The following is a 72,089-nucleotide window of genomic DNA, read 5'->3' as shown; positions in this document are numbered from 1 at the left end:
TATAAAAGAGAAACATTTGCTATTTTAAAATTAAAGAAGGACAACACAAATCCAATTTCCTAGTGGTAATAGACATAAGAGGAGGCAACACAGGCTGCCCCCACCCAGGGCTGGGATTATTGGGTGAGAGCTTTTCCTCGGGTGGAAAGGAGAAAATCAGCTTTTCCTGGTACCACAGAGTACTTTACCTCTGTCCTGTTGGGAGATTTTGGCTTACCCACAACTCAAGGGATGTTCCCCCTTCTTCAATAGATGAATTAAGGAACATGATTGAACTCTTCAGCTCAAATCTAGAGATAATATACTTTTGTATTTACATATGAAAAGAGGAGGAAGGTAGTAAGTGGTGAGAGCTGAGGTGTAGAGTTAAATGAGGGGTCAGATACAGACAGAACCAGAGGCCAACCTGGAAAAAGTGAAGGTGGCCTGGTTCAATTTCAGTGACATGTTTATCTGCTGTCCATCACAGATTTGTGTAGGACCTTGGGGCCTTTTTAAGAAACTTTAATAGGTTGGGAAATTGAAACTCTTACTGGCATTATTATTAAGTATTTTTATTATTTTTAAGTATTTCCCTTCAGATTCTTCCTTTTTTGATAGGAACATGCTAAATATTAAAAGAGGCCATTGTGAGAAGCAGCGAAAGATAAATTAGAAGTTTGGGATTAAGATATATACACTACTGTATATAAAATAGATAACCAACAAGGACCTACAATATAGCACAGGAAACTCTACTCAATATCTTATAATAACCAAATATGGAAAAGAATGTAAAAATAGAATATATATTTAATATACATATAACTGAATCACCTTGCCATGTACCTATAACCAATACAACATTGTATATCAACTATATTTAAATAAAAATGTTTAAAAAATCCAATCCAACAGAAACAAATAAATGAATATAAATAAAAGAGCCATTGTAATTTCTTTCAATACCATAGTGAATTTCAGTGGGAAAACAATGATTGTTGTTGAGTAGGCCACTTTACAAGAATGCCTCAAGTTCACACATGGCAGGAGATCTGTATTAATTTGGCATAGATAGAAAACAATTTCAACGAACAGTCTTTTGTCTTTGTTTGTAGTAGACAGTTCACCAATAATGCATTTTAAAGCATTGTTCACCAACAGCATTAGAAGTCAATTTCACCATATTACTTTTTCAAACCTCTACCACCTGGACAGGCAGACTCTTGGAGAATAAGACCCATTTTCTCCTTCTCTTTTTCTTTTTGAATTCCACTCTAAGCAAGAAACATTTGCTTAATGCCTACCTAGGGACTTCAACATTGCTAGCTCATATAATGACCTTCCAAAAACGTCTACAGTAATGGGAATGTTGGGGATAATATACCCTCGGCCATACTGCAAAGACAGCTTTTTGAATGATTGTTCATATAAAACCTGCCAAATTGCTGATATTAGCATTGGTCATTCCTTACATTATGAGATTTTGAAGATGAAAATAATAACTGGAGACAGCAAGAGCTGGCAGGTCATCTTATTCAGCTCCCTCAGGTAACACATGATAAAATGAGTCTCTGAGAGAGCAGGACCATTGTCTAGTTTCATGACTAAGAAGTGGGAGAGATTTTTTTTTTTTTAATTCCAAATCCTATGCTGTTATTATTACCACTCAGCCTGCCTCTCTCAGACCAAAGTCTGTCTCAGAAATGCCAGACATTCCCTTCTCCCTACCCACATTCCACATTGGAGTCTTTGCCCCACTCCTCACCCTGGGAGGAGTGGTACTACCTACCATGTGACTGCACCCCACCAGTCTCAGCGACTGACCCAGGGATAGATGTCTGACTTCAGCTGAGCTGAACGGATACTCTCCCAAGAATTTGGAACAGGGACAAAGAGGCTGAGTCATTGTGCTGTGAGGAGCCAAGCTGCAAGGTCACAGCCAGTGGGTCTCCCACAGCAGCCCCAGGCCTCGTCCTAATGAGTGAGGGGAAGCTGAGAAATCATGAGTCAGCAGAAAAGGTCCATCTACAGAAGGATGGAGCAGGTGCTCTGAGGCAAATAGAGACACTGTGCACGTCTGCAGGCTAAGTCGCTTCAGTCACGTCTGACTCTACGTGACCCTATGGACTGTAGCCCGCCAGGGTCAGCTGTCCATGGGATTCTCCAGGGAAGAATACTGGAGTGGGTTGCTGTGCCCTCCTTCAGAGGATCTTATCGACCCAGGGATTGAACCCACGGCTCTTATGTCTCCTGCATTGGCAGGCAGTTCTTCACCACCAGCACACCTGGGAAGCCCAAAATAGAGACACTACCTCCAAATGTAGAAGAGAGACAGAGGGAGAAAAAAAATCTACATAATCCCCTTTTGGTCCCCAAACACTCAACTTTATCTCCTGCACTGGCTTATTGTAACCCCATAATGAACTCTGCCTTTCAATCAATCCTCTTTTGATTCGAGCTAAGTGGAGTTCTGTTCTTTGCATCTAAATTTTTCCTAAGACATTCCAATTCATCATGAATGTATTTTGGGGTGAAAAGACTGCTCTGTTTTTTATGAAGATTATGGAAATTGAAGTCTTATCTCAAAACCCACAATGGAATGATTGGTTTTCTGTATTCTCTTCATTAATTATCCAGACCCAACAGATGAAGCTTTCTAGGTGAATAATTTCCAGAATTTCTGATGGAAGTTAGCCCAACTTTGGGTCAAAATATGCTTAGAGTTGTTCTGTCCAGAAATAGAAATCTTACTGGAGTCTATAGCTGCCACCTTGGGAAAATACATCAGGACTTCCTAGAGTATTTCCATTTAAAGTTTCCAATGCTTGAGCCTGTTTTCTCAAAAAGAAAACTGTTCCTTTAGAGGGACCTGTAGCCCAACATTGACCTAACCAAGAAGTGGCCATATCTGTCACAGGGATATTTGTGTTATCTAAATAATGGAAAGAGCCTTTAAAAAAATTCTACTTATCCTTCTAAAATTCTTAGAACTAATATAAGTATAAAATAATGGAGAAATGATTGAGCACATTCAGTTCAGTTCAGTGGCTCAGTCGTGTCTGACTCTTTGGGACCCCGTGAATCGCAGCACGCCAGGCCTCCCTGTCCATCACCAACTCCCAGAGTTTACTCAAACTCATGTCCACTGAGTTGGTGATGCCATCCAGCCATCTCATCCTCCGTCGTCCACTTCTCCTCCTGCCCCCAATCCCTCCCAGCATCAGGGTCTTTTCCAATGAGTCAACTCTTCGCATGAGGTGCCCAAAATATTGGAGTTTCAGCTTCAGCATCAGTCCTTCCAATGAACACCCAGGACTGATCTCCTTTAGGATGGACTGGTTGTATCTCCTTGCAGTCCAAGGGGGTCTCAAGAGTCTTCTCCAACACCACAGTTCAAAAGCATCAATTCTTCGGTGCTCAGCTTTCTTCACAGTCCAACTCTCACATCCATACATGACCACAGGAAAAACCATAGCCTTGACTAGATGGACCTTTGTTTGCAAAGTAATGTCTCTGCTTTTTAATATGCTGTCTAGGTTGGTCATAACTTTCCTTCCAAGGAGTAAGCGTCTTTTAATTTCATGGCTGCAGTCACCATCTGCAGTGATTTGGGAGCCCCCAAAAATAAAGTCTGACACTATTTCCACTGTTTCCCCATCTATTTCCCATGAAGTGATGGGACCAGATGCCATGATCTTGGTTTTCTGAATGTTGAGCTTTAAACCAACTTTTTCATTCTCCTCTTTCACTTTCATCAAGAGGCTTTTTAGTTCCTCTTCACTTTCTGCCATAAGGGTGGTGTCATCTGCATATCTGAGCACATTAGGGTTCATCATATATAGTGTATATATATACACATATTCGTATATAATATATATAATATATATCTGATGGAATGCTATACAGATATTTAAAACAGTATAACTAGCAAGATTAAACACGGAAAGATATTTATGATTCAGCAAACAAAGAGCAGAATACAAAATTGTAAGTATCGACCACATGAAAACAGATACACATAAAGGACTTTTTTTTTCTTGATAGTCCTCAACAAGGTAGTTGAGATAGCCCCAACCAACCCCTAGATCCCCTAGGTATTTAAAATAAAAATCTATTGGGCATTTCTCCCTAGGATGATTTTGGCTAGGCAAAAGTTGCTGACCTGGTTCAGGTCCTACATTTTTTCTTATATTGACCTGGTTCCAAGCCTTGTGCTGGTCTATTTTTCGGCCTGTCTATAGCACTCCCAAATGACATGACCTCCTGATGATGGAGAGTTCTCAGTCTCTCTGTGCAATGACTTGAGACCTTTTGCTTTGCACCACACAGATTTCAACAACTTTTAGACTTGGATTGGTTTTTGTTCTTTTTTTTTTAATTTACCATTTCTCAAAGCTGTGACAAGGTGGAGATGTGACTTTCCTTCAGTGTGCTAATAACTTCTGCAAAGTTTCTGGGAATAGCCTCCAAAGCTGAGGTGAGATGGAGAGACACTGAATCTCTTCTTGCATTTGGTAGGAAAAAAAAAAAATTATACACCAGCTACCACCTCTAAGACTTTCAATACAGAAAAGTTCTTCCATGGCTATTTTCATGATGTGTCTCCTCACCAAGCAGAGGGAGTTAAATACTGGCCTCTTGCTGCCTTATATGGGTTTGGTTGCCTAATTATCTCATGCCTACTCCAGCAGACATTTGTTATGTTTGTGGCCACATGTCATCTCTTGGAATCCTCTCCCATGTCAAGGAAGCTTAAACCTTTTGAGTCCTACCTTCTCAAGGAGAAACAAGGACTTACTATTCCAGCCTTCTGTGCAACCAGGGTATAAGCATGTGACCTAGTTTCTGCCATCAGGTGCAGTCATGTAAGACTTCAGTGCAGAAGAGCAAAGCGCAAGGAGCCAGATGTCATGCAGAGTCAGTTTTCTGGTTAAGGCTGCGGAGCTGGACAGAGGCACTGAGGCAGAAATGGTAGCAGCCCTAGTGGTGGCATCCCTTGTGGGGGCGGTTGGTGCCACTGCAGTACCAGTGCCAGTGTATGACTTGGATATAACTTGCAGTGTAACCTCAGAGTGTGATTCCCTGGCCCTTCCAGGAGTCTGCATGCTATCTAATATTCTTTAAAACTTTAAACATTTTTCTTAAAAACTAGCATGGGTAGATTCTGTTGTCTGCAACTAAAAATCTTGAATAATATACCGACTGTCATGTTTTTATATTAGGCTGAAGGACTGAGAGGGGCTTCCCATGTCATTCAGTGGGAATGAAACCTCCTGCCAGTGCAGGAGACACAAGAGACTCAAGTTCAATCCCTGGGTCAGAAAGATCCCCTGGAGAATGAAATGGCAACTCATGCCAGTATGCTTGTCTGGGAAATCCCATGGACAGAGGAGCCTGGCAGGCTACAGTCCATGGGGTCACAAAGAGTCAGACATGACTGAGCATGCACACTGCTGGACTGAGAAGTGATTAATTTTTCTTATTCATTACACTTCACCAGCTGGTAGATACAATTAGGGTCATAAGAATGAGAGTTTTAAACTTGCCTGGCTCTTGCTCCCACTTGCATAATGTAGACTTTTTGGCCTTATGCGAAGTCTCCTTAGAATCCCCAGAGTTGTCTCCTATGTACTCACAGACAGTTCTTGAATGTTCTTCTCTGTGGCTGCTTGTGTCTTTGGCTGTGGCTTAAGAAGCTATGTGCAGGTCAGAATCTACATCAGTGCCAAGCATGATGAGACTGATACCCATGACAGATGTGTACTGCCTCTAATACTTTCACTCTGTGTCACTCCTGGACAGAAAGTCCTGCAGCCTATGTGCACTTATTTTATAGGTATCTTTTATAAAAACGCATGCTTTACTGACCATGTAAAGCCCTTCTCTCTAAGACACAGATGTGAATATCTGGGACAAAGCCAAGGGATCGAGCAGGTTGCTGTTTATCATTTCCACTTCCTTATTCCTTCCCCAACACACATGCTCTCCCCCGCCTCATCTTTCATGCAAATCAACTCAAGCAAATAGCCATCTGCAAATAGACATTACTGGCTGTAACACTACAGTTCGGCCCTCAAACCTTGTCCTAGCAGTATCCTCAAAGTGGGAACAATTTCAGGCCAAACTGATGGACTTCAGAAGCATGATTTTTATTTTCTACAATTTACAGTTGTTGTGATCATGCTGTTTTTCAACAAGTAGAAAAGCATGACCTGAAACAGTAAGTCCTATGAAATGTATGTTGACAGGGCCTGCCTTTGCCAGGATCCTTTCTTACAGACATCTTCTCCTACACCCTCGGGTATTTCTCTATTAATGGAATACAGGCAACTTCTTTGGCAAATAGATACAGAATGTCAGCGCCTGCGATGAGTCTTAGGAAAATGAAACAATTAGGGGATTTTTCAGCAGTCCCACTGCCAGTTTTCCCTGGACACTTATATCAGTGTTTCTGTTAATGACTTTAATCAGGACATTTTACTCACCCTAAGCAGAGGCTCAAGATTTGAGAGATCAACAGAGGATTCAATGTATTATAGTCTTGCTCTGTGGAATTTATTGGGTAGAGTTTTTCTGTGAGTAGATGCAGCAGTAAAAATCCCTTCTTACCACTACTTTCCACCCAGTTTTGCCACTTGGCATCTGTCCACCTGTTGTTATTATAACAATTCCAGATTATGGTTTATAAAAGATCATAAAGCAATATTATGCCCACAGATTGAGCCCTGCAAGTAGCACCCCCAAATCTCTCTGCTAGAACATATAAAAAATGCTTCAGAATTCTATACTTATAAAATTCCCATTGCTTTTTTGGTCTGTGTTATGATTTGGAAGGAAATAGGTTTGCTCCTGTACAGTGAAGTCCTATAACCATTTCCAAATTTATCGAAGAGTAAAAGAAAGGAAAGACTGGTAAATGTGAGCTGGGACATCCAGCCATGTGCAGAGGGAAAGATTTCACAAGCTGCGGAAGTCGTCCAGGGACTTCCCTGGCAGTCTAGAGATTAAGAGCTCAACTTCCAGCACAGGGGTTGTGAATTGAATCCTTGGTCAGGGAGCTAAGATCCCACATGCCTCAAGACCAAAAAATCAAAACATAAAAAACAGAAGCAATATTGTAACAAATTCAACAAAAACTTTAAAAATGGTCCTCATTAAAAAGTAGTCCAAAAGGATTTAAAGGAAATTGACACTCCAAGGAAGGCATAAGCCTTCTAGTTGAATTCAATCTAAAGTTGCCCTCCAGTGAGATCTGACTGTTCAAAAATTATCTTAAGATTCGTACTTACTTAAGATAAGTAAGCTGTATGAGAAGGGCTAGTAGGAGATGTAGGGAGAAATGTGACTTAAGATCTATGTGGGGCAGGACTTCCCTTGTGGTCCAGTGGCGAAGACTCCATGTTCCCAATGCAGGAGGCCTGGGTTCAATCCTTGGTCAGGGAACTAAATCCCACATGTTGCAACTAAGACTCGGTGCAGCAACAACAACAAAAAATGTATGTGGGGATGGTTTCATTCCCAGAGAGATGTGATTCTTTCATCAATGCCTGTTTCTATCACTGTTATCACTGTAATGCAATACCTACCCTCTCTTACATTTTCTGACAACCAATTTTTCCAGACATCCACAAGATATGTAAAAATACTCATTTAAATTATCCAACCACACATGAGTTAAATGTCATGTTTTAATGTATCTGAAATACACTGTCAGGGGCTTTTTTGGTGGTCCAGTGGTTATGACTTCTGGCTTCCAATGCAGGGGGTGCAGTTTGATCACTGATTGGGGAACTGAGATTCTACATGGCTCATGGCAAGGTAAAAAAAATTTTTTTTAATATACTTGAAATATATTATCAGTTTATTTTAGCAGTGGTTGTATTCAAAGTGTAGAGTAAAAAGAGATAATAAGGGAATAAGATACTGAATATATCCATATTTTAAATAGGGTATAAAACATCTCATGGTACATGTTTGGTTAACCCGAAACCTTAAAGTGCATTAATCATAAAACTTGAATTCTGAGATAGATATGATTTTTGCTTAGCCTATAAAATAAAATTTGAGTTTAGGGCACAAGAAGTTTAGGGCACAAGAGTTTAGGGCATAATATCTTTTCTGAGATATTATGTTTTCTTTTTATTTTTCTTATTTTTATCAGAAAAGCATAAGAATAATGTACAAAATTTATGGAAAGATGAAAATTTGCTTGTGTCTTTCTGATGACAAAAAGGTGAATGAGTCATTTGCTCAAACACCAGCCCAGAAATTTTATCTCATGCATCATTGAATAAGAAGACTCAGCTGGGCGCCCCTCCAGTAAGTAAGAGGATCTCTGGGTCGCATGATGAAAGAGGGAGGGGCTGAACCTGCTGCCCTCCCTTGCTCCTCCCTCTGGTTTCTGGCAGCTTTTCTGCACACACATCATCCTCTGCTGTGATTCTGCAGGTGAGTTTCCAGTGCCATTCCCCTCAGCCCACTTTCATTTGTATCAGGACCCTGAGTCTCTGTGGAGATGCAAAAGCCGACGGGTCTAACTCAGCCTCATTATGACACCAAGGGTTATGATTTTTAGTTTCCCTGGGAATGATTTACACCATTGGCTGAGCCCCCAAGATCTAGGTCATCAGTGTGATTCTTGGAAAGAGATACAGAGTGGGTATCTCTAGTCTGAGCCAGGTGTCTCAAATCCTAAAATTTTATTTTATTCGTTTAGAAGATTTTTTGATTTGGACCATTTTTAAAGTCTTTATAGAACTTGTTTCAATATTGCTTCTGTTTTTTATGATTTGTTTTTTTTTGGTCTCAAGGCATGTGGGATCTTAGTTCCCCGACCAGGGATCAAATCCACATCTCTTGCACTGGAAAATGAAGTTTGAAACACTAGACTGCCAGGGAAGTCCCTCAAATCCTGATTAGTATAATCAATGTATGCTGTGGCTCTTGAGAGGAGCAGGCAGTGAGGAAGGCTGCAGGGAGGCATATCAACTCTTGCACTAGAGAGAGATGTGAAGGGGTCACTTAGCCCAGACAGGTCACCTACACAAAAGCAGCTCAGAAGCACAGACTAGGCCCAGGGCAGGCTAGGCTACCCTCCTCTCCAGGAGAGCCAGTTCCAGTCACTTTCCCTTGCAGAGGGGGCAGGGAAGTCCTTCATTCTACCTTGAATTTCCATCGTGATAACTATGCATTTAAAAAGGAACTCAGATGAAGGAAACTCTGTGGCTTTCTTGGTGAAGTAAACTAGTTTGGTCCAGAAAGAGGTGAGTAGCCCATGTCAGAGTAGGAACCCTACTTCCTGTCTCCCCTCCTGAATCATCATGTAATAAGCTTCTGACATGCAAAAAGTCCTGAAGAAAGGCAGCAGAGGAGGAAATGAATGAGCCAACTGCATTGGCTCCAAGCCAGAGGAACACCCTGCTTTGAGGATAAAATTGCTACTCTCGTGCCAACAGTTCAGGCAAGGACACCTACATGAATAATGTTTGGAATTCAATGGAGGAACAGCTCAAAGGGATCTTGTGGTCATTATTTTTGTATTGGCCTTTAAGAGTGCTCTTTTACTTGCTTTGTTTGTTTGCCTGCTTTTGCTCAGGTGATGAAAAGTGGAAGTAAATAACCCACACACTATTGGTTCTGAGTAGCATCTGTTTAGATGACACAGAAGGATGTCAGGAAGGTAAAAAAAGGGTGTGGAACCCCATCACCTCACACCTCCTTCCTGAGTACATGAAAAGCTGAGGTCTATTATAAAAAGTAATTTGTGTCCAGCTCTTGGGTGAGGGAAGTACATTTTCACACTCAGAATGGCACACTCCAAATTTTAACCTAGTGCTGTTTCCTGCTCTTACTCATAAAGTGACTCACAAGACTTCTGGTAACTTTAGCGTCTTCAGAATGGAGGAACAAGCAGGCCAGTGACCACCTGATGGATTACACAACAGCTTATTTTGGAGGAAAGGGAAGTCAGGGTGAGGATGGTTTATTTCATTGGCCTCATGATCACAAAAGTTATCCAGGCTAAACACAGTCTTTAATCACTCTGCCATTTACATCAATACTTCTCCCCCGAGCTTCCAAATTCTCATACTTCAATTCTCTTTTTAGGAAAGCTACTTTTGACTTAAAAATTCTTCCTTCTGTCCATACTTTTCCACCACTTTTTCTCCTCATTGAATCATTTCCATTATCCAATAATAGAAATAGGATAGCATAAGGAGTTGAGGAGGTTTCCTAACTCAACCCAAAACCAAAGAGTAAGAAGAAAAATGGAAGACTCTCATACACCAGTTTCTGGGCTATAACTAAGAAACCAGGCTGTCACCAAGTCCAATCAGTTAAATGAAAGAAAGCTGTAGGTCGGCCATGGATGTTACCATCAAACTGAAGTCATGAGGACACTAGCGTGGGGGTTTGACAAAGGATACCCAAAGATGAAGAATTTCAGGATCTGATAGTGAATCCAAGGAAGAGAGTTTATTGTGTGCTGGGCACTTTACACATATTAACTAAGCTACCAGGTATTTGGACTTCCCTCAAAGCTCAGTCAGTAAAGAATCTGCCTGCAATGCAGGCAATCTGGGTTCCATTCCTCAGTTGGAAAGATCCCCTGGAGCAGGAAATAGCAACCCACTCTAGTATTCTTGCCCGGAGAATCCCATGGACAGTCCATGGGGTCGCAGGGTCGGGCACGACTTGGCGGCTAAACCATCACCACCACCACCACGTATTTACCATTATTATCCCCATTTTGCAGATGAAGAAAACAGAGGAACAAAACCGTCCCTGTGATGGGTATAGAGAGGCCCACTCCTTCAAAGGATTTTCTCCCCAGCTGCCTTCACCTGTGAGTGCCTTCAGGCTCTGCCTCTGCTATTTGGCCCAAGGTCATGAACTTCTCAGGGCAGCCTGCACTGGACAGAGAGACAAAGTATAAAGACCCAATTATTGTCCTAATAATCATCCCAAGGTGGGACTATTCTCATGGTAATAGTCACAGCAGAACTCCCTGCCTGGTTGGTAGAAGCTTTGATGAGTTGGTATCACATTTCAAGTTGTACTCCAGTGAGGATGACTAACCATCCCAGTTTGCCTGAGAATGTCCTGGTTTTAGCACTGCAAGTTCTATGTGCCAAGAAGCTGTCATCCCAGGCAAACCAGAATGGTTGGTTGCTTCGGCCAATCCTGCTTCCTTCCCCTTACTTTGAAATATATTGATCCCTAATAATGATTTTGGGCTTCCCAAATCCCAGGTGGCTCAGTGGTAAAGAATCTGCCTGCCAAGGTAGGAGACACAGGAGATGTGGGTTTGATCCCTGAGTCAGGAATATCCTCTTGAGTAGGAAATGGCAACCCACTTTAGTATGCTTGCCTGGAAACCTCCAGGAACAGAGGAGCCTGGCGAGCTACAGTCCACGGGTTTGCCAAGAGTTGGACACAACTGAGTGACTGAGCACGAGTGTAGTAATAATTTTGCACCCCAAACTCCATCTCAGTGGAACTTCCTGAGAACCCCACATGGACAGAGTGCTGATTACATTGCAAACAACAGACATTCTGGCATCAGACTGTGGGCTCCTAATCTCCAAGCATCACTCATCCATTATAAAAGTGTTCTGGTCACTAAAAAGGGGTGCTCAACAGAGAGCAGAGGCAGATTCTGCAGTTCCATTTGGCCCAGGGGAAGTATTTCTCCACAAGAATGAAAGTAGTTCATGTTACTCACTATGCCTAGCCTATGAAGGAGGTTATCTATCAATATTCTTATTTTGCAAATGAGAAAGCTAAGGCTTAGAGAATTTGCTTGCCTTAGGACTTTAACCTGGGCACTCTGCTTGTACCTTAGTTTGGATAAACCTGAGTAGCTTAGCATGATAGAATGGAGAGGATTTTTTTGGAGTAGAGGTCATGACAACCCACTCCAGTATTCGTGCCTGGAGAATCCCATGGACAGAGGAGCCTAGAGGAGTTCATAGGGTCTCAAAGAGTCGGACATGACTGAAACAACTTAGCACACGGCGCCCATAGAGTGGGTTCAGTGAAGATGCTACACTTCAGAAAAAGGCCCAGAAACATGGCAAGAGGCTACAATCCAATTTATTAATAAGAGCTAAAAGAGTTTAAGAGCAGGGATTTAAATAATTAGATGTTAGTTGTTTATGTTGCAATAAAGAAAATCTCTGTTGCTCTCTCCATCCTCTTGAACTTCTCAAACTCAAAGCTTCAGTAAAGTTTGGCACAGAAGAGCCTCACATTCCGGATGTGTGTAAACCACCAGGGGCTGCCTGAGCAGAGAACAGGAACTAGTAAAGGCAAGAAGTCAGAGTTAACGGGGCCATGAGGCAGCCGGCTCCAAATTCACCTCATCCCCACCTGCCACCAGGCCTGGAGGAATTTGCAGAAACGTTCAGGAGATTATTAGATTTTCCACAGGCCTGGAAAGAGATTGGAGCCTAATTTGTTTATATCTCTGGGACTAGGGAGATTCCAGATGGCAGCTGAGATGCACGTGCAGGACAAGAGCTTTATTAAGATAAATCAAAATAATAAAGGCAGCTCTTTGGGAGAAGGAAGTAGGAAAATGGGTCATTTGTATTTTCTTTTTTTGTGTGTGTTTTTTTCTGGGTTTTTAAGATTCCTACAATAAAATCGTGTTACCTCTGTAATCCGAGAGAAGAGCAATAAATGATCAATGTCTATGTCTTCTGTGTTCCTGATTATATAGACTCTTCTGTCTCTTGGGTGTGCCTTGTTACTGAAAAGAAACAGATGAAACAAAAACCGCCAAGTAAAACCATGTGACTCAACGTAGATGGGTGGGATGAGGAAGGAGGTAGGAGGGAGGTTCAAGAGGGAGGGGTCGTATGTACACCTATGGTTGTGTCATCTTGATGCATGGCAGAAACCATCACAATATTGTAAAGTAATTATCCCCCAATTAAAATTAAAAATTAAAAAAATTGTGTAACTGAGTCACACAGAGGTATTTCATATAGTCATAGAAATATAGTCTACATATTAAGTGAGGCCTCATTACCTTAGTGCAAGAACACTGAAAATGTTTCAAGTCAGTATCCTGGGTCTCGGAAGAGCAAAAGGTCTTTAAGATTTTACATTAATCCTTCAGACTTTAATCAGGTCAAGTTGACATTGATCAGATCAAGGTTTAAACTTGACTTGATTTCTGGCTCATGAAATTTTGAGTGTGCAGGTCATTTTCTCTTAACTTTCCTCTTCTCAAAGTGACATATATATATATATATATTATTTATTTTTTATATTTTATTTTAATATTTTATTTTATATTTATTATTTATATTTCCTCTTCTATTTAACTTTCCTCTTCTCAAAGTGACATATATATATTTATTTATATTATTTATTACTTATATTTTATTTTTATATTTTATTTATATTTATTATTTATATTTATTTATTTTGCAAACAGATAATGCTTACAAAAACCTTTGAGGTCTCTGGATTAAAGATTCTATATAAAAAGGGAGTTATGACACATGACTGTCCAATTCTCTTGATGATAGAGCTTAGCTAGTCCCTGGTAACTGAGGTGCCCAAATGATGTCAAATCTCCGCTATAAATGGGGGCCTCCTTCACCCTCAAGCAGTGAGGACTGTTGTCATGTCCTGCCTGCCGCTTGTGGCACATGGTGGAATGTCGCTCCGGGACCTTCCTCAGCTGTGTTAAGATCCCCCGTCCGATACACACCGATGCCTCTGCAACTGTCTCTAGGGTTCTTTCTTCGGTCTCGAGGTTGGGCAACTCCAAGACTCGCAGGCCTGTGGGGTGCAGCCCAACAATCACTAAAAAAAAATCAAGGAGAGTTATGATCGTGACATATTTGTATGTTATTGGTCAAGCGAGTGACCAACATTCAGACCAAAACCAGAAACAATTATAAACAAGTTTCTTTACCTCTTTCGAGTAACATAGGTGGTAGTCATGAAAGAAATGTCTAATCTAAAACATAAATGTTTTTCCCCTCTTCATCAGAAGTGTTTAACAGAAAAAACAAAGGCATAGTTTATTACTTTGAAATAATTTAAATATTCTGGGGTACAGAGGGCTGAAATTTCCCTGATGTTGTGTCTTGGAAATATCATCTTTTGCTTGCTAATTTCTACACTTGGGCAGAGAGTGGTTAAAAAATGAATACTCCTTGTTTTTTTAAAAAGTGAAGAGATCCTGAGTGAAGGCATGAAAAATTTTAAGTGTCATTATAAAGAGAAAAGAGATTCTGCGAGCATTTAGATCCATGTCTTGTTTCTTTCTTTCTTTTTTTTTTTGGCTGCACTCCATGCTTTATCAGGATCTTAGTTTCCTAACCAGGGATTGAACCTGGGCCTTGAGCAGGGAGAGTGCAGAGTCCTAACCATTGGACCACCAAGGAATTCTCCAGATACACGTCCTCCTGACTGACAGGTCGGAATGTATTGTTTCTCTCATCCCTGACCTTTTAGCCTAAACCTGACCATCAAGCTGTTTTTCCTTCTGCTGAAATGGTACTTACTGTCCAGGAGCTGCTTCTGCTTCTATTCCCGAGTCATTGAGCAAGATTTACTTCTGGGGCCTAATTTATAAACAAATATATTTAAATCTTATAGTGATTTTGAGGTTTCTTTATTACTAATAAGGTCTCGAGAATCGTGAGAATATAAATGTTATCAGTTATGGTCAACTACTCTAGAACTGAAAGAACTTGCAAATATCTTAACCAGATGCATGTGACATTCATTTATGGTAATGACAGCAATAAAATTAGTGGGTAAGGTAAGAAATTAAAAGGAAAAGTTTGTAACTAGGTGATAGACTGTAAAGTTTTTGTATGCTTGTTTTAAAACCTGTTTCCCTGGTTTAGATCCTGGTTTAGAAACTAGCTGTAAAAGACATTGGGGGATAATTAGGGAAAAATTTGAACGTGGACTGCATGTTAGATTATATTAAGGAATTAATCTTAATTTTGTTCAGTGAGATAATCTTATATTCACCATGATGAAAAGTGTTCTAGCTTTTTAGTGATGTGTTCTGAAGTATTTGTAGGTTGGATGGCACTATGTTTCTAATTTGCTTTGAAAACTTCAGCATAAAAAGTGAGTTAAAAAAATTAAAATCTGTTTCATGCTGTTTACATTTTAATTCATGATTTTTTCTTCTTAAAACATATCACCTTATTATACTCTTATTTATTTAAACATTTATTTTTATTATAAAATTAAGATAACAATACTACAAAAACTGAAAATTCATAATTCCACCTCGCCCCAAATATTGTCAAGAGGTGTATTTTCTTTCCATTTTTCCTCCTGAATTATATTGTTTTTTTTACTTTGATCAGAGTATATATGATTCAGTCTTCCATGTTTTTGCCCTTAGCATTGTATCTTGAGTCTTGCCTCGTCTTAAATTTCCAAACATACATCCTTTCAGTGCTTCTAAAGGACAAGGTATTTTTAACTTCACTACAAGCCATGCCTGTCCCTACTGTCTGTCTCATGGCCAGTCAAGCCCAGGTGACCCCTTACTGAATGCATGTGGCTTGCCTCATGGCCAGTGAGGCACAGCTGGAGTGGACACGGAAGTGAGCTATTGCAAGAGGAAGTCTGGGCTTCTCCCTCCCATCTCAACCACAGCAGAAAGGCAGCCTTTAGGTCTCCTGCAAAAAGGGGAAAAGTCAGTTGTATATTTGCATGGGGCAGGAGGATGACTCCACAGATGATGCCAATTATAGGGAGAAGTCAGAACTTTGCAATGGTGAAATCTGGGGGTCACCAGTCAAATTCTGTGACCAAATTCTGCATCACCAGTCATGGCGCACTAGACATTATGTACCTCTTGATATGGTGCAACCTGAAGTACAAATCTTCATCTGTGAAATATTGTTGCCACAATGCTTAATCTACATCTCATGAAGCCTTCTGTATCTATGTTTCAGTTTACAGGAAATCCAGGGAGTTATAAGAAACACTTAAGCGGTACCATGAGGAAACAGTCATACAAATCTAGAAGTCTGGACATTCCACAAAACAACTGGTCTAGACTTCTCAACAGGCCAAAATCATGTGAAGAAAGGAGGAAGAAAGGGGTCTGTTTTATATTAAAAGAGACTTGAAATTCAGAATAGCAAAATGCAATGTGTGATCCTTGTTTGGATCCTGGTTTGAATAAACCAGATATAAATGAAAGTTGGGGAAAAGATAGTATTAGATGGTAATAGAAATTATTGAAATTTTGCTAGATTTGTGACATAGGAGAATGATCTTTTACTTATTGAAGCCAAATGTTCATTGTACAATTTTTATTTTTCAATATATTTGTTCAGTTCAGTTCAGTCGCTCAGTTGTGTCCGACTCTTTGCGACCCCATGAATCACAGCACGCCAGGCCTCCCTGTCCATCACCAACTCCCTGAGTTCACTCAGACTCACGTCCATCAAGTCAGTGATGCCATCCAGCCATCTCGTCCTCTGTCGTCCCCTTCTCCTGCCCGCAATCCCTCCCAGCATCAGAGTCTTTTCCAATGAGTCAACTCTTCACATGAGGTGGCCAAAGTACTGGAGTTTCAGCTTTAGTTAGGTACAGTTAATTTATAATATTATGTTAGTTTCAGGTGTACAGCCTAGTGATTTGTTTTTTTTTAATTATATTTCATTATGTGTGTGCTACAAAATATTGAGTACATTTCCCAGTGCTATAAGGTAAATCCTTGTTGCTTATCTATTTTATATATGCTTGTTTGTATCTGTCAATCCCATACTCCTAATTTGTCCCCTCTCTCCTCTTCTTTTGTAACTATAAGTTTTTCTATATCTGTGAGTCTGTTTCTGTTTTGTATATACATTCACTTGTATTATTTTTAGATTCTACATATAAATGATATCATATAGTATTTGTCTGTTTTATTCACTAAGCATAATAGTCTCTAGGTCCATCCATGTGCTGCCAGTGGCAATATTTCATTCTTTTTTATGGCTGATTAATATTCCATTATATACTAACCTTTGTTGGCAAAGTAATGTCTCTGCTTTTGAATATGCTATCTAGGTCATAACTTTCCTTCCAAGGAGTAAGCGTCTTTTAATTTCATGGCTGCAGTCACCATCTGTAGTGATTTTGGAGCCCAGAAAAATAAAGTCTGACACTGTTTCCACTGTTTCCCCATCTATTTCCCATGAAGTGGTGGGACCGGATGCCATGATCTTCATTTTCTGAATGTTGAGCTTTAAGGCTATGGTTTTTCCTGTGGTCATGTATGGATGTGAGAGTTGGACTGTGAAGAAGGCTGAACGCCAAAGAATTGATGCTTTTGAACTGTGGTGTTGGAGAAGACTCTTGAGAGTCCCTTGGACTGCAAGGAGCTCCAAACAGTCCATTCTGAAGGAGATCAGCCCTGGGATTTCTTTGGAAGGAATGATGCTAAAGCTGAAACTCCAGTACTTTGGCCACCTCGTGCGAAGAGTTGACTCATTGGAAAAGACTCTGATGCTGGGAGGGATTGGGGGCAGGAGGAGAAGGGGACAACAGAGGATGAGATGGCTGGATGGCATCACTGACTCGATGGACGTGAGTCTGAGTGAACTCTGGGAGTTGGTGATGGACAGAGAGGCCTGGCGTGCTGCGATTCATGGGGTCGCAAAGAGTCAGACACGACTGAGCGACTGATCTGATCTGATTGATATATATATATATATATATATATATATATATGCTTAGTTGCTCAGTCGTGTCCAACTCTTTGCACCCCCAAGAACTGTAGTCCACTAGTCTCCTTTGTGGAACTGTCCAGGCAAGAATACTGGAGTGGGTTGCCATGCCCTCCTCCAGGAGATCTTCCCAACCCGGGGACTGAACCCAGGTCTCCTGCATTGCAGGTGGATTCTTTACAGTCTGAGCCACCAGGGAAGCCCATATATGTGTATATATATATAAATATCACATATTCTTAAGCCAGTTATCTGTTGAAGCACACTTGAGTTGTAGCCATGTTTCAGCTATTGTAAATAACACTGCTATGAACAGTGAGTACAGGTACATTTTCGAATTAGAGTTTTTAACCCAGGAGTGGAATTACTGGCTCATATGGGAATTGCACTTTTAACTTTTTAAGGAACCTCCATACTGTTTTCCATAGTGGCTGTATTTTCTCAATATATTTTAAGTATTTCATCATTAAAAAGGTCTTCTGTGAGTGGAGTACAGGCAGGAGAAGAGTTTTTCTTTCACTAGTAGTGGGCTGAGATATTTCTATTATTTTCTGTTATAATAAATAAGTTACTACTCAAGACATGCAAGATGAGATAATCAAATAGTATAAAGTTATACAAAATTAAACAGACTATATTTTCAAAGTGGTAGAATTTTAATTCATTTGCTTCTCTTAGAGATGAGGATAACACAGGCAGGCAGTCTTAAAATAGGAACACCTAATGCCTACTGCACAGGTGGATAGAGACAACAACTACAATGCATAGATATTCAGGACCTACCACATCCCAGGCACCATGCCAAGTGTTCGAGATACTACAAGAGATGCCAGTGTGGTCCCTGCCACAGTGGGATGTACTCTCTGAAGGGGAAGACAGACAAAAACATGCAACCAGACAAGCAATGTAACAGGAGCAATTCCTCTTGTGGGGGAAACAAACAGGGCTGCAAAAGAGAACCACAGGGGTGATGGTCAGGAAAGGGGTCTTCCTGGAGGCATATTGAGGCTGAATCCTGTGAGAGGAAAAGTAAGCCAGGGGACTGGCAAAGAGAAGAGCCATCTAGATGGAGGAAACTGTGTGTGCAAAGACCTTAATTAGGAAAAAGGAATTGAATAAAACCAGTGTGACGTAGATGTTATGAGCACAGGGCACTGTGGTAAGCTGGAGAAATAGCTTTTAGGCCATGGCAAGGAATTAGGTTTTTTCCTAAGTGTGATGGACAGCCATGTTCAGTAGCATTCATTTATTTTAAAAATTCCATTTTGAAGAAGGTTTAAGGAAATTGCCAGCACGTTGAAAGCTTAGGGACCACGTGTTGCATACTTCAACCACACTCAGTATGACCATTCAGGGTAGTGCTCTCAGCTCTTCTAATTGGATGTCTCCCACCCTTCAACATGGCCAATGGATACTTATTGGTGCATCAGGAATCTATTGCTTGGTAACAACTTATCCCAAAATGTGGTGACTTCAACCAATAATGAATATTTATTATTTCACAGTTTCTGAGGGTCAGGAGTTCAAGAGCGGTTTATCTGATCTGATCTGTCTGATCTGGTTTGAGGGTCTCTCATGCAGTTTCAGTCAAGGTGCTGGCTGAGGACATTGGACATCTTGGTCGGGACCAGAGGAGCCACTGCCAAGGTGGCGCCCACACAGGGCTGTGGTCAGGAGGCCTGGCTTTCCTGTCATGTGATCCTCTTCATGAGGCTACTTGAGCATCCTCATTGCATGGCAGCCGACCCCACTCAAGTGAGTGATCCCACTAAGAGTAAGGAGGAAATTACAGTGCTCTTCATAGTCCTGGAGGCAACATACACTGTCACTTCTGCCTCCCTAAGAGATGGGTTGCTAAGTCCAGACCACATTCAAGGGGAGGGAAATTAAGTCTTATCTCTTGAAAGGAGGTGTTTCTAAAAATCTGTGGACATATTTTAAAACCACCACATTCAGTGACCCAACACATGTCATCCTCTGTGGGAAGCCTGCCTTGATTTTTCTGAGCAGAGCCGGTCGCTCTCTGCTCTGTTTTCAGGGCACTTCATTTCTGTCTTTTACAGCTCTTGCCTTGTTTATGGAAGTCTATTTACCCATCTATCTTTCTCACTAGACCAGATGCTCCTTCAGGCCTAGGGACATGTCTTCTGGATCTTCTGTGTCCTCAATCTGCTCATTAATGAAATTCTCATACCATCACAGGACACTATCATCCACCCCTCCTGAGTCAGGGTTTTTAAAAGACCCTTTCTCACTCCGTCCTTTTCCTGCCTGTCTTGATTTACTCATTGTATTATACATAGACATATCTTCTCAACAAGGTAATAAACTCCCAAAATAGGACTATCTTAGTCATCTCTCTTTTTAAATTCCTCATGGTTCCAAAGGCATAGCTCTGTATTATAATAATAAATATCCTTTTAGAAGAATTAAACAGGAGAGGGCCCTGCATAGTTAAAAAAATCTTTTCAGCTTCTTTGGTAATTGAAATATCTCCTGGCTAGCTCAGCTCTATGTAAACTCTAATAAAGAAAAATGACCTCAGTTCATAATGCAGGAAACATTCAGTGTTGCAAAAAGAACTCTGAAGCACAAGGAGTCTTCCATTCTGTTCTGTTTGCTTCCTTATTGTTTGAGAGACTCAAGATCTAACACTGTCAGGATGTCCTTATCGTTCAATGGAAAGAATGTGAGGAGATCTTTTTGTTTTCTCTCTAAACACTGAAAAGCCATATTCCCTCCTAGAGTCACAAAGTATCATCCCTCCCTTGGGCTTAGTTTCTAAGTGTGTTAAGTGTCATTCAGTCCTGTCTGACTCTTTGCAACCCCATGCATTGTAACCCACCAGGCTCCTCTGTCCATGGGATTCTCCAGGCGAGAATACTGGAGTGGGGTGCCATTCCCTTCTTCAGGGGATCTTCCCAGCCCATGAATCGAACCCAAATCTCCCAAATTACAAGCAGATTCTTTACCATCTGAGCCCAATAGGATATTGTCAATTCAGGTAGTTTTATCGAGATTAAGTTAGAAGCTTAGCTGACCTTGGTTCTGATTTTTAAGAATCTTGGACATCCAGAGAAGTCTTCTGGGGCAGATTTCTTTGGGGTTTGGAGAAATGATTGGACCAGCTCTGAGCCTGTGACAGGCCCAGGTAGGGGCCGGGGAGAAGAGGTGAGCAGAGCCTGGGACATGACCTGCCCCTCTGCCCTGCTTCATCTGACAAGGAAGTTCTTTCTTATGGTTCATCATTAAAGAATTGAGGTGATTGCACATTAAAACAGAAACAAAAGAGAAATAATGGAAGAGCCTTCAACAAAACAGCCAATGCCGCATTTTAAAGGGTCATTTTCTTCTCAAAAGAAAAAAAATAAATGCATGTCAACTCCTTTCCTTTCTTTGTCTGACCTGTAAAGACAGAGCCGCCTTTAAAAAAAAAAATTATTTGACTGCAGTGGGTCTTAGTTGTGGCACATGGGAACTTTGATCAATGTGGGATCTTTAGTTAAGGCTTGTGAACACATAGCTGTGGCATGTGGGAACTAGTTCCTGATCCGGAATTGAACCTGGGCCCCCTGCACTGGCAGCGTGGTGAAGTCTTAGCCACTGGACCACCAGGGAAGTCCCAAGACAGATCTGCCTTGACAGAACAAAAATGCCTGCTTTTAAGGGACTCTCCTGTTTGTCAGAAGACTATCTCTTCATGCTAAATCAGAAGCCCAGGTTTCACACTAAACATGAAAGCCCAGAATATGGTATCTGGCACACAGTAGGCTCTCAGGCAATGGTGACTGCTTGGATGGTTATAGTGCTAAGGCTGGTTGGGTTCTCTGCTACTGTGACAACGAAGCTGTCATAAAATTCCTGGACTACTTCTCCAACAAGAGAGCAAATAAGTCCTAAAGGAAGAGTCAGAGAGTCTGGATTTCACTGGGTGGTATTTATTTGGCTTTGACACATTTGCATTCGGCACAACTCAATTAAACAGCAGAGTAAACCTGAAAGAAAGAACTAGGCTTTTAAAGATGTTTGAACGAAGTGCATCCTGGGAAACCTCTCCTCCTCAGGGGAGCATGGCAGGAGGCCACTTGAAGGAGAAACACCTCCACCCTTCTAAGGGAGGATAGGAGACAGAGGGTGTTTGTTTCACAGAGAAGTCGGCAGCACAAATTACTGTTTTCTTTGTTAAACCGATTTCTGAAACATGTTAGTACCTTGCCTGACTGCTGCCTGAAAGGATGGAATGCAGAGAATAAAACTGCAAATTGTTGGTTAGTTATACAATATTTGAGTTTTGACAAATCTGGAATTCATGCTAAAATTGTATTTAATTTCAAAGGTAATGTGAAATTTGGGAAATTTAAAATCTTGGTGATAATAAATGAAGTGATAAATCAATTTAAAATTCAATGCAGAAAGATCAAGAGTTAAAAAGCAAAATCATCGCAGTTAATACACGTTCTCCCCTGTGGTTCTCTTTTCTAAGTCAACTGAAAATATTTAATCATGTGCCTTTAATTAAAGCTCTACATCCATGGAGTAAAACAAAGTGGAGTTTGTTTCACTTAGACAAGAATATCTAATGGTTCCATCTATAAAATTGATATCTAAAAATATACATTTCTAACAAACTCCATTTTGTTTCAAGTTGTGGAAAAACCGAATCTTCCTGAGGGGAAACAGCCTTAAACATCTCTTCCTTTTTTTTTTTTTGATCACATGGCATGGGGGATCTTAGTTCCCCAACTGAAAATCGAACCCGAGGCCTCCTACATTAGATTGCTGAGTTTTAACCATAGGCCCGCCCAGGGAAGTCCCCATCTCTTCCTTTGTGTTTTTGTTGTTATTTTGTCTTTTAATTGTATCTCATTCACAATGCTTATTACTGTATTAACTTGGCCTGAGCAATTGTATTTACATAATTGTCAGAGTAGGATAAGCAACCTGAAATTTATTTGCAAAGAAGCACCAACTAATTTCACCAACCACCCCCAGACCAAGGAGGAGAATTCACAGAAGCTCCGTGTGACTCACTGGATGCTCACCAGGGAGACAGAGGAGAGGACTGTGTCATGGTGGAAGGCAGGCTGGCCTGGGTCCTTCGTTCTAGCCCAGTCCTGCTGGGAACAGTCTCTAAATCAGGACAGGCCATTCCCCATCTATGTTCTCCATTTCCTTCTCTAGACTTTGAGTGGGTTGGTTATATGGCTCTTAAGATGCAGCTAATATTTAACAAGTCTTGCACATCTGTACACAGCAAGGTTCCATGATGTCCAATGTGACATAGAGCATAGGCGAGTCTGCAAACAAGTCTGGAGCAAGATAGTCTTGGCTCAGAGTAACTCTTAGGTGAGTGACTCACTGCCCTGTTCCTCATTTATAAAATGTAGATGATAATGAATCCCATGATATAGGACTGTTGTGAGGTCTAAATGTGATAAACCCCTTAGAATAGAGTCTGGTATAAATGCTAGTTGACATTTGATTTAAAAAATACTTTCCTTTCCAGATGGGTTCAGTGCTTTTGCCTGGTCACCACCCCCAACTGTCTGGAGTGTCCATATGTCTCCTGTGAATATTTTGAGACTTTTATTATCCCATGGAAGTGTTTGATGGATGTTCTGCATGGTTATTAGAGATCTAATTTTCAAGCTGTGAAAAAAAAAAGTGAAACTTGTTAGGGAAAAGAGCCTCAATCTTTAAATACCTCTAATATTCTTTGGTTTTAATCTCATGTGCAGTGGCTGCTATTTAATGCCTCTGCATGGCAGTAAGTATCAGGATCTGAAGATTAAGTGTCAGGATCTCAAGGACGGTATTAGAAATGTTGTCGATGGTTCCCACAGTTTTACAAGTTATTAGAGTTTTGCCTAGACCCCAACTCAAAGGCCTTTATTCATGCACTCATTCACTCTTTCACGCACAAGCTTTTATTGAGCACTTACTATGTGTCAGTCACTGGAAAAGAGAAATAATACATGGTTTCTCCTTTAGCAGAGCTCAAAGCCTATGGGGAAGACAGATGAACAAATTTATAGATTACCAAAGTGGTAAGCACTGTTTTAAGAACATGAACAAAATGCTGTGGGAGCCCAGAGGACTGAGCAACTGATTGTGCCTGGAGGAGTCAGGAAGTGACAGCTGAGCAAGTAAAGCCTTTGTATGTGATTGCGCATGTGTTTATCTGTCTGGGTGTTTCAGGGAGAGGCAGAGCAAAGGCAAGGTGAAAAGGGTTGAGAGTCACTGAAAGGCACAATCTACATTACATTCCTGGGAAAGAATTAGCTTCTTTTGAAAGTGGTGGGAGAGGGCTTCCCTGGTGGCTCAGTGGTAAAGAATCTGCCTGCCAATGTAGAGAGGCGGGTTTGATACCTGGTCCAGGAAGATCCCGCATGCTGCAGAGCAACTAAGCCCATTTGCCACAACTACTGAGCCTGTGCTCAAGAGCCCGGGAGCTGCAACTCTTGAAGCCTGCATGCAGAAGAGCCTGTGTTCCACAAGAGAAGCCACACCTGAATCTGGCAACTAGAGAGTAGCTCCTGCTTACCACAACTAGAGAAAAAGCCTCACAGCAATGAAGACCCAGCACAGCCAATAATAATATAATAATAAAATAAAAATAAAATTAAGTGGTGGGAGAGAGAGAAGGAACAAGCTCATCTAACATTCCAGCTTCTTCCAGGATGAGAACATTTATATCAGATATCCTGATGGCAAAGGCAATAGCACTGTGGGTACTTAAACGTTAAGTCTAGAACTTAAAAGCAGATGTATAATGATTTTGAGGGCTTCCCTGATTGCTCAAGTGGTAAAGAATTCGCCTACAATGCAGGAGACACAAGAGACGTGGGTTTGATCCCTGGGTTTGGAAGATGCCCTGGAGGAGGAAAATGGGAACTCACTCCTGTATTCTTTTTTTTTTAATTTAATTTTATTATTATTTTTTTAATTTTATTTTATTTTTAAACTTTACAATATTGTATTGGTTTTGCCAAATATCAAAATGAATCCGCCACAGGTATACATGTGTTCCCCATCCTGAACCCCCTCCCTCCTCCCTCCCCATACCATCCCTCTGGGTCGTCCCAGTGCACCAGCCCCAAGCATCCAGTATCGTGCATCGAACCTGGACTGGCGACTTGTTTCATATATAATATTATACATGTTTCAATGCCATTCTCCCAAATCATCCCACCCTCGCCCTCTCCCACAGAGTCCAAAAGACTGTTCTATACATCAGTGTCTCTTTTGCTGTCTCGTATACAGGGTTATTGTTATCATCTTTCTAAATTCCATATATATGCGTTAGTATACTGTATTGGTGTTTTTCTTTCTGGCTTACTTCACTCTGTATAATAGGCTCCAGTTTCATCCACCTCATTAGAACTGATTCAAATGTATTCTTTTTAATGGCTGAGTAATACTCCATTGTGTATATGTACCATGGCTTTCTTATCCATTCATCTGCTGATGGACATCTAGATTGCTTCCATGTCCTGGCTATTATAAACAGTGCTGCGATGAACACTGGGGTACACGTGTCTCTTTCTCTTCTGGTTTCCTCAGTGTGTATGCCCAGCAGTGGGATTGCTGGATCATAAGGCAGTTCTATTTCCAGTTTTTTAAGGAATCTCCACACTGTTCTCCATAGTAGCTGTACTAGTTTGCATTCCCACCAACAGTGTAAGAGGGTTCCCTTTTCTCCACACCCTCTCCAGCATTTATTGCTTGTAGACTTTTGGATCACAGCCATTCTGACTGGCGTGAAATGGTACCTCATAGTGGTTTTGATTTGCATTTCTCTGATAATGACTGATGTTGAGCATCTTTTCATGTGTTTGTTAGCCATCTGTATGTCTTCTTTGGAGAAATGTCTATTTAGTTCTTTGTCCCATTTTTTGATTGGGTCATTTATTTTTCTGGAGTTGAGCTATAGGAGTTGCTTGTATATTTTTGAGATTAGTTGTTTGTCAGTTGCTTCATTTGCTATTGAAACTAAAGATATATATATAGAAAACTGTAAAACACTGGTGAAAGAAACCAAAGAGGACACTAATAGATGGAGAAATATACCATGTTCATGGATTGGAAGAATCAGTATAGTGAAAATGAGTATACTACCCAAAGCAATTTATAGATTCAATACAATCCCTATCAAGCTACCAACGGTATTCTTCACAGAGCTAGAACAAATAATTTCACAATTTGTATGGAAATACAAAAAACCTCGAATAGCCAAAGCTATCTTGAGAAAGAAGAATGGAACTGGAGGAATCAACCTACCTGACCTCAGGCTCTACTACAAAGCCACAGTCATCAAGACAGTATGGTACTGGCACAAAGACAGAAATATAGATCAATGGAACAAAATAGAAAGCCCAGAGATAAATTCACGCACATATGGACACCTTATCTTTGACAAAGGAGGCAAGAATATACAATGGATTAAAGACATTCTCTTTAACAAGTGGTGCTGGGAAAACTGGTCAACCACTTGTAAAAGAATGAAACTAGAGCACTTTCTAACACCATACACAAAAATAAACTCAAAATGGATTAAAGATCTAAATGTAAGACCAGAAACTATAAAACTCCTAGAGGAGAACATAGGCAAAACACTCTCCGACATACATCACAGCAGGATCCTCTATGACCCACCTCCCAGAATATTGGAAATAAAAGCAAAAATAAACAAATGGGACCTAATTAAACTTAAAAGCTTCTGCACAACAAAGGAAACTATAAGCAAGGTGAAAAGACAGCCTTCACTCCCGTATTCTTGCCTGAAAAATCCCAAGGATAGAGGAGCCTGGCAAGCTATAGTCCACAGAGTCACAAAGAGTTGGACATGACTGAATGACTAAGCAATGATTTTGAGACCCCCTGTCTTCCCCTCACAAACAACCTGGTATAACCATAAACCAGCTAAATTCATCCTAAAATGTATGTAGCATGGGATGCATCCACAATTCTCCAAGTGTTTTTTAAGGTAGGCTTGTGAGTGAGGTAAAGAAGATAGATGTTAGAATATAGAAGATAAACAGAAAGATTTTACAATCTCACAAAATCAATGTAACGGACATGCATATACCCACCACTTAGATTCAACCATAGTTAACAATTTTCCATTTTACCATATTTGATTCAAATAAAGATATGTCTGTGTGTGCATATATACAAATTTTGGAGCCATTTAAAATAACATTGCCAATATTGTGATATTTTATACCTAAATATTCTATAAATATGCTACCCCCCTCCCCAAATAAGGACATTTTCCTCCTTACCCAAACACCAGTATCATGTCTAACAGAATAAATTCCCTAATTTCTAATACTGAACCAGTATTTATTTCCCCCTGGTTGTCCCAAATTATCTTTTATAGCTCCTTTTTAAAAAACAAGACAAATATTTGTTTTTAATGGGTGGCATAGATTTTTGGACAGACTCCTTGGAGAGACATGGACTAGTATAATTTCTACTTTAAACTGTATTTTGCACTCTGCCAGATTTCTCTGAAGCCTGAAATATCACTTAGGCTTGTCTAAGTATACATAAATGCTCAAGAGAAATGGGATTAATCTGCCAAGGAAAGCTAAAGAAAAGAAGAGCTGGGATTTAGAAAACAGTGACATTCTAAGAACCTCAGTCCTTCAGGCTGAGTCTCTCAGAAAGATTGATCTGTTTTTTTTTTTTTTTTAAACAGAGAGCTCTGGTGATATTAAATTGATGGTAAAACAAAAATTCTAACAGATAATACTCAACTTTTTTTCTTGACTCTCCACAGTGAGCTTGGGTACTTTAATCAGATGTTAGAAAATTTTTAAAAACTGAAGCAAGAACATTCTGACTGCTTTTCAAAATTCTCTTTTCACACCTCCCCTTACCATCTCACGCCACCCAGGATTCAATCAGTGCCGCTGCCAGCCCTGCCAGGCGCTGTGCCCCAAATGCAAGACATTCTCCAAGGTGAGCAGCTGATGGAAGGTGCTCTGACTCCCGGGAAAATGAAAAATGTTTGTTTCTACCAAGAGAACTAAAGCCACGGTTGAAGGGAGAAGATCTTATTACAGAATAAGAATTGGAGACTAAAGGTGATACATTTAAAATATTTTGAAATAATCTTCAATTTACAGAAAAGTTATAAGCAAAGAATTTTGTTCCAAAATCATATAAGAGTAACATAATCCCTAATACTTTATTCCTTTTTGGCACCAGGGACTGGCTTTGTGGAAGACAATTTTTCTATGGATCGGGGCCAGGGAGTGGGAGGGGAAGGTTTTGAAATAATTCAAGCACATTAATTATTGTGCACTTTGTTTATATTATTATTACATCAGCTCCACCTCAGGTCATCAGGCACTAGATCCTGGAAGTTGTACTTCCAGGAAGTACACTGGAATCATAGTGTATTCTATGGAATCACAGTACATCTACCAAAATTAGGGAATTAACCCTGATAGGTTACTATGATCTAACACTCAGATTTCATACAAATTTCGCCAAATTCCTTTATAGAAAAAAAGGTTCAGTTTAGAATCACATGTTGCCTTTAGTTGTCACATCCCTGTAATCTCCAGTCTGGAAAAATCCTTCAGTCTTGACTTGAATTTTGTGATTTAAAAAATTCTGAGGACTCTGGACCAGTTGTTTTGTAGAATGCCCCTTGGTTTATTTTTGTCAGATGTTTGCACACAAGTAGATTAAGTTTGCACATTTTGGCAGGAATATTACAGGACTGATGATGATGTGGTCTTCTGATTGCAACCCATTTGGGTGGCATGATTTTGATTTGTCCCTTTAGTGATAATATTCACTTTGATACTTTGATTAAGATGTTATCTGCCAAGCTGCATTGTTGTAAAGTTACCTTTTTCTCTTTTGCAATTATTTAGTATTTTGTGAGGAGGTATTTTGTAATGATGTAAATGTCCTGACTTTAATCAAGCTTCAAATTCATTCATTTATTAATTTTTGTCCTTAAGGTTTGTATTTCCATTTTAGTCAATGGTTTATAATTTGTTACTATCATTGTGTATTTTGATGCTCAGATTTTCCTGGATTTGTTTAACCATAGCCCTTTTGAGCTGACTTATGTGTCCTTTTGACAAAGCCTCATCGCTCTTTGAGCACCTCTTTCTTTCTGACACAAAATATATTCCAAATTTACCTATACTTTCCAGGCTCCAGCCCTGAATCAGCCATTTCTCCTTTTAGTGGAGAATGGTATTTATTGGATTGGCCAAAAAGTTTGTTTGGGTTTTTCCATAAGATGTTACAGAAAAATCTGAACGAACTTTTTGGCCAATACAATATAAGCTGGGTATGCTTCTGTTGGGTTTCCCAGGTGGGGTGGTGATAAAGAATCCACCTGCTAATGCAGGAGACACAGGAGATGTGAGTTCAATCCCTGGGTCTGAAAGATCCCCTGGAGGAGGAAATGGAAACGTGCCTCAGTATTCTTGCCTGGAAAATTCCATGGATAGAGGAGCCTGGCAGGCTACAGTCCATTGGATCACAAAGAGTTGGACCGACTGAGGGACTAAGCACACATACACATGTTACTGGGGATCTTCTCTCAGGCTCTCTTATTGTACAGAACTAACCAGTATATATGTTCACTACTTTCCTATTGCTGCTGTAATGCTTACGACAATACATATTTATTATCTCAAGTTCTGGAGATCAGAATGCTTCAAATCAAGGTGTCAGCAGTGCCATGTTCCTTTTGAGGCTCTCAGAGAGTATTCATTTCCTTGCCTTTCCAGCTTCTAGAAGCTGCCTGCATTCCTTAGCTTGTGGCCTCTTTGTCACAAATGTCAAGTAGCCAGCAGCACAGTATCTTCAAATCTTTCTCTCCTGCCTCTACTTCTGTCATAACATCTCTGACCCTCCTGCCTTCCAACATAATCACAAGTACCCTTGTGATTATATTGGACCCCCCCCCCCACCCTCCGGCCCCCAGATAATCCAGGATAAGTTTCCCATCTCAGGATATGTGATTATATCCACAAAGTCCCTTTTGCCCTGTGAGGTAACACAGTCACAGATATGGGGCATTAAGATGGAGACATTTGGGGAATCCATTATTCTACCTTCCACAGTAGGTATGTGAGTATATACACATTGATTTCTGTATCTATATGAATACATTGGAAACCATGTTTCACCTAGATACTGCCAATTCTGATCAAACAACTGCAGAGTTCATTTCTGTTTCAATATTTTCAACTGTCTTATGGCTCAGCTGGTAAAGAATCCACCTGCAATGCAGGAGACCTGGGTTCGATTCCTGGATCAGGAAGATACCCTGGAGAAGGCAAAGGCTACCACCAGTATTCTGGCCTAGAGAATACCGTGGACTATCCATGGGGTCACAAAGAGTTGGACATGACTGAGTGACTTTCACTTTCACTCTTTACCAACAGTGAGAAACCTAGCTCCCCCTGTCCTTAGTAAGTTAACTCATGTGATTTATCACTTCTGTGTAACCAGTCTCTTATTCTACTCCCATCCTCTGACCCCTGCCGGAATGTCCTCTGATCTGCTTGGACTCTGATATGTTACACTTGGCTGCCCTTCCTTGGGGACACCCTCTCACTCCACGTGGACTCTGCTACTCCAAGCCAGCCTGCTGCTTGCAGAAGCACCCCCAGCAGACCCACTATGGGGATACTCTTCTCCCCCTACTGGGGCTCCAACAGCTAGTTCTGATCACCTCTTAGGTCTGTGCCTTGCCCCACCTAATGGATTTAGGAGCAATCTGTTGCGAGAAGGAAGAAAAGTCCAAATGGCGTATTTTTAGGAAGGAGAAGGGGCACTGAAATCCTGGTCCGAATGAGGGCGGGCAGTTGGAGTGCTGTTGGGGTGGGAGGAGAGTAAACTGAGAGAAAAGGACCAAACAACCGGGGGCTTGAGGCCTGAGAAATATTTGTGCAGTAATGTGCCCCTGGTCTTTGGCCTCTTTGCGTTTTTGAGGAGTTGCCGCATATTTTTCTGGGCTGAGAAGGCTGCCACCAGCCTGGAGCCGCATCAAACCACTTTTTATTTAAAAACCTCCCTTTGGCTCCTGGTGTTTTTTATGCTGATTAAGAACACTGACTTGGCTACATGAGCAAGAGGGCTGATGGCTGCTCAGTCTCTTGAAGCAGAAGAAGCTTTTGATCAAGTTGAGTGGGAGTTGATGTTTGAGGTACTTTAAAAAATGAAGTTGGGAGATAAGCTTATGAACTGAATTTGAACTTCATTCCAAGTTCATTGAACAGAAAGGTTTCAAATCCTTTTAATCTGGAGAAAGCCCATCGTAATCGCCCTTTTCATCCCTTATTTTTCTTTAAGATAAAGTTCCTTCTCAAATTGCTGAGCGTTTATCTAACTACTGAGAAGGGCACTTCAAAAATAAACTCTGAGGCTTAAAGATGTATGAGTTTCTTTCTTTCTGAGGGGATGGTGGCATCTTAGCTCGGCTGCCTTCTCTTTTCATCCCCTAGCACCCAGACTAATGATGCTGTCTGCAGTGACTAGGAAGGACCAGTTTTTCTGAGAGGATCTGGGGCTGTGCTTGACTTTGCAGTAAGGGGCTAAGGGTTGGCTGCACAGAAAGAAGAAGCTTGTGGGTTCTAATCTCAGTTCCTCCTCTGACTTCTCAGTGACATTAGGCAAGTCACTTCCTTTCCACATGTTTGGTCTGCTTCATCCACCATCTGGAGCAAATGATACCCCTTGTCCATTTATCTCACAGGGATGTCGTCAGGGCTGATTAATGTACAGGGCAGTCAAACATTGCATACGTGCGATGAGCTCAGAAAAGTGAGACCGTGAACCCTGAGACTTCTTCCAATTAGGGGTGATCTTTCCATTTAAGAATGAGCTATGTTTATAGTGCTAGTAATTTGGGGCCATTTCACTGTTTGTCTTATTAGTTCAACTCATGCTATCATTAGTTATATACATAATAATACGCTTGGCTCAATACAGATGAAATCATCCACTTCAGTATTTTTTGTGTACTTCCTGTGTGCTTGGCACTCTCTGTACTAGACTTAAAAACCTAAGGAAAAACCAAATTATGGGAAGGTCAAAAAATGTGAAATATTTATGAGCAAATTCATGTTTATGTTTCTACTGTTCCCTCTGATGATTTATTTGTTTAAACAGAGGTGCCTATTTTCTGTCATATAACTTATCTGAGGGAAGCTGAGCTTCAGTTTCCTGAGTATTTGTGAAAGACATAGCTTAGTTTTTTTAAAAGGAAAGGCTCCTTTAGCCAATCTCTCATAGAATGACAGTCCCCCTAAAGACATGGTGTTCCACTTAATTTCCACGTAGCTGTTCCCTGCTAAAATGGGCATTAACCCAAATCAGGCCTGTCCCTTTGCAGTGCCAAGCAGGTAGTAAAATTGAATACCATCGTATATTCTCAACATAGGGAGGTTAAGCCAAATTGGACATGAATTGAAAACTAAGCTAAAAATGATTATCTCATCCTCCTGGAAAGTCTTCACCCTGCCCATGTGGAAAGAACTGCTTTCCACTGGCCACCACCCCCTTCCCGGGCAGATGGCCTCTGCCTTCAATGACGTGACCTTTGTAAGTGCAGCGGCAGGAAAGCCTTGTGCTTTTTGTATCAACCAGAGCTGACGGTTAAGTTTCAAATACCAAGGGGAGCAAAAAAAAAACCCACAAAATAATACAACACAGAGTGGGAAAGAAGGGTTTGGCAACTTTGTTTCCAGTTGCTGGCTTTGGCTCTGAGTAGGGCTTCTGACTGCTGCTTCTGGAAAACCTTTGGACTATTTTCGACAGACGGAACAGGCCACATGAAATGTCTATTATTACTTCAGTCTTGGCTGGCTCTAGCACATAGCATCAGCTGCCTTCTGTCCTCGTCCTGCAGTCTGATTCCTGAGGGTAGCTCCCAAACATGGAGACATTCCCCAGAGCCTCACTGCTTAGTGGTGAGACCACCCCCAGTTAGATCTTCTCCACCCTGTTGCTGCTGATGTTTCTGGAGGACAACAAAGCCCAGCCTGATTTTTCTTTTCTAGAACTGTGTCAAAATCTAAGGTACCAGTGAGCCCTTCAGTCTGAAGCCAGAAGAAATTCTCTAGGATTGCAAGGTTTAAGATGCCCGGGTGTTTCTAATAAGTATTTGAAAAGCAGGGACACTGTAATCAGTTCTGTAAGCAACTCCCACATCGAGAGCTTGGTTTTGCTCCCCAAATTCTATTTTCTCTTTCTTGGTGAAGGGGTAAGGATGAGACTTTAAAAAGAATCCGTGAAGTTTCAAGTGTTTAAAAGTAAAATTCTCCTATCTTTACATGTGTAACCTCAGGACTGAAAAAAGCCCAGAGGCCTGTGGTCTAACCTGTTGATGTTGACATTCCCTGGGCTCCTACAAAAGAGGAGGGGCTTGTCCATTTCCTCGGGCTTTGGACCCTGTAAGATAACTCTGTGGTGTGCCAAAAGGCTAGGATTGGCTGTTTTCGATTTTTATTAGGACTCCTGAGCTTTAGGAAAATGGCATTTTAGCTGGAGGATGGAGCAGCTTTGTTTTTGAAATGTATTTTTGTTTCTTCAGTCTCAAGTGCCACTGCCTTGGGAACCATTAAAAATGGAAGCATGATGACAAGACGACAAGCATCTTTAGACAGATCAGTTGGTAGAGAAATTGAGCCAAGGAAGGGCCAGGGCGGTAGGGTTACGACTTTGTCACTGATCTACATGTGCAGCGAGCTGAACCCACTCTTGATTGCTTCACAACTCTATTTCTCTCTCTGTAAAGTCAGGATGAAGTCAAGATGCTTACCTTCACGGCACCAGCAATATGGCAAAAGGATTGTCTAGAGGCAGATGCCCTGTTTGAGTTTTAACCCCACCACTTCTAAGTGTGCAACTTTGAGCGAGTTAACGTATCTCTGTGCCTCAGTTTCCTCATCTGTAAAATGGGGATAACAACAGTACCTTACTTCTTAGGACTGTTGTGTAGACTATGTGTCAGAATACAGATAAAATGCTTGTCCTGTCAGTATTAGCATTGTTTTATGTGTCTGGAGCTAGTACTGGTATTACTATTATGATCTAACCAGAAATACTGAGGTTCAAAGAAGTAAAGCAATAAACACAAATAGAAATTTACCTTGAGTCTACTTTTTTTTTTTTTTTTAATCCAGTCATTTTATAGACAAGACAAGAACTTTTGCAAATGTGAACTCACTGGGACTATTTCACAACTGCCTCTCCATGATGTCAGCAAACATCTAAAGAATAAGCAGAGTGACGCAAGATCAAGGAGCAGACTGGGAGGTTCCTGCCCCTGTCACCACATCCAGGCTTAGGCCAAAGCACTTATAGGATCTCAGTGAGATCCTCATAACAATTATTTTAGATGGCATTTGCATTTTACAAACATTAATTAGTTTCTGGGGTGAGGTGTGCACTGTGTCACTCCCTGGACTGGGTTCATTCAGTTAGAAATAAACAAATGCTCTGAGATGTTGTGTTCTGAAGGATCCACTTACAGAGATGAGAGAGCCCAAAGCCACAGAGTCAGGGAACACATGGATCTCACTTGGGTCTTGTCTTTTTAAAACTGGCTCTGTTCTTCCTATTTGGGCTGATTTTCTGCTTTTCCCTTCATTTGCTTCAGCTCTGCCTCCCATGGTCCCAATGTCATCAAGTACTCAGGCTTTCATCATGTTGGCCATCTTGCAAAGTTTCCCTTTCTTACCTTCCAATCCATATTTTGCTTATCTTTTAAGGCCTCCCAAATCCGCTTTCCTGCTCATATATATATCCCTTTCTATGCTGCTCTCATGATTTCTCTCAGCATCTAGTATGTACATAAAAAGAATTATGTATGTAAAAAAAGGCTTCCAGGGACTTCGCTGATGGTCCAGTGGTTAAGAATCCACCTTCCAGTGCAGGGGATGTGGGTTTGACCTCTGGTCAGGGAATTAAGATCCCACATGCTGTGGGGCAACTGAGTCTGTGCACCACAAAGACTGAGCCCTCATTCTGGAGCCCACGCCACAATTAAAGAGATACCTGTAAGCTGCAATGAAGATTCTGAGTTCCAAACTAAGACTTGATGCAGCCAAAAAAAAGGCTTTTTTTTTTTTTTGCTATTGACAAAAGGGTCCCTCCTTGCACATTTAATGAATGCTTATTGGAGAAGGAAATGGCAACCCACTCCAGTACTCTTGCCTGGAAAATCCCATAGATGGAGGAGCGTAGTAGGCTATAGTCCATGGGGTTGCAAAGAGTCGGACACGACTGAGCGACTTCACTTCTTCTTCTTCTATGACATGACACATCTGTGCTAGTAGCCAGATGTTCTAAGTGGATATTATTCCCATTTCACAGATTTTTTTTTAAAATGAGACTTTAAGGTATTAAGTTATTTGCTCAAGCTGGTAAGTTAGAAGGAGGGAATAAAAATTTAAGTCTGTCCTGTTTTCATCTTTCTACAGAGAATCTCATGAGCTGAATGTGAACAAGTCATGATGAGTAGTTGAGGGGGAAGAAAAGGGCTTCTTAGATCTGGAGATGAACTTGACAAAGGAATTAGACATGGTTACAGATTCAGTAGGTGGTTGGGTGGGAGTGGAGTGGACAAAGTGTTCAGGGCTGACAACATGAGTAAAGGAGAGGCCAAAGGAACTTCCATATTCATGGAAGACCAGAGGGAAATGGGGTCTCAGAGTTGGGTAAGGGCCACTGCTATTTGACTTTTTTTTTTTGTCCACGCCGCTGGCATGTGGGACCTTAGTTCCCCAACCAACCCATCCCGCCTGCAGGGGAGGCTCACAGTCTAAACCACCGGACCACCAGGGAATTCCAATGACCTCCTGTCTTGTGGGGAAACTTGCCTGTTTGGCCTGAGCACTGGCCAGAGGCTTAGTGCCAGGCTGAAATTTTCTCCAAACAGCAAAGGAGAGATTTTAAGGGTGAATGTAAGCTTTGCCCTTAGGAGGGAAGAAAGCCAAACTGGGCTGCTCCTTCAGTGGGGCCAGAACTGGGAAACCAAGCTGAGTTTCAGAAGCGAGCTGAACGCTAGGATAGGGTGGAGAGGCAAGGGTAAGTGAAGGGCCAGAGGCTGGGTCCAAGCATGTGTGATGAATAGAGCTGGTAGGCTGGGGCTTGTTTGCAATAACTGCAAGAAGCAAGATTGTAAACCAGCTATACTCTAAGATAAAATGAAAATTAAAAAAACAAACAAAATCAATGTTAAAGAAAAAATGAAGCAAGAGTAGGCCTGTGTGGCTCATGGGCACAGGATCTGAAAAGAGAAGACACTAAAGGTCTTAGTGGACCATATGAAGGGGCAGTCTTTAAAACGATCTCTCAACTCCCTTCTCAGAGCAAGTTGTCAGGGGTGGGGGTGGAGGTAGCGGGTAGGAGTGATGGAGGCAGAATCAGTCAAGGGTATCTGTAGAGTTAATCGACTGGGAGCAGCAGGGGCTTCCCTGGTGGCTCAAACGGGAAAAAAATCTGCCTGCAGTATGGGAAACCTGGGTTTGATCCCTGGGTTGGGAAGAGCCCCTGGAGGAGGGCATGGCAACCCACTCCAGTATTCTTGCCTGGAGAATCCCCAAGGACAGTGGAGCCTGGTGGGCTACAGTCCATAGGGTCACAAAGAGAGTCAGACATGACTGAGTGACTAAGCACAGTACAGCAGAGAGAGGGGTAGTGTGCTCTATCCCCCCCAAATTTCACTAACTGTGGAATGACATGCCTTTAGGAGAAGGTCTGTTTGGTTTTCTGTAAGTCTCGTATTGTCTATAGGAAGGCTTCTGCAAGACATGTTTGGGGGATTTATGATTCCCCTCCTTTCACAAATATTCATCTGCTCATTCACTAATTATCTGTTGAGCACGTCACATTGTACTAGATACCACTCTGAGCACTGGGAACAGTGGGATCCAAGGCACCAATGTCCATGTCTGCCTGGAGATTGATTATAGTGAAGTAGATAGACATGGGACAAATGAACACACAAGTTAAGGTATAAATTTGGAAAGTGAGTGCCATGAGAGATGATAGAAAGCTCTGATAGGCGGAATGAGTGGAGAGACCTCTTAAGGAACTGATACTTAAACTGAGATGTGATGGATGAATAGGAGTTAATCAAACAAAGCATGAGGAAAGAGTATTCCAGGCCAAGAGAATAATGTGTGCAAAATCTTTGAAGCAGGAAAGAACTTGGAGTTTCAAGACAAGTCAAGGTCAGAATATTGTTGGGATTTAGAGAGCAAAGCAGGGGCTGGAGAAGTAGGGAGGGGCTTCAGAGCCCATGGTGGGGATCTCAGATCTTATCTTCTCATTCAAGGGAAGCCATTAAAGGGAGTTAGGGGAAATGATGTTGTAGCTCTGAGTACTGTGTGAAGAATGGATTGGAGAGGTGAAAGTGGGAAGATCGATTCAGAGGCTACTGAAGAAGTCCACGCAAGATACGACTACATCCAGAAAGAGAAGGGGCAGGATCAATGAAGAGATGAGAGTAGATGTGGGGAAGAATCCACAGAACTTCATGATATACTTTAATCTCTGAAAGTGAAACAATTCTTCAAAATGACATGGAACATGGAGGCTCTATAACTGTAAACTTGCTTTGATGCCAAAGTTTCAATGAAGATGCTGAAAGTGTTCATATTTCCCCCCAACATCTACAAAGAGAGAAAACAAATGATGTGTCTTCTCTTGATGATCCTAGCAAGTCAGTGCATTAGCTCATGAGCAGTTAAATCTGGAGGGTTGTGTGCTGTACTAATGTTCTCTTAGTTTGGGTCATTAATCTCTCATCTGCTCCAGTTGTATTTGTTTGTATAAGACTGCAGGCTGGATGAATTTCACTAGATATGTGTCTCCTTGGTGAGAGGGTCACAGAAGGACACCAAGGATGCTTTGTGAGCTGATATTAAGACGAGACACACATCACAGGGTACACAGGGTCTGTACTCCTCCAGGATTGCTTGACACTGCATGAACCTGCTTGTGTTTTCAGAAGAGCATCTCCTCAGGAAAAAACTCCTCCTATTTGGCCAAGTAGCCTGCTAATATTTATTTGAAAATTTAACTAATAATATAACTCAGTAATTTGGTGTACCCTGATGTCTGACATGGTAAAGAATCTGCCTGCAATGCAGGATACCAGGGTTTGATCCCTGGGTTGGGAAATCCCCTGGAGAAGGGAAAGGCAACTCACTCCAGTATTCTTGCCTGGAGAATTCCATGGGCAGAGGAGTCTGGGGGGCTACAGTCCATCAGCTCACAAAGAGTCAGACACGACTGAGTGACTAACATTTCCACTTTTTTCAACTTAGTAATGCAAGTATAGAGATGGTCTTAGATTTCAAAGGGTCTAAAAGTGAGGCTTTAGAAGAGAAATCTAAAAGAATTTCAACTTGTTAAATCTGGACAGAAAAGTCTCATGGGTGAAGTCATTAGTATAAAGTGTTGCGTTGAGTCTGTATTTTTTAGAATATAGGAAAAGTACAAACCAACAATAAGAAAAATACATTTCCCCCCTTCTCTAGTCATCTCTTCCCTACCCACCTACAATCCTGGAAAGTATTTCAAAGGGAAGAACCGAGGACAAACCTAGCTTTCTTTCTCTTTCCTACGCCTTCCTCCTTTACTTGCTCAGAGAATCGTTTTCAAAAGAAAGGTGGTGCTAGAGGAGTGGGCCTGTGGGAGTCTCTCCAGACACATGACATGGGATAACACTGCTCTTCATCCAGTGTTGGGATGGGAGCAGAGGGAAGGGAGAGGAACTCCTAAAAACTAGGGAAGATAAATATCTTTGTCTTTTACTTTTTAAAAAATTGTATTTATTTGTTTTATTTAATTTATTAGCTTTGGCTATGCTGGGCCTTCACTGCTGCATGTGGGCTTTCTCTAGTCATGGCTCCTGGGCTCTGGAGTATGAGCTCAGTAGTTGTGGCACATGGGCTAAGTTGCCCTGAGACATGTGGGATCTTCCCAGACCAGGCATGAAACCCAAGTCACCTGCATTGGTAGGTGAATTCTTAAGTACTAGACCACCCAGGGAAGTCTTGCCTTTTCCTTTTGAGACTGGAGTTAAGGGCCTGGAACCAGGACACCAAAATGAACACATCAGAATGAGGAGCAGGACCCCAGGGGATCTTAAATGTCCTTAAAAGATAGAGAGGACATGGGTTTTGAGGTCTTTTTCCTGAGAGCTCAAAATACAAAAGAAACTAAGAGGCTTCCCTTGTGGGCTCAGATGGTAAAGCGTCTGCCTGCAATGCGGGAGACTGGAGTTAGATCCCTGGGTCGGGAAGATCCCCTGGAGAAGGAAATGGCAACCCACTCCAGTACTCTTGCCTGGAAAATCCCATGGACAGAGGAGCCTGGTAGATTACAGTCCATGGGGTCACAAAGAATCGGACACGACTGAACGACTTCATTTCACTTCACTTCAAGAGAGATTAAAGAAGGAGAATTGGAGGTGGACCCAAGAAGAAGCAAGTGACATCCCAGTGGGAATATGTCCGTGTTCCTCAGTCCTCAGGGATCTGAATGGTTCTAACTGCCTGAAAAAGGGGCTCAACTGGCCTCCCATTAGGTATCTTTGCCTACAGCTAGAAATCAAGATACTGGTTGTATTGCCAGCAGATAATGGAGAGCTTAATTGAATTGATATTATAGTACAATTTATTGTTAGTGAAACATTAACAGCCTTCTGGATCACTTTTTTAAGAAAAGAGTAGCCCTTTCCCGTTCAGTGCAGTGCAACAGGAGAGTCTAGTCTTTCTAGCTGAGGTTTACCAGCTGTGTGAATTTGAACAAGTTCCTGCTAGAATGTAAGTTCCCATTAGCCTGAGTTCACTGACAAGCCAGCCTGTAGTAGACACTCAATAAGTACTCACTAAGTGAGTGAAGTCATATATGGTTATGAACCTTGGTTTCCTCATATGAAAGAAGGAAATGTAATACTTCAAAAAGTTGTCATGGAGAGAGGAATTGATGTTATGTAAAATACCTAAGCAGAGAAGACGGTCTGAATTAGAGAAGACTTTAGAATAACTTCAGTGGTATTGTTGTCTTCAGGTAAGATTTGTTTTTCATTCCCTCTGTCTCTCTTTTATGTTTTATATTTTGGCTTGCTTTTACCAATTTGCTCATGAACCTTTTGTCCCTCTCTCCTGGTAGATTTTAGCTCTATTGCAGAACACAGGCAATTCTTCATTTAAAACTATCAACAAGAGAGTAGAATCCTATCACGTATGCTACCATTGGGCAACTTCTTAATGATGTGGTAAAAGAATATTTATGTATGAAGATAGTGTGTTTCTCTTTGGGGGACGTTAAACTCATCTAAACAAATGCTTTTGAACAAACAGGATCTTTCAGCCAAGTCCTTTTATTTCCATGACTGCCTCTCTGCGTAATTTCTGTTTTCTGGCCATGATAAGTTCTCACTTCTTGAATAAACCATATTCTTTCTTGACCTCTAGCCGTCACATGTCAATTTCCTCTGCCTGTCCTGTAGGTTTCATTTTAAATGTCATATCCTCAAGGATGCCTTTTCTAGTCTCTCATCATATTATCCCATAATATCCATGCTTCCCCTTTTATAATACTAAGCACACCTGTCATTACTCCATGACTTTTCCACTCTTCTGTGAACCTGTTAATGACAGAACCTACTTTATTCACCATTGTATGCCCAGTAATTGGCACAAAGTAAACACTCTGAAATTTTTGTTGAATTGAAATTTAACAAGCAAAACCAAGGCAGTGAACAAGTTCCAAGTTAAAGTTAAATAAAGATAGTCTTCTTGAGCACTGAAGAATTGATGCTTTTGAACTCTGGTCCTGGAGAAGACTCTTGAGAGTCCTTTGGACAGCAAGGAGATCCAACCAGTCCATGCTAAAGGAAATCAGTCCTGAATATTCATTGGAAGGATTGATGCTGAAGCTGAAACACCAATACTTTGGCCACCTGATGGGAAGAACGGACTCATTTGAAAAGACCCTGATGCTGGGAAAGATTGAAGGTGGGAGAAGGGGGAGATGGAGGATGAGATAGTTGGATGGCATCACCAACTCAATGGACATGAGCTTGAGTAAACTCTGGGAGTCAGTGATGGACAGGGAGGCCTTGTGTGCTTCAGTCCATGGGGTCGCAAAGAGTTAGACATGACTGAGCGACTGAACTGAACTAAAACTAAACCAATACCTCAGAAAAGATTTTGGCACCAGGATGGAGGAATGGATCTCAAAAATATAGTGGCAATATCTTCTTGAACAACAACAACAAAATTATGTCTGATAAAGGATTTTGTTTTTAATTTGTTAAATTTCTTATATGAAAATTCTAATAAACCTGAAAATCAAAGACTCTTCGGTTATATATTTAATAGTTTGCCTTTATCAAAAATATTAAAATTACTTGACAAGAAATATCTGGTATGAATGCTTCTTACTCCTACAGTTATCTGGAGTTCAATAAAAGAAAAGTCTATGTCATGGGTTCTCACCCAAGGTCAGGGGCAGCGACCGAGAGTGCCAGGCTGTGTTGGCACAGGAGCAGCCAAGAGGGGCTACCCCATGTCCGAGGTCGGGGCAGTGGCTGAGACGAGCTGCCCCATGCCGGAGGTCAGGGGAGGCGGCTGAGAGGAGCAACCCCACGTCCAAGGAGCGGCAGCTGTGCTGGTGCAGGAGGGCCAGAGGAGCTACTCCACATCCAGGGTCAGGAGGGGTGGGGGTGAGGAGATACCTCTTGTCCAAGATAAGGAGCAGCAGCTGCGCTTTGCTGGAGCAGCCCTGAAGAGATACCCCATGTCCAAGGTAAGAGAAACCCAAGTAAGACAATAGGTGTTGTGAGAGGCATCAGAGGGCAGACACACTGAAACCATAATCACAGAAAACTAGCCAATCTGATCAAATGGACCACAGCCTTGACTAACTCAGTGAAACTAAGCCATGCCTTGTGGGGCCACCCAAGACAGGCGGGTCATGGTGGAGAGGTCTGACAGAATGTAGTCCACTGGAGAAAGGAATGGCAAACCACTTCAGTATTCTTGCCCTGAGAACCCCATGAACAGTATGAAAAGGCAAAATGATAGGATACTGAAAGGGGAACTCCCCGGGTTGGTAGGTGCCCAATGTGCTACTGGAGATGAGTGGAGAAATAACGCCAGAAAGAATGAAGGGATGGAACCAAAGCAAAAACAGTACCCAGTTGTGGATGTGACTGGTGATAGAAGCAAGGTCCGATGCTGTAAAGAGCAATATTGCATAGGAACCTGGAATGTTAGGTCCATGAATCAAGGCAAATTGGAAGTGGTCAAACAGGAGATGGCAAGAGTGAACGTCAACATTCTAGGAATCAGCGAACTAAAATGGACTGGAATGGGTGAATTTAACTCAGATGACCATTATATCTACTACTGTGGGCAGGAATCCCTTAGAAGAAATGGAGTAGCCATCATGGTCAACAAGAGTCTGAAATGCAGTACTTGGATACAATCTCAAAAAACGACAGAATGATCTCTGTTCGTTTCCAAGGCAAACCATTCAATATCACAGTAATCCAAGCCTATGCCCCAAACAGTAACACTGAAGAAGCTGAAGTTGAACCGTTCTATGAAGACCTACAAGATCTTTTAGAACTAACACCCCCAAAAGATGTCCTTTTCATTATAGGGGACTGTAATGCAAAAGTAGGAAGTCAAGAAACATCTGGAGTAACAGGCAAATTTGGCCTTGGAGTATGGAATGAAGCAGGGCAAATGCTGATAGAGTTTTGCCAAGAGAACGCACTGGTCATAAACAAACACTCTCTTCCAACAACACAAAAGAAGACTCTACACATGGACATCACCAGATGGTCAATACCAAAATCAGATTGATTATATTCTTTGCAGCCAAAGATGGAGAAGCTCTACACAGTCAGAAAAAAGAAGACCGGGACCTGACTGTGGCTCAGATCATGAACTCCTTCTTGCAAATTCAGACTTAAATTGAAGAAAGTGGGGAAAACCACTAGACCATTCAAGTATGACCTAAATCAAATCGCTTATGATTATACAGTGGAACTGAGAAATAGATTTAAGGGACTAGATCTGATAGACAGAGTGCCTGATGAACTATGGACAGAAGTTCATGACATTATACAGGAGACAGGGATCAGGACCATCCCCATGGAAAAGAAATGCAAAACAGCAAAATGGCTGTCTGAGGAGGCCTTACAAATAGCTGTGAAAAGAAGAGAAGCAAAAAGCAAAGGAGAAAAGGAAAGATATAAGCATCTGAATGCAGAGTTCCAAAGAATAGCAAGGAGAGATAAGAAAGCCTCCCTCAGTGATCAATGCAAAGAAATAGAGGAAAACAACAGAATGGGAAAGACTAGAGATCTCTTCAAGAAAATTAGAGATACCACTGGAACATTTCATGCAAAGATGGGCTCGATGAAGGACAGAAATGGTATGGACCTAACAGAAGCAGAAGATATTAAGAAGAGGTGGCAAGAATACACAGAAAAACTGTACAAAAAAGAGCTTCATGACCCAGATAATCATGATGGTGTGATCACTCACCTAGAGCCAGACATCCTGGAATGTGAAGTCAGGTGGGCCTTAGGGAGCATCACTACAAACAAAGCTACTGGAGGCGATGGAATTGCAGTTGAGCCCTTTCAAATCCTGAAATGCTGTGAAAGTGCTGCACTCAATATGCCAGCAAATTTGGAAAACTCAGCAGTGGCCATAGGACTGGAAAAGGTCAGTTTTCATTCCAATCCCAAAGAAAGGCAATGCCAAAGAATGCTCAAACTACCGCACAATAGCACTCATCTCACACACTAGCAAAGTAATGCTCAAAATTTTCCAAGCCAGGCTTCAGCAATACGTGAACCGTGAACTTCCAGATGTTCAAGCTGGTTTTAGAAAAGGCAGAGGGACCAGAGATCAAATTGTCAACATCTGCTGGATCATCGAAAAAGCAAGACAGTTCCAGAAAAACATCTATTTCTGCTTTATTGACTATGCCAAAGCCTTTGACTGTGTGGATCACAATAAACTGTGAAAAATTCTGAAAGAGATGGGAATAAGACCACCTGACTTGCCTCTTAAGAAACCTATATGCAGGTCAGGAAGCAACAGTTAGAACTGGACATGGAGAACTGGACACGGAACAACAGACTGGTTCCGAATAGGAAAAGAAGTATGTCAAGGCTGTATATTGTCACCCTGCTTATTTAACTTCTATGCAGAGTACATCATGAGAAACGCTGGGCTGGAAGAAGCACAAGCTGAAATCAAGATTGCCGGGAGAAATATCAATAACCTCAGGTATGCAGATGACACCACCCTTGTGGCAGAAAGTGAAGAGGAACTAAAAAGCCTCTTGATGAAAGTGATAGAGGAGAGTGAAAAAGTTGGCTTAAAGCTCAACATTCAGAAAATGAAGATCATGGCATCTGGTCCCATCACTTCATGGGAAATAGATGGGGAAACAGTGTCAGACTTTATTTTTTTTGGCTCCAAAATCACTGCAGATGTTGATTGCAGCCATGAAATTAAAAGACGCTTACTCCGTGGAAGGAAAGTTATGACCAACCTAGATAGTATATTGAAAAGCAGAGATATTACTTTGCCAACAAAGGTCCGTCTAGTCAAGGCTATGGTTTTTCCAGTGGTATTATATGGATGTGAGAGTTGGGCTGTGAAGCAAGCTGAGCATAAAAGAATTGATGCTTTTGAATTGTGGTGTTGGAGAAGACTCTTGAGTGTCCCTTGGACTGCAAGGAGATCCAACCATTCCATCCTCAAAGAGATCAGTCCTGGGTGTTCATTGGAAGGGCTGATGTTGAAGCTGAAACTCCAATACTTTAGCCACCTCATGCGAAGAGTTGACTCATTGGAAAAGACCCTGATGCTGGGAGGGTTTGGGGGCAGGAGGAGAAGAAGACGACAGAGGATGAGATGGCTGGATGGCATCACCAACTCAATGGACCTGAGTTTGAGTGAACTCCAGGAGTTGGTGATGGACAGGGAGGCCCGGTGTGCTGAAATTCATGGGGTTGCAAGGAGTCGGACATGACTGAATGACTGAACTGAACTGACCATGGGTTAATATTTATAAAGTACTAAATGACATATTGTTAATTCTAGTAATTCTTAGTTTTTTCACAATGCCTCAATTGCAACCCACTCCAGTACTCTTGCCTGGAAAATCCCATGGACGGAGGAGCCTGGTAGGCTGCAGTCCATGGGGTTGCAAAGAGTCAGACAGGACTGAGTGACTTCACTTTCACTTTTCACTTTCATGCATTGGAGAAAGAAATGGCAATCCACTCCAGTGTTCTTGCCTGGAGAATCCCAGGGACGGGGGAGCCTGGTGCGCTGCCGTCTATGGGGGTCTCACAGAGTTGGACATGACTGAAGCGACTTAGCAGCAGCAGCAGCATGGCCCTTGATTCTAGAGCCAAATAGCATGAGTTTAAATCCAGTTTCTACCACTTGGTTCTTATTTATTTTAGGCAAATTATTTAAACACTGTATATTATATTTTCTTTGTGAACTGGGATAATAATAGTACCCATCTGAAAGGATTATTTTGAGGATTAACTGAGATAATACATGTAAATATTATCATCATCACAGTGGAAGGCAAAATAGTCATGCTTAGCTTTACATTTTAAAATACTTAAAAAATATGTAATAGGATGACATAAAGAAAAATGGCAGAGCCAGGACCTGCAAAAATTACACGAAAGCAGCAAGAAAACTAGCAAAAGATAGAATCAATTTTGGGGAGAACTCTAGAAATTAATCAAAGGCTTGCAGGCCTCCAGGGAGCATTTATTAAAGAAAACAGCTGACTCACAATAAGAATAGCAAGCTTTGTGGCATTTTAACATACCCCACTGTTCATGTCCATGGTAGCCAGAAATCAATGGACCCATAATCAAGAGGAAAAGCAGCAGTGTAGTAGCCAGTGGAGAAGGCAGAATGGGGTTGCAACTGCTTTAAAGCCTCATTCCCAGAGAACTGTCATTGTTTGACCTGTATAACGGTTCCTTCATAATAGTTTCTGTTATATTATAATGGTTCCTGTATAATGGAAGACTCATTTCAAGACTGTCTTTATTTAACTTTAACTTGGAACTTGTTCGCTGCCTCTGCAAACAGTCCTTTCCCCTGGAATGAGATGCTTGTTGAAAAATTCAGAGCAATTGTTTAACTTTGTGGCTGCCCGAGGCAGTGGATAACTGAAAAGCTTTAAAGGAAAAACTGAGAAGTGAGAAGGCGACAGGGGCTCTGAGAAACTGACACAGTCCTGGGAATTTGGAAGGCCACGTGTATGAGTAGGGCTCTGTGCATGCCTAGACCTGTGTACATGTTCAGGAAGGACCCGAGAAAGTCTTAAGCTCTCACCACTGACTGATTTGAGGCTCTACAGAAAGTGAAGGCTAAGGCAAAATTGTCAGCTTCCTGGCTAAATACTGAAGGCATGCCCCAACAGACACAGAGACCTTTAGCAAAGCCGGAAAAACTTCTTAGTTCCAGTTATTTAAGTTTTCAGATGTCCAATCATTACTGACCACTGAGCTAACTAAGCAGAGACTTCACCAGCCAGGCATGAAAATAATATAGACTTTAGAAATTTTCTCAGAAAAGTCAGTAAGTAAACAACAGGAAACCCTGAGCAGGGGACAGCATTTGGTTTCCAGAGCTACCACAATATATTATTTTAGATGTCTAGTTTTCAGCAAAAATTATAGACTTTCAAAGAAAAAAGAAAGTATTACCCATAGATAGGGGGAAAAATCAATAGAAATTATCCCTGTAAAACTCAGACATTGGATTTACTTGAGACTTTAAATATATTCAGAGAACTGTTGAGAATCAAATCTAAAGAACTAAAAAAAAAATAGGAGAATGACATTCACCAAGTAGAAAATATCAATAAAAAGGTAGAAATTATAGAGAATGAAATGGAAGTTCTGGATTTTAAAAGTACAATAACTGAAATGAAAAATTCACTAGAGGTACTCAATGGCAAATTTGAGCAAGTAGAAGAAAAAAAATCAGCAAACTTGGAGATACTTCAATTGAAATTATCCAGTTTGAGGAAGAGAAAGAAAAAAAGAACGAAGAAAAATGATCAGAGCTTCAGAGCCCTGTGGGACAGCATCGAGTATACATATTTATAATGGAAACTCTGGAAGGAGAGGCAAGAAAAAGGAGCAGAAAGAATACTTGATGAAATCTTTGTAAACTCTTCAAATTTAATGAAAAGTCTATAGCAGATGATAGCCTGAGAACTAAAGAGCTTTTGGTTTGCAAGATTCGCAGTTTGGGGGAAGAAAAGCCTATTTTTATTTAGGGCATGTCATTAACACAGGGTACAGGGAGCATAATGACATCAGAGGCCAGACAGAGAATATATAAGACTCCTTTCTGGACTAGGTGGGGGAGCTCAGGACATTGAAAGAGGATACTACAGCTGAGATGTTAGAATGGAGTTTTGCCTTTACACCTTTTCTCTCGAAATAAAAATTCTGGTTGGATGTGGATGGAAATCTCAGAGGGATTCCTCAATCCATCTGGAGCTCTGGGAAATGTGCCCTGGACTGATGTGTGGGTCACAATAGGGAAGAAAAGGAAGGGCAGTATGTTTAGGGGGAGAAGATGTGAAATAATTGGTCTGTTTATCCTCTCCCTATCTGTATCCCTCAGTCCATGGGGCTGGGACAGATCTGATGATTATTTTTCATGTCTTCAGGGGATCCTGCAAGAGATTCATAAATGAGGGTGGCTGTGTCCATTCGAGTCACCATGGTGCATAACAAGGGGACCCAGAGAAGAAGTCATAGGAAAACAGTCCAGCCAAAGAGCAAAGGGATGGGATGAGAGGCATGGCAAAGGATCTGCAATGCCATTGACAGCTCCTGTGAGAGAGACCACCATGTCCCCAGGCTGTCCTGGAGCACCAAAATGGCAAAGAGGACAGATTACTCCAGCCTGACTTTGGCCATGATCACAGCAGAAACAGAGGCTGATGCTCAAGACTTGGTGAAAATAAGTTACACCTCAGAAAGGCCAGAGATGACACGTGGATCAATGTCCTTCCTTTGATGCCAGACTGATATGGAATTCCCCTGGAACATAGATTATTCTGGGAAGAAGAGGAGAAAGAAAAGGGAAAGGAAGAGAATCTTAAGAGACTACCTTTTGAGGTGAAAATGACTCAAGTCTTTAGAATTGGCACAACTAAGTGTTCTGCTCCCTGAGGAGATGGGATCTTGAGAGCTAAATTTAATTTCAGCCGCAGACAAAGAAAATTCTATCCCTGAACATCTGGACTCTTGTACTGTGAAAAATTTTTCTCACTGTACCTATTTTTATTACTCCTCATCTAATTCCAAATTACATGTCTTTTGTGTTATATATGCATTTAATTGTGCAAATTACAAACTCTGAAAGAAAAGAGAAAGAGAGACATATTTTTTGCTCATTGTGTGAAGGTTCACCCACCATTCCACTCAGTGAGTGTATGTCCCTCCTTGAATGTGAACTGACATGTGTGAATAAGCCATTCCCTAGCTCTGATCAATTCCTGAGGGCTTCGCATAGAGTGAAAATCTCACCAAACTGAACATGATTCTATTGCTGAAGATACTTAACTTTTAAAATCCAAAATGCATGTTAGCAATTTCATCTGGTGCTTGGCTCAAGAGACAACAATCTGTTCCAGCAGTGGAGCAAACAGTGTCTCTATGGAATTTAGGGAAGAAAAGTAAGTGCAGTTTGTTTACAGACAGAGGATGTGCAAGAGTTTGTTTGCTTATCCTCTCCCTATCTGTAGCCCTTCCTATCTCTGTATCCCTGCAAGAGTGTGATAGTCTCCAACATGGAGCTTTTCTGAGGATCATCAAGAGAATTTGCTGACATGCACTTTTCTCTGAATGTGTTAACATTTGAGGAGGATTCCCAGGTGGTTCAGTGGTGAAGAATCCATCTGCCAATGCAAGACACACAGGAGATGCAGGTTCGATCCCAGGAAGATCCCCTCGGGGAGCAAATGGCACCACACTCCAGTATTCTTGCCTGGAATTCTTGCTCCTCTGCCATGGACAGAGGAGCCTGGCAGGTTGCAGTCCGTGGGGTCACAAAAGAGTCAGACACAACTGAGCAAGGACATATGTTAACACTTGAACCTATGTTCAAAGTAAGGTAAGACTTCATTTTAGATTCAAGTTTTTGGCTGAATCTCCAGAGAACAGCTTAAGACCCACTGCCTTTAAAAAACTTACAGTGGCTTCATGTTTGTAGGTTAATTTTTCTTCAATAACTTACCAGATCAAGTTAAATTAATATTTACCTTTCTCAAAATGTGGGATGATCACTCTAAATTAAGTTCAGATGTGGTAGTTTAATATCTTCTTGTAACAAAGTCCTAATGTTTGAGGAAAAAGATTGCCTTGTGGATTTAGTTTCATATATACTAGGGTCTCTCAAAGATGAACAAACATTTGGAGGCAACTGGAATTCCACACTGAGTTAAAGCATTCAGTTGGCTGAAGGCAGTTGCCAAGGCCTTGGGCAACGATCCTGAATGGGGGCCATTGCAAGTGGAGCCCTGTTTCTAAATCTGAACAGACCCTAGAGTATACCTGGGCATTTTCCCTTCTTCTATGGGTCAAAAAGGGGAATTCAGCATTGACCTTGTTTGGGGGGGAGGTGTTTAGGAAGTCCTTGTTTAAAACTCAATTTTCATTAAAAAAAAAAAACAAAAAACACATGCACATAATTTTAAAAGTATTACTGAATTCCATCTCTCTGCATCTCCTAATCCTCTTTTCTAAAAAAATAAAAACTTTCAAAAACCTTCAAAAATGCATAAAAAAGCTAGCAATTTCTGGTACTTATGTATTTATGAATAATACTGAGCTTATCTATAGACTTCCTACTAGAAAAATAAGGATTTAGGGACTTTCTTGGCAGCCCAGTGGTTAAGACTCCTGCTTTCAATGCAGGGGGTTCGGGTTTGATTCCTGGTCAGGGAAGTAGAATCCCATATGCCATGTGGTGTGGCCAAAAAACTGAAATAAAATTAATGAGGATTTAGCTTTCTTACCACTTATTCCACTGCAATACATGCATGGGCTCCATAAAGAGCCACAGTATAGGGAGGTTACGAGATCTTGGTCTTCTCTGTTTCATAGTTAGGGAAAATAGCTGCTGCCCAAATGCCACAGCCCAGAAATGAGGGTGGGATAAGGGTGGAGTCAATATTTCAACCTCTCCTGCCCTCTGATTTCTTGATGTAGATACTGATAGCAGTTGGAAACACCTCACTAGCTGAACACAGCTAGAAGCCAGAGGACAAATAATATCAATGGAGATGATGGTATTTCAGAATGGTAGAGGTCAGATGGTGGCACTTGATTGTCCAAGGAAAAAGGGCACTTCACATCAAGGACCCAGGCTTGGGTCATGCAGTCTACAGAGGTCAGCTGCGTAAACCCAAGATGGAGAGAGAACAGAGAAAAGCTAGCACTTATGATTGTTTCTTTTCCCTGAAGTTAATAATTGCCTCCCTTTTGTTTGTTTCTGTTTGTTTGCAAAGTACTATTGACTTTAAAAAAATGATATTTTTGCCTTGATTCCAATAAGACTAAGAACTTTTCATCTAGAGAAAATCCTAAAATAACAGAGTCTGTCTGGTTCTGGTCCCTCAAATAATAAAACCTTGAATATTTCTTGTAAACCTGGACTCCCTAGCAAAACAATTTTGTCTTTGATGTTTACTATGTGGATGCCTAAAGATGAGTCATGACCTTTACAAAGGAGATAATGATGTGAGAAAATAATTTTTTCCATCATGAACAGATTGTTATAAACTTGGTAGCTTGATAATTTTGTGATTTTTTTTCCCTTTAAAAACTTGTGTTTTAAATTTTGTGAGATAGTCCTTATGAGTCTGCCTTGCCTGCTGTCTTTGCAGGTGAAGTTTACTTACCTTTACTAAATGCTTCTGTCTCTAGGTCCTTTCTTGACAGGACCTATCAGTAATTCATCCAAAAAGTTGCTGACAGTAATGAAAATTTCTCCTCAATGTTTAAATACATTGGGTGCTCAATCAGTTTCTACCCTTGGAATCTGTCTGGTTCAACCTCTCCTGAAAGTAAGCAACAGTCTTTTGTCTGGATAGGGAATGAGTGATTTTTGATTGCACAGGGAGGAGGGAAATGATGGCAGAGACAGTATTAGGCATTCTAAATCTTTCTTACACTGATTTACATGATGATTGTGTTCTCTGCTCCATCTCTTTGCTTGCTTTTGATGTTTCTTGGTATCTTCAATTTCTAAGGCTATCGTGGAAGTTTATCATGGACTCCCTACTGCCCTCTTGAAAGCTTAGATTTCAGTTTTTTTCCCCTCTGCTAAACCTATGACTGGGCTTCCCAGATTGTTTAGTGGTAAAGAACCCACCTACAATGCAGGAGATGCGGGTTTGATCCCTGGATCAGGAAGATCCCCTGGAGAAGGGAAAGGCAACAGTATTCTTGCCTGGGAAATCCCATGGACAGTGGAGCCTGGCAGGTTACAGTCCATGGGATCTCAAAGAGTCAGACATGACTTAGAGACTGAACAACAACAAATCAGTGACTACTTACCCACTTGTATTATAACTTCCAGCATTCCTGTTGATTTCTTTGTCTCTGAGCTCGTTTTCTCGCTCATTTTCTTTGCTCTCTTTCTTTGTTCTTATATCTTATTTCTTTAGATATAAGATCATGACTTATCTTTAGACATCCACATAGTAAAAATTAAGGACAAAATTGTTTTTGTTAGGGAGTCCAGGTTTACAAGGAATATGCAAGGCTTTATTATTTGGGAACTTTTCTATTCTTTTACTTTCATTTGGTGAGATTTTGGCAGGAGGAGTAAAATACAAGTGTTCAATTAGCTGTATTTAATCAGGTGTCAGAACTGCTTCTTTGAGGCAGAAAGATGCTCAATTCCAGGATTCAGCATTCTTCTGCACATATGTATTTTTGGTTTGAGTCGATGTGTTTTTGTTTCTGTAATATAACAGTTTTTGAACACTTCTTGTGTGAACTGTACATCTTTCTGGTTCCACCACTTACTCTGGCCACTGCTGTGGTAACTAGTTCCCTGTAGGTTTAGGCTAACTGCATGCAGTTTTATTCTGATACCACCTTGTTTCAACCTCTGATTCCTGCCCTAGAGCTTCTCTGATACCCACAGAATCTCTGGACATTCATGAATGGGAAAACAGGAAGTCCAGGGGAGTTGGTATCCATGGGGTCATCCTTGACCCATGGGGAATAGGAGCCAATGACAACTGCTTCCTACTTTTGCACTTGGCACCAGTTCTGAGATGGCTTTCAGGAGTCTTGCTCCTCTCACTCCTCTTGTACCTCAGTCCAGCTCACTAGGATCATTTCCCAAATAACTCCCTATACACTGACCTTGTTTGGGGTTCAACTCTCAGGGCAACCTGGGGTGAGATAGTTGGTGTCAGAAATGACGCCAGAAAGCAAGCCCTCATGGGATTTTAGAGGGGCTCATTTGCCAGTCAGATGGCGATAAGAACTCTGTTGCTGGTAGTGGTTGGATGGTGATTAATCCTGGTGTGTAATAGCATCACAGTTACTAAGACTCATTCATGGTGAGTTAGGATGAGGTCCCAGTGGTAGGGAAAGCATTAAGTTATTAGTGGTTATGCACTTGAACGTCACAAGGGCAATGCGCTTATAAAGACTGTGGAGCTTTGATTGATTGCTATGGCAGCCTTGAGGAAAGAATAACTCGGGTCTGGGTCAGCCAGCTTTTGACTCAAGGCAGAAGGCCTCCACGGCACAATTTAAGGAGACTTTTATCTCTTGTGGTTGTGGGCATATTCTGCTGAAAATTAGAACCAAGGTTTAATTGTGAGGAGGGCAGAATTACAAAGGAGACTGAACATGTGGTTTGACAAGTCTCCTATGTCAATGTCAGGATCCTGATGAGAAACAAGTGTAACTCTGGGATCTAGGACACGGATATTAGGGAGAGCAAGCCTGAGAATATGGAATCTTTCAAACTGTCTTAAACTTCCAGGTTGGTGAAAAAATCCTTATTCTCTTTGCTAAAGAGAGGAGACTTTGCTTACTTGGAGATTATGTAATTAGTTTACCTAAGGCAGGTGATTCTGTCCTCACCAAAATCTACCGCTGCAGGCAGAAATGAGGGTCAATATCAGAACAGCCCAAACAGAAAGTGCAGTTTTTGCTTCAGGAAAAAATAGCTTATGCATTGGAGGAATTGCTGGAGCTGATGAATACATCTGAGCATTAGGTGGATGTGTGAAGGGGTAAATCTTAAGGGAATTAGACCATGAAGGGATGTGGATCTTGTGAACTCTTACTTCTCCATCTCCACTAAAAGGGGAGATCAAAAGTAGTTCACCGTCATATACGGGCAGCAGTAAACAGTCGTGCTCTTGCCCCAGGACTAAGTAGATGCTCCTGCTTTCTATCACATGGACTTCAATCAGGCAAACAGTCATCAGATCGCCATGTGGCACTTGCTGAATGGATCTCGTGAGCAGGAAGTAGAAGATACCTTAGCAGAATCACACGTGTCAGAGAAAGAGAGAGAAGTCCCCAGAAGACTCAGGGACTTTCATATTGGTGAAGTTTTTAGAGATCTAGTGATCTAGGGCATTCCAGGACATCCCTCAAAGATAAAAAAAACCAAGAAGTCTTACCTCTGCCCTCCTACCACTAGGCATGAGGCCCTGGACTTGTCTCCCTAGCAGGTCTGCCTTTCAGTGACAGGAGATATTCTTAAAAGTTACTCCAGACCAGGACTCAAACCCATGTCCCCTTGCATTGGAAGCATAGCGTCTTAATCACTGGACCACCAGGGAAGTCCCTTGACTTTCCTTTTTATCTGGAGAAAGCTGAAGAAGGGGCTACAATTTTACTATATTTAGTTATTCTATTTACTGTATCCTAATACTTTCCTTGACAGAGAGCCCCAACTGCAGTTGCCAAATCTATCTTATTTGCTGTTAAGCAGGATATCTAATCATGCTGGAGCATCTTCATAAAAATTGTTCTAAGTCTTTCTGGGCAAACTTTGATGTCCCAGAGCAAACTATTCACTGTCAACTCTTTTCTGAATGTGACAGTTTTCTCTCAGAATTTCCAGTTTTTCCAAACATGGTTTCTATGTAATACAAAGTTTGATTGGAAAGTGTCTGGAGAGATAGATACAGGCCTTTGATCTGTAAAGCATCCTCCAAGAGTAAACATAGATTTGTAATAGCAACTGTTTTGAAGTTCAAATTATACTTTTGTGCACTCACTTTGAAGAGTTTACAGCTTTTTCTTTAGTCTCTTGGTCCAGGGAAGTGATAGGCTTTCTTCTGGTGTTATTGTTGATGATGATGGAGAAGGTGATGATTATAACAAAGAAAACGCTTCCCTGATGACCTTCAGCAGTTTTCACCTCATGTCTTCTTGGCTGGAACACTATCCCCTTTTTTAGCAACAAGAGAGGCTGTGAAAGGCATTTTCACAGCCTATAATGGTAGGTAGGTTCTGACAATGGTAAAGAAAGGAAAGGAATGGCTGTGGGAAAGACAAGCCATCTTTTATATTTCCTATTTTTTAAAATTTCCTTCAGCACTATAGGAAGGAGATTCACTCTAGATAATTTGACTAACACTAGAAGTAGTGACTCCTCAGCCATAGTCTTAGTACAGACCAGTTTTCTACTGATAGCTAATCTCATCCATTATGTATTGACTCTTGCTGGGGTCACTTTCAGAGGGCGACCTTACTTTTAAGTTTAAGAGGTACTTTTCACTCCCTCTAAACATTGATTAAGAGTCACAATTTTCAGTTTGAGTCTGAATCTCGACTGTGTTCTGTGTTTTGCGTTTCAATTCATATGACTGCTTTACACATTTGTTACTTTACACGTTGGTTTGATCCCCAAAGCATCTGAGCTTGCAACTGCTTGGCAAGAAATAGACTACAAAAGGCATTTATCCATTATCACTGGGCAAAACGCCCAGATTAAAAGACAAAAACTACTTTTAAAAATAGTTAGAAAATAGATAAGCAATAAGGATATACTGTATAGCACAGGGAATTATAGCCATTATCTTGTAAAAATCTATAATGTAATATAATCTACATAATACTGAATTGCTATGCTGTACACCTGAAATGAATATAATATTGTAAATAAAATACACTTCAATAAAAAGAATAAAAGTAAGCAATATTTGACTTGTAGATTCTTTTAAGTTTCTCATCAGTGCCTGCCTAGGACAGCCGCCAAATGAGATAGGTCTGCATTTGATTTCACTGCCATTCAGGAGAGGATCACCTTGGGTGAAGGAAATCTTTGAGAACTTCAGCCAATATCTTGTGTTTCTAATACTATCGCCTCATTTTATTTTCAGCTGCGCTGTGTGGCATTTGAGATTTTCAGACCAAGGACTGAACCTGTGCTCCTTGCAGGGGAAGCACAGAGTCCTAACCACTGGACTGCCAGGGAATCCCCACTCCCTTTCATTTGATGGAAAACTTTGTCACATAGCCGTTTAGTGACAGAGCCCAGGTGAGATCTCAGATCTTGAGTGTTTTCCTCCATGTATGCAGAGATGGATCTCTCTTAGCAGTGTGCCCTGTTTCTTCACACCAAGTGGAAGCTCCATGGGAGGTAGCTGGGATCTTGTCTAATTTGCCACCATATTCCCATATGTATATACTGGGTGCTCAATAAAGACTGAATACAATATTTTTTCTCAGTTTCTTTTTGATATACTTTGACTGTCATTATGTTCTAAATTGAGTTTTGCTGTGATGAGGAAGGATTGTATACAAGAACTATGAAAATGAAAGGCTTTGAACTTGAACATCTTTGTGTGTGATTACTGGGTTGGTACAGAATGCAGGGGGCAGAGTTTGGGAGTGCAGTTCTAAAACTGGGGAGCAAACTCAGAGAACTATACTATGGAGGAGAAGAGGCAACCAAGGGAGAACTGTATGGAGGAAGGCTTGCTTGAAGGAAGAGGGCAATTGAAGGGTTTTTGGAGAGCAACCTCAATAAGAAAAGATTTTCTGGCACACACTTTTCTGGTGTCCAGTGGCAAGATTCCGAGCTCCCCAAGGTGGGGGCCCCGAGTTTGATCCCTGGTCAGGGAACTAGATCCCACAGGCTGCAACTAAGACTCAGCACAGCCAAATAAATAAATTTAAAAAAACAAAGAAATCTTCCTGTTGGGAATACGGTGCAGTGAGAACATTTTCCCAATTGTTGATTTTTTCTTGTGGAGTAAATTCAGCTAGAATTACATCCCTGGCTTTTCCCATTCCAGAGAGGAAAAACTGAGTGTATTCTGTACAGCTCCTTCCTTTCTCTTTTAAAGAATTTCCTGCCTATTCTGCTGTCTGTCTTGTCTTAAGCTTTATCCTTGAGGGAAGGCCTCTGGTGTTCTAGCTGTGCTGTGTTGGAGGTAAAGACATACAAACTTCCTGCAACTACACATCAAGGCCATGTCTGACTCTTCCCCACTTGTGTCAGTCATTCAGTGGATGTTCCGATCTCCATCCGTTGTTGATCTGATCTCCCATTGTTGACCTCTCCATCTGACCTCTGTGTCTACATCTCAGTTAGCTCCATACGTGGGAGAGGGAAATAAGCTGTTAGAGACTGACCCTTCAAATCCCTTAGTTTATGTTTTGGCTGCTGACACTGATTTTTTTTTTTTTTTTAAGATGGGATTTCTTGCTTTCAAAGAGAATTACGTTAATTATTACCATTTATTGAGAACATACATGCCATATGTTTATTGAGAACATACAGCATATTAAACACTTTATGAGTTTATGTTTCTGTAATCCTAAGAGGTAGGTACTTTTATAATCCCATTTTACAGATAAAGAAGCAATTTTAGAAAATTAGGAATTTTCCCATCTTCAACATGGCAATGGAACCAGTTTTTTGGGTTTTTTTTAAGACCTTTTTTTTTTTTTTGATGCAGACCATTTCTTAAAAGCCTTTATTGAATTTTTTACAATATTACTTCTGTTTTATGGGTTTTGCTGGTTTTTTTTTTTTTTTTTTGGCCACAAGGCAAGTGGGATCTTAGCTCCCCAGCCAGGAATTGAACTAGAATCTCCTGCATTGGAAGGCAAAGCCTTAGCCACTGAACTGCCAGAGAAGTCCCAGAACCAGCTTCTGAACTCATTTTCATCTGATTCTTAGTTCCCTTCTTAGCACGGGCTTATAATATCTCTAATAACTATTCAAGTACAGTACTGTAAGGAGAACAAGGAGAAAAAGAAAGTGTTTTGGTTGAAGAAGGAAAGAAAATTTCAGGCAATATGGGCTAGTATTACAGGTTATTCTCAAGCAAGAAAATTTTTTTGAGTTCTCAAAGATTATTGTATTTAATGTCTTGCTGTTGTTTAGTCGCTAAATCCTATAGGACTCTTTTGTGACCACATGGACTATAGTCCACCAGGCTCCTCTGGCCATGGGATTTCCCCAGCAAGAAAACTGGAGTGGGTTGCCATTTCCTTCTCCAGGGAACCTTCCCAATCCAGGGTTCAAACCCACATCTCCTGCATTGGCAGGCAGATTCTTTTTGCTGAGCCACCAGGGAAACCCTTTTTGTTTTGTACTAGTATACAAATAATGGCAAAGTATTAAAATTATGATATAATCTAATCTCTACTATTTTGACTTGCATTATTATTTTCATAAGGATTTACATTTATTGACTCAATAAAAATCTATTCTTCCTGCAACTATCCCCAAATGCACTCTTAATAGTTGTATTAACCGTCCATCTATTTCCCTCCATATTTAACTATTGAAAAGTTCTTATTAATTTTCATATAAAATTAGCATCTTTCATAACCATCATTAATTACTGTAGCTTATTCCTCTTGCAATAATAAATACATATTTTTACTTCAAAGACTGATATGATTTTCAAGAAGGAAACTTTGTCTTTTTGAAAACACTGGCCCAATTTGGTTCATTTGTATAAATACATTATCTGCAATAATTTCAAAGTAGAATATTCTATGCAGAAAACTTGGTCTTATAGTTGTTTAAAAGCTGGTCTTATATTCCTTTCCAGAGGAAATAGTTATTAGATTTCAGAATGACTTTTTTCTGCATGTATCTCTGTGTATTTTTTCTCCATCATCCTTTGTCTGCTGCTGTTTCTCTTTAAGCCACACCTGCTAATTCATGCTGATTTTCTTTGGACAATTTTCAAAAACTTACTGTGGCTAAATTTTTCCATTTGAAAATGTATGGGGATTGGTAATACTGATTTCTCTATTGAGGTGTGCGTTCAGATTAATTATATCAAGTTTGTAGTCTACTTTGAAGGTGAATGATTAAGTGCTAAGTTTTCATGTCTGTTCAGACTTAATAAGTATATTTATCCAGTATGCACATTTAAATTTAAGGAAGATATCCTATTTTCTCGTGACTTCTTCAAAATATCTTAGCACCACTTGTGCAATACTGAAAATTGGAATCTTCCAAACTAATCCCAACTCTAATTTCTCTTTCCCACGATCATAAGATGTGGAGTCTTTGTAATGATCTTTGCTGAGTCAGTCTCCTTGGGGGACAGATCAGTTTCATCATTTCAAAACATCCTAGCAAAACTCCAGCTTGTTCACATGTGGTGACTTGCAAAATAAGGTTGTTCCCAGGCAGCTGGGAGGATAACACAGGCATGGGCAGGCGGAGAAGAATCAGGGCATTGGGAAATGCTTAACTGGAGGCTGCCAAAGATAGAAAAGGTACAGAAACCTCACAGCACTTCACACACCTTGAGCAAATCCAAGGGAGGAGAGATATAAGATGGATGAAAGATGGGTAGAAACAAGGCTGTGAAAATTGGTTTTTAAAGATTGGTACTCCTGCCTGGATTCTTTTTTCCTTTTATACAGCTTTGTTCAATAAAGTACTTCAATAGCTGAGCCAGGCCCCCAGGATCACTCAGGGAGTGAATCAGTGGGAGGGGAGGTGGAGGTGGGAGGCATCACACCTCACCGCTGGTTTGATGGGCTACCTGCAGGCTTCTGTACGACTTGTTTAACAAGCTTCTGATTAGTGGAGAGAGGTCTAGTGGGGAACAGTGAATCACTCCTGGGAGCTGTGGTGAAGGTCATTTTTGTGGCAATGGGGAAGCCAGGAAATGCAATATCAGATCTTCCACAGCAGTGGTCCCAACACTTTCAGCACTAGGGGACAGTTTTGTGAAAGATGATTTTTCCCATGGTTGGCAGGGGGTGCAGTTGGGGGGGTCAGATGGGGGGTGGGTGAGGTGGGGGTGGTGGGATAAGGTTTCGGAATAATTCAAAGGCATTGTATTTATTGTATTTCTGTTATTATTACATCTCCATCTCAGATTATCACACATTAGATCCTGGAGGTTGGGGTCCCTTGCTCTACAGAACCACAACAAATATTGCACTCCCCATCCCCCAAACCTTTTTCTGTGCATTTCTTCATATTTCAGCTAAAGTTGCCCCAAGAAGACCCATCCTTTTGTTAACCCTTATTCTGAACTTCAAGGCTGTGTTCTGCTGAAGTAAAGATTTGTTAAAAGCCTAAAGGCAAGACACAAAATTCCTCTAGACATCCCAAATACTCTGTAGCTTTTCTAAAATATTGAAGAGTAATGGTGTGGTCATACTCACAACCACTCTCTACCTCCCGTCTCTTCCATCCTCCCTATGCCTGGCACTTTAACTCTCTGGGTCAGAACTTACTTAGATTTATTTTCACAAAGTAATAACATTTAATTTGTGATGGTAATTTGCATGGTAATTCGTCCCAGCTTTGGTGCCATCTTGCTAATATGTTGTGGAAAACCTCAAATGCAACAGACTCATGGCTAGTGAATGTCAAATGGGAATTAAACTGTCATTATTATATTATTTATTCTTTCTCCCCTAAAAGGGACATCAATTTGTCATGGAGAGGACATCCTCTGTTTAACAAGGAAGGGAACTAGATGAGCAGATTTTTAAAAATCTTCTTAATAAAGCAGAAGACTTTGGGTTTTTAGATTCTTTCCTTCTCTTTCTAAATTTTCATCATCGCAACTTGCTCAGACTAAGTTGGAATGAGTCACCTTTCAAAATTATCATTTTTTTAATCATTAGAATGTGAGAGGGAATGAAAAAATAAAAGAGAACAAAACTGATACAGTTCAACTAAAAGTAAAAAGGAGTCAGACGCAATGGGGTCAGCAGTGCTGTCGGGTTGACTCCTTCAGGCAGGTATTGTCAACAGAAATTTAATGAGAGCTGGGGTTCTCCAGGCAAGTATATTGGAATAGGTGCCATTTCCTTCTCTAGTGGATCTTCCCGGAACAGGGGTTGAACATGAGTGACCAGCATACTGGACACCTTGCCCTGAGGATGTTGATAACAGCCTGTTGTCCTCTGTGGTGATGTTTCACTGGCTTTGCTTTAAACCTCAGCCTGGATCTTCTCATGAAAAGCCAAGCTTAGCTTGTGTATTTAAAAAGCGTGCTGTTGGTTTTCTTTATAACTTTAATCTTCATTTCCTCTGGGCTCGGCCCCTTTGGAATAATATCCTAAAAACTGATACTGGGTGAGAGGGGTTAGAGGAAACTGGATTGTGTCAGAGAAAAGATCAAAGCCAGATTCCCTAAGCGGATGGCTGTCTGTTTAGATCTGATGGCTCTTTCTCATGGAGAATGTCCACCAGCTGGTTGACTGTAGGGAAAAAAAAAGTGTTTATAATGTAGCAAAGTGTATATTTTAATTCCTGGTCTGAACACAAGAATTCACATCAGATAGTTCTCATCCTTTCACATTTGGTTTTTCGAAAGCAGTGTTCTTTTCCCACAGGAGGAAGTACTTTGCTGTCAGTGAGCACTATGTAGAAGGCAGGCTCATTCCCGTAAGAATTAAAGGAGTGGCCAAGAGCACTCCATATGGGGAGTCAGCACATATGGATGGGGGAGGTAGCCTATATATATATGGAGAAGTTAGCCCATATGGGGGAGGCAGCCCATATGGATGGGGGAGTTAACCCATATTTATATGGGGGAGGCAGCCCATATGGATGGGAGATTCAGTCCACAGTGTCCTTGCAGTGCTCGACTGTCCAGAGTTCAAGAAAGTTAAGGATGCCTGACTCTCTGGCTCTAGGCAGGGAGCTGGAAATTTTCTTTCTTTCACCCACCCTCTCCCCAGGTGCAGGATCCCCCTCTAAGACCTTAGCCACACTCTTGAGCACATCTTGCTGGTCAACTATGCTGGTCGCCTAAGGAATGACTACATGGCAGGCAGCTGGCCCTGGGTGAATGAGCCCTTCACTTCAAGTCTGAAGACCTTAAGTTCTGTCGCTTCTTTGTTAGAAGACCATGCAAGTTCCTTGACCTCTCTCAGCTACTGTTTCCTCACTTGTAAGAGGCTGGACTCATGTTCATCTCACAAAGCTGTTGGAAGGATTAAGTGAGGTAATGTGTGTGAAACCACTTTGGAATCTGTAAAACTTCATGTATACTTCAGTTGTTAAAAGCTATCTGGTCAAGTTCCAAGATACAGTCCTGCTGAATTCCCTCACCATTCCACCTCTTTTTTTGAAGTTCATGGGGCTCTTAACCTCACCCTTTCCTGAATCTCAGCTCTGCCAGCTTTGTGTATCTCTTTTCAGACTCTCTAGTCCCATGATCATTGCTAAGTAGACAGTGGACCACATGAGCACATGGCTGGCCACACTGAGGGCTAGGAGCAGGCACCTAACTCAAATTTCCTCTCCCTGGAATAAGAAATGGGGACCCAGGGAGTTTATTAATTGTTTGAATTTGAATGGTTTAGATGTTAGCTCTCAAAATGTGGTCTGTGGATCCCTGGGGGTCCCTGAGGCCCTTTCATGGGGTCTATAAAGTAAAAATGATTTTCATAATGATGTTAAGAGGTTATTTGCTTTTTAAAACTATGCTTTCTTTTTTTCTCTGATGGTATAAAAGCAAAAAAGTTAGCATCTTAGCATGAACCAGGTCAGTGGCACTCAAATGTAGTTATTATATATTTTAACATTATGCACTCATTTAAAAGAAGAAAAAAAGAAAAGCAAAAACCAGTTTCACTTAAGAGTGTTCTTGATGAAATGGTAAAAAAAGAAAAATTACTAATTTCATTAACTCTTGACTCTGAAGTACGCTTCTTTTTAATATTCTGTGTGATGAGATGGAAAGTTTGCATATGGCACTTTTACTGCATCCTGAAGTAGGCAGCCGTCTAGAGGAAAACCACACATGTAATTGTTTGAGCTGTGAACCAAACACATTAAAAAAAATTTTTTTTAAGGAACACTCTTCATACTTGAGAGAACAAACTGTGGTTTCTCAGCCCTGCATATTTGGCAGACATTTTCTTGAAAAATGAATGAAGTTTTCCTGTCACTTCAAGGAAAATAACCAACAGCATTTTTTGCCAATGATAAAACTTGAGCTTCCAAATGAAAACTAAAATCTCAAGAAACTTGTAACTACCACCATGAACTTGACAGCTTTTCAAAACTTAAAAGTATTCTGGAGGGATTGGTGATGACATTAACAAATGTGGTTTAAAATATATATATTTATATGAAATGTGTCAACATTTGAAAGATATGCCGACCTCAATAAATCCATATTTTCCAAATAACAATGACATGGGTAAGGTATTCATTCAAAGTGGATAGAATAGTGGATTGAAATGTAACAATAAGAAAGGTTCATTGATATAATTTCAGATACCACACTACATCTAAACTTTAGGAAGCTACTATTCACTAAGTTTTGGTATAGTTATCAAAGGTTGGAAAAGCCTGTTAAGATATGCCACTCTTTTTTAGCCACATGTCTCTGTGAGACTGAATTGTCTCTGTATGCTTCAACCAAACAACGTAACACAACAGACTGCAAGCAGAGATAGGAATTCAGCTCTCTTCTATTAAGCAAAATCACTAAAGGGATTTGCAAAATGTCAAACAATATTGTTGTAGTCACTAAAATAGTTTTTGTTTGTTTGCTTTTGGAAACAACAACAACAACAACAAATCAGACTTGGCAGCCATGTTTGGCCTATGTGTGTGCAAGTGAATAGGGGAAATTAGTATTTAGAGAACAAGAGAGAAGAGTTGGGATTAACATATATACACTATTGTATATTGAACTGGCCAAAAAGTTGATTTGGGTTTTTCCATTAAATGTTATGGAATGAACTTTTTGGCCAACCCAGTATAAAACAGATAACCAAATAAGGACCTACTGTATAGCACAAGGAACTCTACTCAATATTCTGTGATAACCTATATGAGAAAAGAATCTGAAAAAGAATGGATATATGTATATGTATTACTGAATCACTTTGCTGTGTACCTGAAAATAACACAATATTGTGAATCAATTATACTCCAATAATATTAAAAAAAGAGAGAGAGAAGAGATGAAAGGACAGTGAAAGAGAGGCAGGGAGATAGAGAATGGAGATGATGCTTTTGTTCCTGATGGCTTCTGGACCTGGTTTTAATCTCTCTTGAAGCCTGGCCCTGCCCAAAGGAGAGTTCTAGATTTCCATGTATTCTTCCATTAACCCCTTTTTCTATTTAAGCTGACTTGAAAAGGGTCTGTTCCTTAGGTGGGGAACATAAACATAAATCTGAATCCACAGACTCAGATGTGCAGGAAACAGGACCTTATAAAATTTTATATTGATATGTGAAAGTCACTCAGTCGTGTCTAACTCTGCAACCCCATGGACTATACAGACCATGAAATTCTCCAGGCCAGAATATTGGAGTGGGCAGCCTTTCCCTTCTCCAGGGGATCTTCCCAACCCAGGGATTGAGGCAGATTCTTTACCAGCTGAGCCACCAGGGAAGCCCTTCTATTGATATAAATCAACTTAATTTTACTTTTGGGCCTACATCCTGCTGGGTTGATAAGTCATTCCTGAGGTTTCCCTGCCCATTTCCAGGTTGTATCCAAGCATTAAGAAGCTCAGTCTGGGAAAGCTACTCCCTCGAAGTCTCTATAAAGATAGAGCAGAAAGACACTGGTGATCAGCCTGAAGTGGCTTCTCACAGCCATGAGGAAAGGCTTGGGGTCCCTTCTCAGTCTTGGCTGGGCATGTCTTGTTCATGCAGAGAAAACCTAAACAATCTTTCCATTTGGTTTTCTTGAGATATTCAGAGAAGGAAAGGGAATCTGGGGATCCCACAGGTAGCCAGAGTAGGGAGAGTGTATTTGCCCAAGGACCATGTAATGCATTTTCATCCTCTCCCTCCTCTCCGCACACCTTGCATTGGCAAAAACTCCAGTCTTTACCAGGCTCCCTTTTGTCTGTGAATGTGATCCTTTCAGCATGCCCTTCTCCAGGCCCCTGGCCGTGATGATGGAAGTATCCACGTGAGCTCTGATGGCCCAGGGAAGTGTCTTGGGGGTGCCACTATTCTGGTCTACACACTTCCTCAGAGTGGGATAGGTCCCTCCATATGCTCCTATTCCGTCCTTTATTTTCACACCACCAGCACTTCTGATGGTCCTCATTTGTGCGTGCCTGGATCCCCTTTGTACCTCTGTGAGCCATTCCATACACAAATCCTCACATGAATCCTGCAGAGGTGCCGTGTTCAGCTTCTCATACCATTCATCTAGCACTTAGCACATTGAGCTCCTTTCTGCAGGTCATTTCTTATGTGAGTGGCTTGTTTTCCTTTGGGAGTAGAGACTCTTTCCTCTGTGTATCCTTCAAGCCCAGTACAACATACAGTGTTTGGTGCCACTGCTGCTTTCATGGGAACACCAGAGGGGTCTTTGGAGGATTATAAGCCAATCATTCAATAGCTTTTATTTAGCAGCTGCTGGCTGCTATACTATATTGGGTCCTGGGGTCTCAAAGATAAATTGGTGACATCTCTTCTGTGAACATGAGAAAGCACAAGGAGAAGTGTCAGAAGAGTTCACTAGTGGAGAGTCTAGCTGTCTCCAACCACTTCAGGCTAGTTTAGAACCCCTTCCTCTCTGGTCCTCTGGTGCCCTCAGCCTTTATCCATGATAAGTGTACTTAGTATGCATGCTAGTGTGCTTAACATGCCATCTGTATGTTAAAAAATCTAACATTTGGACTTCCTGGATGGTCCAGTGGTTAAGACTCTGAACTTCCAACGCAAGGGATGCCAGTTCGATCCCTGGTCAGGGAACTAAGATCCCACAAGCTGCATGGCACGGCCAAAACAAAAAAAATCTAACCGTTTATTATGAAAATGTTAAACATATATACAAGTAGGAGAGTGTAACAATGGTCCTTCCCTGCTTCAACAATTATCAACATTTTCCTTTCTGGTTTCATCTCTCCCCACAGTTATTTTTTGTGAGAGAGAAATTTAAGGCAAATCTTAGATGCTGTATCATTTCATTGACTAATACCTCAGGATCCATCTATAAAAGATAGGGACTTTTGGAAAAATGTCACTGCAAAACTATGATCACACCTAACAAAATTAACAATAATTCTCTACTGTCATCTAATGTCTGGTTTGTGTTTATTTTTTCTCCAGTTATCTCAAAAATGTCTTTTTTAAATAATTTTCATTTTTAAAGTTAGGTCAATAGTTGCATTTGATTGGTAGGTTTCTTAAGTTTCTCTTTTAATGCAAAACATTTTAATAGTTGTCAAAGATACAGTTATTAGAATTATCTAAATATCATCTATATAAAAATTGGTATATCACATTAGGTGATTCTATAAAATAAAAACACAAAATCACACAATTCCTGCAATCCAAGAACACATCCCCATATCAATAGTGCAAATTACAAACACATTTTTAAAAAAGAGATTCTTGAAGTTTAATTTCCCATCACTTCCTTTCCCACCCTGCACCATCCCCATGTATTTGTTGATGAAATCAGCTCAACTGTTTTGTTTCCACAATCAGTTTTGGCTGATTCCACTCTTGGAGTGTTTTTTACTATGTCTTTTTATTCCCTGCATTCCTTTCAATTGGCAGTTAGATCTAGAGACTTAACCATCCCAGGTGGTGAAAGTGGTAAAGAATCAGCCTGCCAATGAAGGAGATTCAGGAGACCTGAGTTCCATCCCTGGGTCAAGAAGATCTTCTGGAGGAGGAAATGGCAACCCACTCCAGTATTCTGGCATGAAAAATCTTGTCGACAAAGGACCATCCACAATCCATGGGGTCACAAAGAGTCAGACATGACTGAGCAACTGAGCATAACCATAGTCAGATTATATTTTTCTGACAATAATACAACATCGTTGTAGATCTTCCGTTATACCACATCAGGATGTGAATGCTGTATTCTCATGGTCTATGTTCTTGTCTTCCTGGTTTGACTTGCTGTTCCTTGGCGGAGTGGGGAGGGACTCTCAATTACTGTAGCCTCCAGTATGTTTGGTGACCCCTGAGTCCTTAGTAGCTGAAGAGCCAGTGAGTGGCTCTGCTGAGGGAGCCAGGAGAGGTTTCCTGCAGGACCTGGGTCTTGACAGATGAGCAGGCATTGGCAGGTAGGTGATGGGGCAGACAACCCAGAGAACAGACCTGGGTGAGTTCAGGAGTTGGCTTAACACTTGTGGGCATGGTCACGCTTAAGGACAAAGCAAGCACAAGTAGTGAAATGGCATTCACTTTAGCCTTGGTAGTGATGTGGGCAGAGAAAGTAGCTCACAGAATTGTGCCACTTCTCTATTGTCTTTGGGTTTGTTCTGCTTGCAGTACAGATGAAAAATGCCCCCTGAAACTCAGGTGAGGGTTCCTGGGAAGCAGTGTTAGTAGCACTTGGGGGACTCAAGTGTCTTATAGACATCAACCCCATTCACCCACTCATTCATGGAGACAGAAGGGAAGGACCTGGCAGAACAACAGCTTTAGACTCCAGTCTAGATTGGACTCTGGCTGGCTGAGTGACCTTGGGCAAGTCCTCCAAGACAGGAGTCCTGGTTCCGGTCCTTGGCATGTCAGGAACCGGGCCACACAGCAGGAGGTGAGCAGCAGGTGGGAGAGTGAACAGACCTTCATCTGTATTTGCATCTGTTCTTCTTGGCTCTCATTACTGCCTGAGCTCCACCTCCTGTCAGGTCAGTGGAGGCATTAGATTCTCATAGGTGCTCCAACCCTACTGTGAACAGCGCATGCATGAACGAGGTTGTCTACTCCTTACGGGAATCATACTAAACCACCCCCACCACCCCGTATGTGGAAAAATTGTCTTCTATGAAACTGGTCCCTGGTGCCCCAAAGTGTAGGAACTGCGGCTCTAAGAGTTTTGAGACTCAGTCTGAACGTGGTGATGTCAACACTGACCAGATGCTGGTCGTGAGAAGGGTACATTAAGTATACACTAGGCATCTACTATAGTAACTGTTATATTTTTGAGATTAATGTGTGCTGATTCTGGTCCTTCTATTCTGCAAACATTTAGAGGGACTAATGACTGCAGGGGCACTGTGCCAGGCATGGGGTGTGTCCTCCAGGGCCTGTGCCCAGTAATGGAGGAGATAAGTGGTAAGGAGGTAAGTGGTAAGTTTACAGATAATTGCAATGTGAGATGGGAGGGGTTGCCACGAGAGACACGGAGCTAAAAGTGCAGTGAGACAGCCATGCCTTGGCCACGTGTGTCTCTGCGCAGGTCGGCTTCATCCAAGGCCTGCGATGGCCCTCCCTAGATCACAGCCTGTTCGGCTTCTCCTGTTACAACATGAGCAGACTCTGTAAACTGGATGTGAAAGGAAAAAGAACAGAAAGGACTTTCTCTGCTTCTCTGAGGACAGGGGCAGTCTGCCCTCACGACCTGATGGCATCCCTAACCTAGGGATAAGGATACATCTGACGCCTCCATCTTTGCCATAAAGTCAAAGCCGCTTGGGGCCAGTCGGGTGCACTGGCCATAGAATCCAGCTCTTGGGATCAGCGACCTTCATCTGATTCAGTTTGTCTGCGAGGCCGCAAAACTCAGCTGGATGGTCCAATCTGATGGAAAGTATACACCATGGCCAGAGCCTGAGGATAATGGGCAAGAATCCCCCACTGTCACATGCCGGGCGCCACGGGGGCACGTTGTGCCTGCAGGGCCCGGAGGCTGAAAGCAACGTTTTCTCTATGGGAAGCACAGACTCAGCAAGGATTTGTCTCCAGGCGGCAGTATAGCCTCCTCTTCTGGCACCGTGGAGACTGTTCTTCTGTCAGGATTTCTGGCATCCAGAAGTGAAGGGGAGCCGAGCCAGGGAGCTTCCCGGTGAAAGGTGGGCCTCCCCCAGCCTCTCTGAGCCACAAAGCACCCAGGCTGGTGCTGCTGAAGGGTGGGCGGCCAAGGACAGAATTCTTTTCAGTGAAACCTTCATGCAAGGATTCATCTCCACAGCGTGCATCATGCTTGCACTTGGTGCCTCTGACAGCCTGCGGTTTGGGCTGCCTTTGCAGCTTTATTAGGCATCACAGCAGCTGAGCAGACTGCTTTTTTTTTTTTTTTTAACCCCAGTTCTCCGAGATAGTCTTGAATTTCTCAGGCTTTGCTTTTGTGAAGCCCTCTTATTAAAACTGTGTGATACAGTCACTGAAAAGATCAGAAGGAAAAAAAAAATAGAACATAAAGAAGGGAATACCCAGGAAACCATTGTAGGGATCAAGAAGTAGACCATTCCTGGCTCCCAGAAACACAGCCCCCTTGCTTGGCCACACTCCTCCCCCTCTTCCCTGTCTTTTTTTTAACAGTCAGCAGGAACTCTTTTTTTTTTTTTTTTCCAGGCAGCTTGTGGAAATCTTAGTTCTCTGACCAGGGATTGAACCTGGGCCCTCAGCATTGAAAGTGCAGAATCCTAACCACTGGACCACCAGGGAAGTCCCAGTCCTTCCTGGTTTTTCTTGTTTGTTTGTTTGTTTTTAATTTAAAAATTAAAAAAATTAAATGTTGTGTTGGTTGTGGCCATTCAACAATGCAAATCAGCCATAATTTGCTGATTTGCCATATACATATCCATCTATCCATCCATACATATACATACATACATATATGTATGTATACAGCCAAATACATACATTCCCTCCCTCCTTAGCCTTCCACCCCTCCCCCATCTCATCCCTCCAGGTCATCACAGAGAGCCAGAGCCTGCTGTGATGAGAATACAGCAAGTTCTCATCAGTTACTCATCTTACACCTGATAATGTATATATGTTGATGCTACTTTCTTCATTTTTCTCACTCTCTTCCTCCCTCACTGTGTCCACAAGTCCACTCTCTACATCTGCATCTCTTTTCCTTCCTTGCAAATAGATTCATCAATATAATTTTTCTAGATTCCAGGTTTTAATGTCAATTGTTTCTTTGCTTCTCCTTATGCTTTGGCCACCTAACTATTAATCTGGAAACACTATAATTTATCCTCGCAAGCTTTACAATTTATAGAAATGGGATTATACACCACCTATTATTTCCCTGCTGGTTTCTTTTACCCAATATCATGTGTGTAAGAGGCCTCTGTGTGGTTCCCCAGAGATGGAGTCCAGGCATTTTCCTGGCTACATAGTATTCCATTGTTAGGACACATAACAAAGTAGTCATTCTGTTGTTGCTGGCTGTTGGAGCTGTTTGCAGCAATGCTGCTGAGAGCGTTCTTGTACAGGTCTCCTGGTGCATGAGTTGCTCTTAAAAGCTATGCTCTCATTTTGTGTGGCTGGGGACAGGGGCTTTGGCTGTGCTGCTCTTCAGGGAACTGATTGTGGATTTTGGCTCATGCTCCAGCCTCTCTCCTGCATACCACTGGGTGGGTGGATTGGCCTGGAGGTCACTCATTAGAATTCTCCCCAGAAATCAAGGGAGGAAGAAGCAAGAACTTTCTGGGAAGGAGAATGGGAACCACTTGAAAGGGTACTGAACTGGAGATCAAAGAGCCCTTCTTGCTGCTGGCTTTTGATGTGAGCCGTTACTGCACACCCTGCAGTAATGAATTCACTTATCTTCAGAGCTCGCTGCATTCCCCACCTACTGCCTCCTAATCAGCAAGCCTCCACTCAAGGCCAACAGCATCATCATTAACAAGTCCTGGGACTCGGAGCCAGGGTGCCCTTGGCTGCCACGGGCACTCAGCCCTGCTGGAATTGCTTTGGGGAAGAGCTTTGAAGCCCATTTGCAGAGGTTGTTAAATCAGAGAAAGCTGGAACCGGAAGTCTTCGAGATTCTCCCAGGCGGGCTCTGTGGCTGTTTACAGGCTTGTGGGGGAAATTTGAAGAGAGGTACTGTTTGTTTTCATTCCATGGAGTTGGTAGGTTCGGCATGTTCAAGAAAGCATCTCCCTTCCTCTCCTCTTTCAATGCCCTTTTGTCTTTTTCACACTCATGCCTCCTTTTTTCAGAAATTAATTAGTCTCTTCTTCTACCATTAAAGAACAGATATACATCTCGCTCCAATGAGCCTTTGATAGGGGTGCCAACTGCTGCTGCTGCTGCTGCTAAGTCGCTTCAGTTGTGTCCAACTCTGTGCGACTCCAGAGACGGCAGCCCACCAGGCTCCCCCGTCCCTGGGATTCTCCAGGCAAGAACACTGGAGTGGGTTGCCATTTCCTTCTCCAATGCATGAAAGTGAAAAGTGAAAGTGAAGTCGCTCAGTCATGTCCGACTCTTCGCAACCCCATGGTCTGCAGCCTACCAGGCTCCTCCGTCCATGGGATTTTCCAGGCAAGAGTACTGAAGTGGGGTGCCATCGCCTTCTCCAGGGGTGCCAACTAATACAGCCTTAAAGATCACTTTTGTAGAACAGAAGACTAAAAGGTAGGAAAAGCAAACATGGGGGAAAATGGTTGTTAGGACAGGTACAATTATTTTGGGGTGACAGAGGCAAGAAGAATGGCATCAAATGAGAGAGGCCATGAGGGAACCTTCTGGGGAAGCTGGAATGTTTTACATCTTGATTTTGGTGGTGGTTACTTGGGTGAATGCATATGTAAAAATCTGTGCATCTGCTACAGCAGAAATTAACACACTGTGGTAAAATCAATAAAGTTGTAAATTCAATAAAATTAAAAAAGTCATCCAGCTGTCCACTTAGATTTGTGCACTTTACTGAATGGAAGTTGCACACTGAAAGAAAAAAAAAAAGAAAAATCTAGGGATTTCCCTGGTGTTCCAGTGGCTAGGACTATGTGCTCCCAATGCAGGGGGCCCAGGTTCAATCCCTGGTCAGGGACCTAGATCCTGCATGCTGAAGCTAAGAGATCCCACAAGCTGCAATGAAGATTAAAGATCCAGAGTGTCACAACTAAGACACGGCATAGCCAAATAAATAAATAAATATTTTAAAAAGAAAGAGAGAAAAAGCTGTCAGGAAGTTTCTTCTTGCCCTGATTACCTGCACTTAGCCCGTTTCCTCCATCATCCTCTCAAGTGTCATACATATCACATAGCTGTGTGAAATAAACCCCTCAATACAAGGCTATACATTTTAAACAGTAATATTATTTTAAGGAAAAGAGCAGAAAGATTGTTTTTTATATTTACCCATGTATTTATCATTTTTGAAGATCCGTTTGGGAGATCCATCTTTCTATTTCCCTTCAGTCTGAAGAGCATTCGTTGCTGCTGTTGCTGCTAAGTCCTGTGCAACCCCATAGACGGCAGCCCACCAGGCTCCCCTGTCCCTGGGATTCTCCAGGCAAGAACACTGGAGTGGGTTGCCATACATGTATTATTATTATGTATATTAATAATATATGTATTATTCCAGGTATAATATTATTAGTATGTACTATTATTTCCTATTCCTCATAAGTCTCTGAAGCTTTATTTTTTTTAAAATGTTTTCTTTCTTCTTCATTTGGATAATTCTCTTGATCTGATTTCACATTGACTGACTCTTTTGTTATTTCCAACCTACTGTTAAGCTCATCCAGTGAGTTTTTTATTTCAGACATATTTTTAATTCCAGTATTTCCATTTAATTCTTTTATAATTTCCAGTTCTCTTTGGTTATTTTCTGTCCACTCATTATATTGCTTTATATATTTGAGCACTATTGTAATGGCTGTTTTAACACACTTGTTAATTTTACATCTAAGTCATCTTGGAGTTGGTTTCACTTGACTGTCATTTCTCTTGTGTATGAGTCGTATTTTCTTATCTCCCCTCATGTCTAGTAATTTTAGATTGTATCATGTATACTATGAATAGTATGTTGCAGAGACCCTGGCCTCTGTTAGGTTACTATAAAGAGTAGTGTTCTTCTGTTTTAGCAGGCAATTAACCTGGCTAATCCAATCTGAAATTCTAAATTCTCCTGTGTTATACAGCAACTAATATTTCTGTTTAGTTCCTTCAG

At 41.3% G+C, this 72,089-nt stretch overlaps 2 non-coding genes across 2 annotated transcripts; both read right to left on the bottom strand.

Moving 5' to 3' along the window:
* Positions 1-28,940: 28,940 nt before the first annotated feature.
* Positions 28,941-28,997, bottom strand: MIR2285DB (microRNA mir-2285db). The gene has a single exon (NR_162378.1). It is a non-coding gene; the product is annotated as a microRNA mir-2285db (primary transcript).
* A 39,550-nt stretch (positions 28,998-68,547) lies between these two features.
* TRNAE-UUC (transfer RNA glutamic acid (anticodon UUC)) lies at positions 68,548-68,620 on the bottom strand. The gene has a single exon. It is a non-coding gene; the product is annotated as a tRNA-Glu (tRNA).
* Positions 68,621-72,089: the final 3,469 nt, after the last annotated feature.

This window comes from Bos taurus, chromosome 9 (genome assembly GCF_002263795.3).
Source record: "Bos taurus isolate L1 Dominette 01449 registration number 42190680 breed Hereford chromosome 9, ARS-UCD2.0, whole genome shotgun sequence".
Taxonomy (NCBI): Eukaryota; Metazoa; Chordata; class Mammalia; order Artiodactyla; family Bovidae; genus Bos; species Bos taurus.
The sequence above is the reverse complement of the archived record's forward strand: the minus strand, read 5'-3'. Positions and strand labels throughout refer to the sequence as shown.